The 72,089-nt window shown below is 38.7% G+C and overlaps 2 protein-coding genes and 1 non-coding gene across 3 annotated transcripts; 2 read left to right on the top strand and 1 right to left on the bottom strand.

Moving 5' to 3' along the window:
• Positions 1–31,033: 31,033 nt before the first annotated feature.
• Positions 31,034–32,117, top strand: LOC126370734 (uncharacterized). The gene has a single exon (XM_050015765.1). It carries the CDS (start codon positions 31,353–31,355, stop codon positions 32,109–32,111), a length of 759 nt encoding a protein of 252 aa, XP_049871722.1. The 5' UTR covers positions 31,034–31,352; the 3' UTR covers positions 32,112–32,117.
• A 738-nt stretch (positions 32,118–32,855) lies between these two features.
• Positions 32,856–35,073, top strand: LOC126370781 (uncharacterized). Its single transcript, XM_050015805.1, has 2 exons — positions 32,856–33,666; positions 34,925–35,073. Exons 1-2 carry the CDS (start codon positions 32,856–32,858, stop codon positions 35,071–35,073), a joined length of 960 nt encoding a protein of 319 aa, XP_049871762.1.
• A 16,300-nt stretch (positions 35,074–51,373) lies between these two features.
• Positions 51,374–51,449, bottom strand: Trnav-uac (transfer RNA valine (anticodon UAC)). The gene has a single exon. It is a non-coding gene; the product is annotated as a tRNA-Val (tRNA).
• Between the last annotated feature and the right edge of the window lie 20,640 nt (positions 51,450–72,089).

Raw genomic sequence — 72,089 nt, forward strand, 5'->3', positions numbered from 1 at the left:
ACAGACAGACAACAGTAAATCCTTCGCAAAGATTACAGTGGTAAAGTAATGCACAAAGATGGCGGACTTGTGACGTCAGCTCTCAAGCGTGTCGCGCGGCGTGGCTCGCGCGGCGCACGTACGTAATACGAGCACGGGTGTCGCATCACGGAGCGCAAGCCAACTCTAGCACCCGTGTTTATACGTAGCTGAAATGTTTGAGAGGAAACGTATTTAACAGATGCACATTGACGAAAGGTAAAGTTTTGTTTATTAAAACAAATAAAAAAAAATATTATATATTTAATAGGACGTGAACGAGTAGTTTTTTTTTTTTTGACGTTACCCATTGAAGATTTCCTCAGATAGCGTTAATTACTTGGAAAATGAGCAGATGGTAATGATTGATGAGTAAGTAATGATTGTCATCCACGGATTAGCATCATAATGATTGGCATCGTTTCAGCCTTGAAGCAATTCATGACAAAAGCAGTATTGTTATTTGACATTTGTTGTTAGTGGAGGTGTCAATAATTTCACAGAACAGTGGAAGACGGAAGGTCCTTACTCAATAAGACACTTTAAAAATCTTATAATTTTCAAAGTCCATTATAATAGTATCGCTCCCCGATCGTCGCCGGCAGCAGTTCAGTCAAAGTCTTATCCAATATAATATAACGCTGCAAGTTCCCCGGAGATAACTCAATTAACTCGGTTATAAAATTCAATAAACCCACTAAGTTGCCGAGTGAGAGATTATAACTGTTAGCGACTTAGTGCTCAAAGTGCAGCGTGGAAATGACTTTTTATTCGATTGCTCCTCGAGGATTTACATAGTAGTAATATTATTACTTTGAACTAATTTATAGGCTTCCCACTTGATTGGAATATTCAGAAATCAGAAATTGTTTATTTGCTTAAGATAGGTAGATAGTAGGTAGGAGCAGGTTAGGTCAAATACCTCTGAAATGCATTTCTCAGGAGCGTTGGTTCATCGCTGAGTATTCGATTACAATTTATGATCCAAACATGAATTCGAAAATAATTGCGTTAGGCCCATCCTGGATTAGAAACTGCGACCTCACAGAGTGAATATCCCCACCATTCCTTACCACACGTAAAGCAAATGGCAAGTGTGTCTGTAAGACTTTTTCTGATGAATTTGGTTTGTTGTGACTTGTGACATCTGTAGCTGCAGATTTCTAGTAGTCATAGCTGGTGCCCCATATCGCATTGGTACACCCCGATACCGATCCCGCAGGCGTCGTCGACGACTTCCTTCAATCAGCGCTTATCGCTATCAACCCCCTAGGGTTGATTAATTCGTTCAAATATTTTTCCTCTCTGACGAAGCCCTGAGCCGAGGTTCGCGCCCAACTGGGCACCCTCAGGCCTGTGGTCTTAAACGTTGTACCGGGTGAGAGCCTTCAGCGCTCCCAATTTGTCCAGCTAAGTAGTTAATGCCATCTGCGGCAAATCTAAAATCATCATTATCAATTTAAGAGCCACGCTCTTGTCGGTGCAGCATTTTCCATGCTACTTCTTAGGGAAAAATAGGACAGTGGTTTCTATCTTGCCTTCCGTCCCGCAGTACTCTGTCTGACGCAAGTGGGATGGCGCCCAGGGTATCTATTACAAAGCCATACTAGGACTCCTGTCCTCCGCCTCTGAATAGTACTGACAGTTACTGCTGCCAAATCTACAATAAGTCACGTAAAAAAAAGCATTGGTACCTGTCATAGATATATCACATAAAGAACGGGATCGGAATCACGTGAGTAAGTAATAATTGGGGTAAGAGCATATAAACCGGCTCGTCGTAAAGTGGGTAATCTCGGCGAGTCGCGCGGAGAATACCGATCCGCGCACCCTAATGATGGCAAATGGGATTATTTTTATTTCATAGCTATTTCTGATGACTGTTGTGAATTTTGTACGTTTGTTTAATCTGAAATACAGTGGAGCTCGGTGGCGCAGCGGTAAACGCGCTCGGTCTGCGATTGTTGAAGTTAAGCAACTTTCGCAAAGGCCGGTCATAGGATGGGTGACCACAAAAAAAGTTTTCTTCTCGAGCTCCTCCGTGCCTCGGAAGGCACGTTAAGCCATGGTCCCGGCTGCATTAGCAGTCGTTAATAACCACCAATCCGCACTGGGCCCGCGTGGTGGTTTAAGGCCCGATCTCCCTATCTATCCATAGGGAAGGCCCGTGCCCCAGCAGTGGGGACGTTAATGGGCTGGTGATGACAGTGGAGATATAAAGCGTTGAAGTTGTAAGAGAAAGACTTATGAGTTGACTTACTAAGAGGTCCATCAGCTCGCCATGGGAGCAATCAGTTCCCCGATACCGACCCCTCGCGGCGACTTCGAGATATTTTCTCCCTTTCAGCATTTTTTTTATCAACTGATAATGAAACTAGTTTCGTGTACCGTCTGGCCAAATAGTCAACATCATCTGTAACAAAAGAACCCGTAAGAGAAGTGTGTCAGGATCGAAGCAAATAGAATTCCATAGTCTCTGCTTACCCCGGTGGGAAATATGCGTGAGTTCATGTATGTATGTATCCGAAACAAATGATCTCCCTAGCTTTATCCCGTTTTCACATGGTCTCCTTACCTAACCCGAAGATTTGACAGGCCCGGTTTTTTTACAGACGCGACTGCCAGTCTGACCTTCCAACCCGCGAAGGGAAAACCAGCCCAATACAGGTTATGAGGTCACATACCTCCGATAATGCTTTTCTCGGGAATGTGCGTTTCCTTCACCGCTGAGCACGTGGTAATCATTTATGATCCAAACATGAATTCGAGAACAATTCGACAATCATTGGTTCAGGCCTGTGTTGGATTCGAATCTGCGACCTCAAAGTGAGAGGCAAGCGTTCTACCAACTGGGCTACCACGGCTCCACGGTTCGGTAGATTACCAACTGATTTCAGAGTTATTATTGAGCCGCCAAAGGCCCCTGATATGGCTCATGTAACGATTACGTACTTACATCAGTAAGTAGTAACTACCAAGGGCTTAACGTGCCGTGAAATAAGTGTTTGCAAAACGTTCATTGTAATTATTCTGGCCTAATCGTTTTATAAGTGATTTATAATTTTATTACTTACATCTGACATGTTTAAAGTTAAGTTAAAATAGTTTTTAATCACGCTATATGTCATAATTGACTGTTATTACTTATTAGCAATAGGTTTGTAGCCATAATTAAGTACCTAGTCCAAACACGCCATATTAAATATAAAAAATATTTTATATCTACGTATTTGTAGTATATTATACCTTATATGATAGTAAGTATTTCCAATACTAACCACAGGTTACCGCACCAGTTGGACGAGATATCATTACCCCACCAAACATAGAGCAGCCCCCGTAAGAGCATAATTGCAAAGCCTTATACTTAATGGTATTATGGTAGAGCTTGGTCGCTCCATACAATAGCAAATGAAATAAATCTTAAAAAAATATATAGTTCATATACCTAGTGCCGCTTTAACCTGTGCGTGCTAGGGAGACAGAAGACCGCGCGCGCTCCCTTACTCCTTAACAGCTTAAATAGACTAAAGTGGCCCCCATCGAGGGGGTGAGGTAAATCAAGCTCGCTCCATTTTCGTTCCGCTGCGAGACGGAGAGTCCCTTCTATAGGTATGTACGTAGTTTAAAGTTTATTCTATGCTAAAGGCCTGATACGCTACTGAGATATTTGTTATTGTAAAGGCTTTTATATAAAGTAGGAAATAACGTGAAAATGTGGGGTATGAGTGTGTGTAGGTGTTTGAGGTGTAAGAGAGTAAGGTGATGGTAAGATAAAGGAGAAGGAATGAGACGGAATTGAAAGACAGAGAAACAGGATATGCGAGGTACAGGTGTACGAGAAGGAGGGAAGATACGAGCGAAAACGGAAGGAACTGAATATAGCGGAAGTGTGAGAGGTAAGGAGTGAAAGGGACAGGAGATTAGGAAAGATGGCGAAAGTGTGTGCGCGTGGTACTGGAAATGTTTTATGAAGAATTACTCAAAAACTTACTTGTGTGTGCATTTTGTTATAAAACTTTAAAAATAAACAGTGGGAATTGGGCTTGAGTGTTTTTCTCCGCTCCCTCCCACATTTTTGGGGGCTCGTCCAACGGAAAACGGATTTCAACCACGCGGTGCGACACATTCAAGACTAACGACGCGACATGCCACGCGGTATGGCCACGACGACAAAGGAGAAGACGAAATATGAAGACGATTACGACGGCGATGGCAGCGGCGATGCTCTGCTACAACTTTCATACGGCGTTATCCCTAATTTCGACGGGGTTGACAAAATATACCCAGTGACCAAATGGGTACAAGACGTTGAAGACCACGCGGAGATATGCGAGTGGAGTCCTCTACAAACACTCCTTTTCGCCAGGCGATCTCTAACAGGAACGGCAGCGTTATGGTTACGCTCCGAAAGCACGTTCAGAAGCTGGAACGAATTAAAGACTGCCATAACGAAGGAATTTCCAGACGTGATGGACCAGAAGACGGCACACGAAGTTATGTCTGCACGCAAAAAACGTGTAGATGAGTCGTATCTGGAATATGTTTTCATCATGCGTGAACTCGGTAAACGCGGAAGAATGCCGGATTATGTAGCTATCAAATATATAATCGAAGGCATACAAGACTTGGAAACAAATAAGCTTATGCTATATGGTATCACTACCTACTCGGAGTTAAAGGAAAAACTCAAGATTTATGAACAATATAAAGAAAACATCAAGAAACAACGAAAAGAAAAAACGACGACATTTATCAAGAACGACAGATATCAACATTTTCAAGCGCAAAAAGTAAGATGTTACAGCTGTGGAAAATATAATCATTTATCAGAACAATGTCCGTATCGCCAGCAAGGTGTTAAGTGCTTCAGATGTAATAAGTTCGGTCATATTGCTCCAGAGTGCCCAGAAAACAAAATGGAGGCGAAGACATCATTGCCAACAACAGGAATTCATTCATCGGAGAGAGAAAAACCGCATACGACGACTTATCAAACATCGGATAACTTCGGCAAACATCGGCCGCATGAAGATTGGCGAAAACGACCGAGACAGCCACTGAAGCAAAGTTACTTCAATTTGCAGTATGAGGGCGCTGCTTCCAACGAGGACACTCACGAAGTTCAACACGATTCAACATACACGATTCATTCCGAGATTCATTCATCAGAATACAAAACGAAGATAGAAACGGATGGTCAAATATCGACCAATGAAGTTAGCAGCCCAATGTTACTCAAGGTCAAGTCACAGATAACAGGTTATGACGGAAAAAATGGCGAATCCACCGGAACAAATGTAAACAAACACGATTTACACGATAATAAGAAGAAAAAGTTGTTGAAGACAATTGAAATTCAAGGAAAATGTTATGAAAACTGTCTTGTGGATAGCGGAAGCGATATAAATATAATCAGTGAAGAGATTAGTGCGGGATTTTCGACCGGAAAGCGGATAAATACAAGTTTAACATTATCAGGACTTGGAAACTACAAAGTGAAGGCAAACAGCGCAATTACATGTGAAATTATCATAGATGGAAGAAAATACTACAACGTAAAGTTCTACGAAGTGACAAAAGAGTGCATGCCATTCGAAATCATACTAGGAAATGACTTTTTAAGGACAGTAACTACAGTTATAAATAGGTGCTCAGTGTGGTTTATGCCGAAAGATGAAGAGTGGATGTGTAGTTTGTTGTGTAAAGAGAATGAGGATGAGGTGAATAATCTTTGTTCCACAGGTCACATCAAGAACACCGAGGTAAGAAAAGAAGTCCAGCAGTTAGTGCAAAACTACCAACCACATCAGATCTACGAGTCACCTATCAAGATGAAGATTGTGCTCAAAGACGAAGTTCCAGTAGTACAACGGCCACGACGGTTATCTCTGAAGGAACAACAAGAAGTAGAAGATCAGGTAAACGAGTGGAAAAGAAGTGGAATAGTACAGGTGAGTCATTCAGAGTATTGTAGTCCAGTGACAGTTGCTAGGAAAAAAGATGGGACAGCAAGAGTGTGTATTGATTATAGAAAGTTAAATACAAAGATAGTGAAAGATGAATTTCCCCTTCCACTCATTGACGACTGCATAGATAAATTATCTGATGCCAAAGTGTTTACTTGTCTAGATCTGAAGAATGGATTTTTCCATCTACCAGTGAGTGAAGAGTCGATAAAGTACACATCATTTGTGACCCACAATGGTCAATACGAATTCACAAGAGCTCCTTTTGGCTTATCTATTTGCCCAAGCTATTTTATGAGGTTTATATCTGTCATATTCAGAGAATATATAACAAGAGGTTGGATGATTGTTTACATTGACGATATTATTATTACAGCAAAAGATGAAGAGGAGGGCTTGCAAAGACTACGGGTGACACTTCAGACGGCAGCCAATTATGGATTGCAAATAAATTGGAAAAAAGCTAGCCTACTTATGACGAACATCAACTTCCTGGGACACAGAATTGAAAATGGAGAAGTGAGACCATCACAGGACAAAATAGAAGCTGTGGCCAAGTTCCCAGAGCCTAAGACACTCAAGCAATTACATAGCTTTGTGGGCCTAGCATCATATTTCAGGAAGTATATACCAAACTTTGCATTCATTGCAAGTCCACTTACCAATTTGTTAAGAAAAGATTCAAAATTCGAATTTGGAGAAAGAGAAAGAGTTTCATTCAATACACTAAAACAGAAGCTAACAGACGACCCAGTTTTGAAGATATATAACCAAAAATATGAGACAGAAGTACATACAGATGCCTCCAGCTTGGCGTATGGTGCTATTTTGATGCAAAAAGATGAACATGGAGATATACATCCAGTGTACTACATGAGCAAGAAGACTAATGATTATGAGAAGAAATATAGTAGTTATGAACTAGAAACATTGGCTGTTATCGAAGCAGTAAAAAGATTCAGACATTATCTACATGGAATAAGGTTCAGAATTATCACGGATTGTCAAGCGTTCAAGATGACATTACAGAAAAAGGATTTAACGGCTAGAGTAGCCAGATGGGCTTTATTCTTACAGGAATTTGACTTCATTATTGAGTACAGAGCGGGAAAGAAGATGCAGCATGTAGATGCACTCAGCCGCAACCCTTTTGTAGGCCTGCTGAATAACCTGCATGAAAGCTTAAGAAAAGCTCAAGAGACAGATGAAGGAATAAAGGCGATTTGTGCTATTTTAAAAGATAAACCATATGAAGATTATAGTTTACAAGATGGATTACTCTACAAGGGTACAGAGAAGCTATTAGTAGTACCAATGGCCATGGAAACAGGTATAATAGAGAAGGCACACTCAAATGGACATTTCGCAGTAAAGAAGACAATAGAACTTATCAGTTAAAGCTACTACATAAAGAACTTGGAAGTAAAAGTACAGAACTACATAGCTACATGTATACCATGCTTACTAGCAACAAGGAAGAACAAGAAGGAAGGATTTCTTAACCCAATAGACAAAGGAGAGACACCATTAAGTACTATACATCTTGACCATATTGGGCCCATGACTGAGACCAAGAAACAGTATAATAATATATTGACAGTCATTGACGGCTTTACAAAGTTTGTGTGGTTATTTCCGACCAAAGGCGTGACTGCAAAAGAGACAATAGATAAATTGAAGATACATCAACAAACATTCGGGAATCCAGCAAGATTTATTACAGACCGCGGAAGTGCTTTTACGAGCAATGACTTTACACAGTATTGTAAAGATGAAGGTATAGAGCATGTACTAATCACCACAGGCATTCCATGCGGAAATGGACAAGTAGAACGTGTTCACAGAACATTGATATCTGTTCTCACAAAATTATGCATTGAAGATCCAAGCTTATGGTACAAGCATGTGAGCAGAGTACAAAGAGCAATAAACAGCACACACCATAGAAGCATCAGCACCACTCCATTCCAACTACTAACAGGATCAAAAATGAGAACTGGTAAAGATGACCGAATATATGAGTTACTACAGCAAGAAGAAAGAGACAACTTTATAGAAGAAAGACAGGAATTACGTAGAAAAGCTAAAGAACAAATACAGAAAATACAGGAAGAAAATAAACGAAATTACAATAGAAACAGAGAAGAAAGTAATAAATACAAAGTTGGAGACTTCGTAGCCATCAAAAGAACACAATTTGGAAGCGGAATGAAGCTGAAACCAAAATTTCTAGGACCCTACAAGGTCACCAAAGTGAAGAGGAATGACCGCTATGATGTAGAGAAGGTAAATGACAGCACAGAGGGCTCCAAAAGAACATCATCCTCTGCTGACAATATGAAGAAATGGCCAGAAGATTAACAACATCTATATCAAAGGTATATATATTACTTATTTACAGGGAAGAAGAATATTCTCTCATTTTTTTTATTATTTCATTTTTCTTTGCATGTTATGATGAAAGATGAATGGATGTGAAGCATATTAGGAAGAACACCTATCACTTTAAGATTGTATTAAAATAAAAACAATTGTTTGGATGTTTATAACATTTAATTCATAAAATCATAAGTTGTTTCATAAAGTAAGAAGTAAAAATCTGTATAAGTAAACTATAAGAATAAAAAAAAAAAACTATGTTGTAACTTACCTGTGTTCTTCTTTAATCTATTAGGAGTAAAAAACTGAAAGTATGACTTATGTTTTATATCAAGTTGTGTAACCTAAAATAGTACAAATAAGCTTTAAGATGTTACTTACTTACCTATATTTTTCTTAGATCTAATAAAAGTCTAATAACTAAAAGTTAAACTATGTTTTAAGATTCTGCAACTTACAAAATTAAACCTATTTATATATAACTAAGAGTTACAATACTATGCCTACATAATGAATATACAAAGTGTTACTTGTTGTTTTAAACTCTGGATAATTAAGGCTATACTTATAATTAAACCTAATACTAGAGTGTCAATATTTTTGTTGTATGGTAGAGTCAACAAATTCATTTCATATTTTTTTTATATAAACATAATTAATAGATACATATAAGATGATGAGATAAGATGTAACTTGATGATGTGGTATGACGGAAAATGACAGAATGTAAGGTGATGAATACATCCTGAAGTCTGCAGTCTGAGGACAGACTGGTGGTCAGGACGGCCGAATGTGGGGTATGAGTGTGTGTAGGTGTTTGAGGTGTAAGAGAGTAAGGTGATGGTAAGATAAAGGAGAAGGAATGAGACGGAATTGAAAGACAGAGAAACAGGATATGCGAGGTACAGGTGTACGAGAAGGAGGGAAGATACGAGCGAAAACGGAAGGAACTGAATATAGCGGAAGTGTGAGAGGTAAGGAGTGAAAGGGACAGGAGATTAGGAAAGATGGCGAAAGTGTGTGCGCGTGGTACTGGAAATGTTTTATGAAGAATTACTCAAAAACTTACTTGTGTGTGCATTTTGTTATAAAACTTTAAAAATAAACAGTGGGAATTGGGCTTGAGTGTTTTTCTCCGCTCCCTCCCACATATAATTATTAAAATGTCATAACTCAATAGCTAATTTTCACGAAATTGATATAAAAATACTGCGATTTCCAATAACTCGTAGCTACTACCAAGAAATCAAGAGCCCATCTCTACAGCCAAGTTTTACGAAGATGATTTGATTTGATTGAATCGTGCTAACATAGCAAAACATTGGCGGGTGTTGGCAGTAAACCGCATTTTTACGATCTCACGAGGATACTCTATGTGCCGATGTAATAGGCCTATGGGTACTTGTGACGTATTACGACCACCAGAGAAATTGATTCCACTCGAAGTTGCTCGGATATAAAAAGTTGGGTCACGTCTTAGTTGGTAGTTTCTGAGAGGCACTTGCAATAGTTGTGAGGAATGAATCGTGGGTAAATACATCCGCTTATTATTTGAGAGGGTATATCTTTATTTTTACATCTCAAGACACATCCACATTAGGGAATGCAATCCCGACTCAAAATCGCAAATTCGAGATCCCGCGGGTTTGAAATATCAATCCCGCGAGATCCCGTAAATTTCGGGCGTAAAGTTAGGATGGCTGAAAATGATGAAAACTGCTTGTCTGTGATATTATGGTTAATTAAAACCAATTCTTTAATATTAACATAAAAATAAACAGCCTATATACGTCCCACTGCTGGGCACAGGTCTCTCCTCTTTAATATTACTAACTAAATAATAAAGTTTACATACATAAACTCACGACTATTCCCTACCGGGGTAAGCAGAGACTATATAATTCCATTTCCTTCGATCCTGACACACACATGATACACGCACGCCGGTTTAGAGTAGATCGTACGACATCCCCAATTTGGTCAATGTAAGTCCTTCTAGGTCTTCCTCTGCCAGCTGTACCATCAACTTTCAAATAAATAATGAAGTTTTCTTTGGAAAAAATCATAATCAAAACAAAAAGTACTCATAACTCAAAGAGATTCGCCCAATCCCGTCAATTTCGAATGGGATCTCGTGGTGTCGTGTGTATGGGATATGATGTTTCGGGATTGATCCCGAAAAATTAGACGTTATTTCGAGATCGGGATCCCGCGAGATTGGGATTGCAGTCCCTAATCCACATACATACGTACGTAGGTACGTAACATAATGAGGTCGGCCGAGCCACATGCATTCAGACTAAAACTTGCAACAAATTTTAACCCAGATTATACGATATTATGAATAGTATGGTGATGTTGGCAACCTGTAGATCATTTAAAGGTCCGTCTTTTTGTAAGGTTCCTTTTCCACCTTTCTGTGTAGCTCATTGTATACCTACAAGCCATCCGATCCATCGCAAGATGAACTGAGTATCCACACATCACCGAGTTTTCGAATCGGCGCGGCACTCGCTCCAAGCTATACCTAGCTGCCGCCGATTCCAACCCCGATACCAGACTTTCACACAGTCCATCCATCAGATTGGTCTAACAGAAATGGATGTACCTCCGACTACCCTAACAGGGATATAGTCTTGAGCTGACGTGATGTGAAAAACTTTATGAATCCTGGAATTGATTTATTTATGATCAGCACGGAAATGTTAAGAAGCTAAAACAAGTAACCGAGTAATCTACTTCTTGTACTTGCACAAATCTTTTATTTTCAAAGTTATAAAGCTGCATTTATTGTACTCAGTTCAAAGATATTTTCCTCGCTGAGGATTATTTCCCTGGTATAAAACTGCAGACACTTCGTGCCCTACTTCCCAATCATTAATCCATCAGGCAGACAGATAAATAACTAGGAATGTTGGGAACGTTCTAAACAACCTGTCACACATCTGAATCCACCTTCGTCTAACCGAACATAAATCACAATTTTAAAAATAAAACACTAAGCACAAAACTGTGCCAAGAAAGCTTTCACCACCGCCGCAACATGTTCTAACATGCCCGAGACACGTTCAGACCTGTTCCGTTCATCAAAACAACCCTCACACAGATGAAATAAGATTCATTCTCCCTCAGCACATAACTCTGCATGTTATGACTTGTGCACTAAAGTTTCAACTCTATGTCGTAGATAAGTAAGTTTTAAAGTTAGGTTATGAGTTGTCCGGGCCGCTGCAAAGTGAACTAAATAAGTTCGTGTCTGGCGCAATGGTCGAATTTCTTTGATGGCGAATGGAAACTTGGAATCGTTTTGATGTACTTTGCTAAGTTATTGAGAGGTTAAAATGTTAGTTGCTTCAAAGCTGAGCAATCTATTTGAAAAGTTAAGGGCGGATTTCTGTAATCGTTGCCGAGAGGTTTATGGATGCCATAGAACGACGGGTGATATTTTCTAAAGTTTCAAGTCAAGTCCTTGAGTGTAAACCTGGTTCTTAGTCTGGGATAGAATTAACTTAACGGTAAGAAACCTTGTCATGACTTTATTGATATATGAGTGTTACGTACTTTGATGATGGACTAATGTTATGGGCGATAGGCTGATCCCTTATCACCATAAGGTTCATCATATCCAGCTTACGACATCGTATCAACAGTGGTTGCAAGTTGTCTTGATTACTTGTGGCTCTGCCCACCCCATTAGGGATTACGGGCGTGAGTTTATGTATGTATGTACGTACTTTGAATGCACAATCAATATCAACTTGTAACAGTGACAATCAGGTAACTCAAGCCTGCAAAGTCCTTACCAAACGAAGGACAGTCTCACAAAGCAATTTCGACAATGTCCCCATCGGAAATAGAACACGAACCTTTAGATCATGAGCCTAGGGTCTACCCACTAGACCACGGAGGTTGTGGTATTTAAAATATCAGGAGATTTTAACCTACAATTTCCTGATCTCAAGGAACAGTCCTATAAGGTGCTTTTTGCCAAATGTGTCTCTATCGGGAATTGAACCTAGAACTTCGGGGTAATGAGACCAACGTTCAACTAGGTTTTGCCAAGAAAGTCAGATCTTAAACTCTCCTCGCATATATCTAACAAAACAAAGACGTCATTCCTGGTTGTCTTTACCGTCTGCCTATGAAATGGAGTGTACTCCAGTCTCCAGCAAGAGGCGCTCTCGACTACCGCATATTAATTTCCTGTTCCATTCTCAGCCAATATGCATAAATATTGAATGCACGATTTACGTAATGAAACGATATGTTCAGCTGTAGAAATTAGGTCAAAGATTCTCGAAGAGTTTGTAGGAGTACCGTACTGATTTTTATACCTATAAAATATACACTGGTGGACAAAAAAAATCAACTCAAAAATGGTGGCCGAACATTCGATAAAAGATCTAGATAGACCTGTTCAATTTGTCAAAAAAAAAGTGACGAAGGGACGAACACCACCTGAGTACATTGGGAACATGATGTTTGATCTGAACATTCCCGGGCCCAGAAGACGAAGAAGACCAAAAACGAGATTGGCAAATATTTTTAGAAAAGATCAAGAGTTCCTGCAATGTTTCCGCAGACGAAACGCCAGACAGAACGAAGTGGAAAGAAAATATGAGAAAAGCAATCCCCACCATCATGTAGGAATAATGTAAGTCTTGTCGAGTCAATGAGAGCTTCCCCGATCGAGGGGGTTTCGGGGTTCGATTCCCGATGGTTACATTGTCGAAATCATTTTGGGAGACTGTCCTTTGTTTGGTAAGGACATTGCAGGTTTGAATCACCTGATTGTCTTAAAAAGTAAGATGATTCCGTGCTTTGGGAGGCACGCTAAGTCGTCCCGGGCTACTGGCCCAAATACCTCCACCAACACGCAGTGGAGCAGCGTGGTGGAGTATGCTCCCCTCCGGTTGATTGAGGGGAGGCCTGTGTCCAATATTAGGGCGTATATATATATATATATATATATATATATATATATATATATATATATATATATGTCGTAACAGTGGGGGGTCGTCACATCATCATCAGAATGGAGGGTGGGCGTTAGAAGACAATAATGGCCGTCATCAGTATCACAATCATTTTATTTACTTCCACATAGTTTTTGTATCACGATTAAATAAAGTCACAGCATAAGGTACACACTCACGGCAACGTCACGGTATTCGTAACGGTTACACAGTCTCTCGTTATCTAGCGCGCATAACGACGTTAGCGCGAAGGGGCTACTCGCCCTCTACTTGCCCTCCACCACCCATGGTTCCTATATTCGGACCGAATCATCGGGACACGTGCTCTTTTCCGATCACACTTTCTTGACGTCCCTACAAGTTATAGGTGAGCGACTATAGCACTCCACGTTCCGATCGTAATTATTCGACACGTCCGTTCACGACGAAGGTTCGCGGTAGACTGCCCGACTAGAACGGCAGTGCACGTCCGCTCGACACGACGACTCTGTGGTGACTCCCTCGACTTCACCCCGCTCTGCTCGTACGCCACCTGACGTCGGAGCGTTGCAACTTCATGATGGAAGTGTTGCAACTTCATTGTATTTTCCGATTTGATCAATTTCTCTTCTTTATTCATAACTAACTCCGACATATATATATATCAGAAAAAGATGTGTCAAAACCTTCGTATGGAGTATAGCCCTCTATGGATGTGAAACTTGGACACTGACACAGAAGGACAGAGAGAGACTCGAGGCCTTTGAAATGTGGTGTTGGAGGAGGATGGAAAGAATAAGTTGGACAGAAAGGGTTACAAATGAGGAAGTGCTAGTAAGAGTAAGGGAAAAGAGACAAATACTGAGAATTATTGAGGACAGAAGAGGCAAGATGATTGGACACCTAATAAGACACGACGAATTCATTAAAAACATCATAGAAGGAAAGCTAGAAGGAAAGAGAGGAAGGGGAAGACCAAGAAGAGCTTACATGGAACAGATTAAAGAAAAGGTTAACGTCGTGTCTTATAGGGAAGTCAAGGAATTGGCCTTTGATAGACTGGAATGGAAAATGCTACACCGACAAGAGCGTGGCTCTTAAATTGATGATGATGATATATATATATATATATATATATATATATATATATATATATATATATAGGCTGCTTGTTATGTTATGTTTCTTTTGTAGGGGTGGTTTTTCCGCCACTAAAGATGTTTCTGATTTTAAATAATATAAAAATACTCCTAGAAAAGGAAAAGGCATCAAAATTGGGCTTGTACCTGGCAAATAAGACATGAAACCCTTCATTGTTTTCACAACGAAAATCTTTAAATTTAGAACCATGTCTATTAATAACACGAAGCTATCAAATGGGAAATTTCCATCTCGACGTCTAGAGACAACTGTGACAGTTAATTCCGAACGTTAGCTTGTTCTTCATTCTCTAATTATAATGAAACTACTTTAACTTCTAGTTGGCAAACGTTGAGTCGCTTTAATATTAGCTTCTGCATTTGCGCATCTTGAACATAAATTAAATAATAATGAACTTAGTTTCATGTTATTAAAATTATTTCGTGTATGATGAATTAGAAAATGAATTTTTAATCATGAATGAAAATTCTCGTAGATATCATCAGTACCTACGAACTATATGTAACTTACCCTCTTTTGTATCGCGCAGTCGGGTAAAATGCAAGTCTTTTTAAATATGCATGTTTCGGTGAACCACAAGAACTGCTGAATGTATTTGCATGCGGTTTTTACCCATAGAATAAGTATTATACTGCATAGAGAAAGGTAACACTCTGCCCCCCACCAATTCGTATCGGGCACTGACCTCAACCCCTCTGTATGTTATTTTAGTCTTAAATGGCCGTAAGCCGCTAAGGAGTAAGGGGGACAGCGCGGACCTCTGTCTCGCTCGCACTTAAGCGTCAGGTGGCATACGGTAAGAATGAGATTTTTCTATACACACACCATGTGACATCGTAAAGAAAACTATGAGGATGATTCAGACCATGATTCTGAGTAGGTGGAATTTTCCGTCGCAAAAATATGGAACAGAAAATAATTTAAACACAAAAAGTATGAATTTTGTTACAAGAAATTCCACTTGATATCAACACAGAATCATGGTCTGAACCATCCCCCTCAGTATTCGTTACGGTGTCACTAACACCCATACCTAATTGTATGGCTACCAGTATGTACTTGTACGAGGTGTAAGTGACATCGTTACGAATACTGAGAGGGCTGATTGAGCTCATTATTCTGAATTAATATCAAATGGAATTTTCGGTCGCAAAATTATAGAATTGAAAATAATAAACTAAAAAAAATCATGAATTTTGCGACGGAAAATTTCCACTTGATATTAACTCAGAATCATGGTCTGTATCATCCCCCTTAGTATTCGTTACGGTCTCAGTAATACCCTGTATTGTATACCTCTTAGTCCGCGATAAAAGTTATCATAATAACATAAGTTACGTATTTAATTCAATATAGATGTATCTCTGAGTAGCCCAAATACAAATATTTTCAGTCAGTTTATATTAGCGTCAGTTTATTCAGCTTATATTAAATTATGTTTACAATACAAAATACGTACACAATCTGCACGCAAACACATAAAAAAATTTGAAAACTACATTTAAATAGCAATTTCTTCCAAGCAACCTTATTAGGGTGAATTTTTTACGTAATCTTCTCAGAGAAGCCGAACGATAGCGTAATGAATCCTTATTAATTAAATTGTTTACCAACTCGGATCAGTGGAATTATTTACATAAAAATAACTCGAATATAAATAGAAATCTTTCCAGGAACTGAAGATGTTGACGTAGACTTCTTGTAATCCTATACCTTTCAACAGGGGTTCCCAAACCGTGGGCCTCGTACCACCAGGGATCCCCACTTTCTATACAAATAAATACATACATAAACTCACGCCTATTTCCCACCGGGGTAAGCAGTTACTATTGAATTCCATTTGCTTCGATCTTGACACACTTCTCTTGCTTCCTCCACATTCATCAATCAAACAAATAACTCTCTAAACGCATTTTTCGGCAGGTGGCTTTGCTCACGACGTTTTCCTTCACCGTTGAGAACGCGATAATCATTTATGATCCAAACATGAATTTGAAAAGAAAATTTGAAAATTATTGGTTTAGACTGTCCTGCGGGGTTAAAAAGGCTACATTGAATCAATTCATATAAAAATGCAACATTACAATTCTAAATAATATATTGTGCAAATGTAAAATTGGAATATTTCTTTTTTAGATTAATTGCAACAATAATGTAACCTTTTTAGCCCTCTAGTATTCGAACCTGTGACCAATGAGAGACGAACCTTTTTCGAACAGCTCTTCTTTCTAATGTTCGAATAATTTAAAAAAAAACGTGCAGAAAATAAAAAGATGTCAAAAATTCAAAAAAATTCAAAAATATTTATTTTTCAAAATTGGCTTACAAAGTTAGCGCTTTTTCAACGTCAAACATAATTAAATTACATATTATGTAACTAGCTGTAAAAACTACTACCACATCGGAATCTGTAACGCTGAGGGAAAGACGTGGCCAGAAAACCTCCCAGCACAGGGCCCTAGTCCTACTGTTTCGTGTTTTCCTTTCTTTTCTTTTAATCCAGTTTGTATTACATAATTTATAAATAAAGATGTTATAAATAAAGATAATAAAAAGGGTTGAGAAGCACTGCCTTGGAGTTATATTCCGTGACGAGGCTATTCATAGAACATTATTTGTATCTAAGATAAAATAGGATTATATCCACGTTAAATAAGTACCAAGATTGAAAATAACCTTCATACATAAAAATACACTCACGCCCGTAATCCTTAAAGGATGGGCAGAGCCACAAGTAATCAAAGACAACTTGCAACCACTGTTGATATGATAAAAAATCTCCACGTGCTGACGAGATCATAATATATATAGATAACTCTACATGACTCTACATACGTCTACACGAACTAATTATACAAACTATAAGTTCACAAACTCTACACGTTAGGCAAAATATGGGGCTTGGCCGTTTCGCTACCATCACATGAACTAAAGGTGAAAAAACTATTTCGCTATCGCCACCATAGGTAACAAATTTATTAACTGTTCATTGCCATTCTGTTATAACGTGCTAATTATAGTAACGAAACGGCCAAGCCCCATATTTTACTTACGTGTAGAGTTTGCGAACTTATAGTTTGTATAATTAGGATGTGTTTAGTTAGAAATTTGGCGCTACATGAGATCTGATGACATTTTGAAATTGCGATCGATATGATCTCGTCTTGGCAACATTTTTACATGAAAATGTTTTTGTTGGGATCAAAATAACAAACAGACTAACAGAAACATAACAAAATTGAGACCACAATTCTTTACCTGAGGTTTTGTCACATCCCACGATATAGTATAGATATGTAGAGGTAGATACATGTAGTCATGTTTAAAAGTTTATAAAAGAGATAAAAGTGTAGATATAAGTATGATACAAAGGTACTCGGTACGGCAAGGTGTTAAAATTTTACACCTCTATCGTTGAAGGTAGCTGCACTAAAAGCGAGCTATTTTTAATAGACCATTTCGATGCTTGGAACAGCTTATTGTGACTACGGAATATTCCCATAAGAACCTTACACTTAGCCACTAGTAGAACAGCGCGAATAATTTAGGTATATTTACAAAATACCTACTCAAAAGTTAATACAAGGGCGTTTTTTGAGTCTCAAAAACAATTACCAACCACGAAAAAATATACAAAATTGGTTGACATTTTAGATTACCTGTGAAATTTCCGTTTCTCAACACTGGCTACTTTAAAGTTCGATATATCCTGCGATGTTCTAGGCATTTTAGATTCAAAATGTATTTTAAATTAAAGCTAATAATTCATAATCATTTATTTGTGAAATATAATGAACATTTATTTGTGGGAGCTCAGAATCATCATCATCATCAGCCGTATGACGCCCACTGCTGGGCATAGGCCTCCCCCAAGGATCTCCACGACGATCGGTCCTGCGCTGCCCGCATCCAGCGGCTTCCCGCGACCTTCACCAGATCGTCGATCCACCTTGTAGCGGGCCTACCCACTGAGCGTCGTCCGACACGTGGTCGCCATTCTAGAACCTTTCGGCCCCATCGGCCATCGGTTCTCCTCGCTATGTGTCCTGCCCACTGCCACTTCAGCTTTGCAATTCTCCGAGCTATGTCGGTGACTTTAGTTCTCCTGCGGATCTCCTCATTTCTGATTCGATCGAGCAGGGAAATACCGAGCATAGCTCTCTCCATTGCCCGCTGAGCGACACCGAGCCTCCTCACGAGACCCATAGTAAGCGGCCACGTCTCACTGCCGTAGGTCATCACTGGCAACACGCACTGGTCAAAGACTTTCGTTTTGAGACACTGAGGTATTTTGGAGCTCAGAATAATATTATTTAAAATCAGGTGTGTATTTGTTTTTCTTGCATTTCTCATAAAAGTAACTCTTTTAAATGAACAGAATGATATTGAGTTTAAATAAAGTGTTTTATTAATATATCTGAAAACGATTAATAATATTATTTAGCCATGGTAGCACGGTTGGTAGAACGTCTGCCTCTTACTTAGAGGTCGCAGTAATCCAATGATTGTCGAATTTGTTTTCGAATTCATGTTTGGATAATAAATTAATATCACGTGCTCAGCGTTAAAGGAAAACATCGTGAGGAAACCCACATTCCTGAGAAATGCATTTTCGGATTTATGTGACCTAACCTGTATTACGTTGGTTTTCCGTTCGCGGGTTGGAAGGTGCGACAGGCAGTCGCTTCTGTAAAAAATCGGATCTGTTAAATCTTCTGGTGAGGTAAGCGGACCCTGTGAAAAACGGTATAATGCTAGGGAGATATACCTCTAGATGTTCTCTCTCTCTCTATTTAAGAGCTGCGCTCTTGTCGGTGGAGTAACCGCCATTCCTCTCTTCCTTCCGCCAAAACCTTCACCTCCCGATACGACACGACCTGCGCCTTCTCTTTTATATCACGTTTTTTTTTATATCCTCTAGATGTTATATAGACAATATTATTCTTCATACGTTTAAGCTAATTCCATTTCACACAGAGGACAATTTCAGTGACTATAATAGGAATACCCCGATGCACCTACCTTCATTTTACATACAAGTAGAATAGGTACCCATACAGCTGGCTCGGATATGCTGCCAATATCTTTAATATTTTGCCCGGATTTTCCACTACGTGTATTTAACAACATAAACTTACAGTATCTGCTCTCTATTTATATTTCAGTCAATGTTATTCAAGCGTGGTGGGGTATACTCCACACTCCCTCGTGTTAATTGAGAGTCACGAGTCACGAGGTGTCTGAAACTATGTAGGTAAGTAGTTAATTATAATAATCAGTACATTTTAGCGGTACATAAGGCGTAATTTTATCTCAGGACGTCCACCACCACCTTATGATCATTGTAATGAACATCCTTCTATGCTTTTTGTGATTGTTTTGAAAAAAATAATAAGTGATGTTATTGTCTTGTCTTTGTGTGTGGCGTCCTTTTATAATAAACAATTTCTATTCTATTCTAATTTGTTGGTAGGACTGGAAGAGGAAGACCTAGAAGGACGCACATTGACCAAATTAGAGATATCCTTGGAAAAGGTTTAATACGATCTACTCTAAACCGGCGTGAGTATATGAAAGCATTGATGCATGTGGAGGAAGGAATTCCATAGTCTCTGCTTACCCCAGCAGGAAATAGGCGAGAGTTTATGTCCTTTTGTAGTACACTTAAGCAAATAATCAAACAATCTCAAGGTCTAATATGCTTGATAAAGTCGTCAAAAAGCCTTTAACAAAACGAGCTCAAATCCGCAGCCAAAAAAGTTTGAGTGTTACTTGAATGAGGTTGCAGTCGAAGGTCTTTGTAAAAATAAAGCAGAGCGTCCACTGTGGAGATTAGTCGGCCATTAGCGGGCCGACAACCGACGGCCGGAGATGTATACAGTGCACTTGATTTATGTGCCACAAGGTGCCGACCATTGTGCCACTGAAAGGATACCTCTCACGGGAAGCGTTTGAAAAACGGAATTTTCCAAAATGTCGCCCTAGAGAAACAGCTACATGTTATTGAGGTGAATTGGGTTCATTTGTTATTAAAAGTTTATATGAAAGGTGTGGAGGCAACGTTATTTCTTAATTTTTCATTCTTCTTATAACCCTGGTGTCAGTTATTACTGAGCCGCCAAAGGCCCCTGACATGGCTCATGTAACGACTTTATACTTATATTAAATTAAAAATTTAAAAAATAACCTAACCAGGAAAAAAGTACGCTAACAGCAGACCAGCTCAGTGGTTCCAGAAGACATGTTTGGGAGCTACGATGCCACAGACAGACACATACACATTTACACACACACACACACACAGACGTGAAAATAATAACACTCCATCGTTTTTGCGTCGGGGGTTAGTCAGTAAGTATTAACCTGGACCAATGGCTTAGTGTGCCATTCGAAGCACGGATCGTCTTATCCTATCCAATATCCTAACCAAACTAGGGATCGCAAAGCAATGTTTATGTTTTATCCAGGAATCGAACCCGGGACCTCCGGATCGTGAGTCCAACTCTCAATCACTCGACCACGGAGATCGTTATTTTTTTAATTAAGATAATAACTCGTCCAGTGCCAACAAAGTAAAATAATTTATATGTATAAATAGTTCCAACATTTGTTTTATGTCCGTCCTATATAAGTTGAACAATTAAAAAAAAATCATCTTGAGGTGAGCGTACGTTATGTTATGTTACGTAAATTACTTTAAAATTATGCATTTTTGGAGCGAGCTCCATTGACCTCATCGACCTCGTTCAATTAGAAAATTGAGGTCAAAACTGGAAACTAATTTACAACAAAAACTCTTTAACATTACGAGTAGATGCTGCTGAAAAATTCAGGTCACAGACGTTTTAATTATTATCATACAACTTTCCTGAAACAATAAGAAAGTTAAGGTGTATATAGAATTAATTCATAATAATAATATAATGATCTTCTAACGTGTGAAGTGTGAGCTGAATTACCAACCTCATCAACCATAGTGTCAAAGTTATTATTGAGACGCCAAGGGCCCCTGATATGGCTCATGTAAAGACTACTTGCTTACATTTTTAAGTAACAACTCAGCTTTCTCCATTTCTCTGGCCATGTAGTTACTGTATGGCATAAGCAAACATAAAATTAAATCCCGTCAAAAAAAATAGGATAGAAATTACACCTAGGAGAAACCGGTTCGGGTTGATAAAGCCAGTAATTCCGTGTTTCCTTGCAGAAATTAAGACTAATTTAGTCATTTTAATTTAGTATTTCCGCACAAGTGAAGACAAGTCGTGCAAGGAAGACGAGCTTTGGAGCCTCGTGTAGAGTCGCCTATAGACACCTACGGTCAGAAGGTAAATCCCGCCGGTTAATTACTTAATACAAAACACATGTTCGATGTTCATTCCAAATATAATTTTCCTAAGTACAACAAATATTTCCAATAGGTGATAACCCGGAAAACGCGTGACTTCCATTGTAGTGTTACGAGTTCGAATTTCGGCTCGAGCTTTAAACTACTAAATTTGACTTAGTTTGTAGTCATATTTGGATCACATACATACATAAACTCACGCCCGTAATCCCTAATGGGGTGGGCAGAGCCACAAGTAATCAAAGACAACTTGCAGCCACTGTTGATACGATGTCGTAAGCTGGATATGATGAACCTTATGGTGATAAGGGATCAGCCTATCGCCCATAACATTAGTCCATCATGTTAGATGACACAATCCCTCTGTCGGTTTTTACAACATGCCCGGGAAGACAAGCAGCTGAACGTTTTCTATGTTTTTTATTTGCTCCCAGAACAGCATAGAAGCATTTGGATCACATATAATCGATATAATACCTAGTGGTATGGCTGAGGAGAAGAAATAGCAAGAAACTGCAACAGCAACACATCTTTTAGAAACCAATAAAAAAAGGGTATAAATTACAAGTTAGTTAATAACTAGAGGAACAAATTCAATACCAGACATTTTTATCATTTAGGTACTTTTTTATATAAATTTAATACGTAAAGTAAACTTCATTTATTTTCTGAAAAATTTTAATTATTATCTGGTATTTTATTGTAAAAACGTATACATAACCCCAAAAAAGATGAGCAATTTTATTTTTATTTCTTGTATTGTCTGCTATTGTATGCCTTTCACAGTTTCTCGGAAAGAGAGATACATTTTCACATACATACATTCATAACTCGAAAGTTTATGCGGACTTTTGAGTTAATTCGTTTGGGGTTCGGAGTAGGAGTCTGCTTCGAGGGGGGTTTCATCGTCATCACCTATCATTATTTCATTAATCATCATCATCAAAAAAAAAATACATATAAGACATGGATGTATGAGCATAGTTCCCTTTGCCTTGCCCTTCGGTGAAAACAAAAGCAACTCTGTATGGTTCTACAGAAAAAAATAAACCAGGAAAGAGTTTCTATTTATTTTGTTTATATTTTAACTTTTCCAGCCAATGAGAGTTCACAAATAATCTGCGCAAAATCCAACCTCATTTGGAACGTGTAGCTCAGAAATAATAAATGAGTATAAAATAAGGGCGCACCGAGCGAGTGCGATCGAGCACGTCCCGCTAATACCGCTAGTTGCGGGTATCTTGTGCGGACCACGGCGCAAGAGCTCGGGCGGTACCCTGATTTTTGACGTGACCGTAATATTGCCTCGGGCATTCACTTCTTCTTATCGTGTGGGTTTTGAGATGGAATACCAACCTCATCAACTCTGGTGTCAGGGTTATGATTGAGTCGCCAAAGGCCCCTGACATGGCTCATGTAACGATTACTCATTTACATCAGTAAATAGTAACCGGGACCAACGGCTTAACGTGCCTTCCGAAGCACGGATTATCCTCTCGGACAATCAGATGATCAGCCTGTATTTTTGTGATATGTCTCCACCGGGATTCAAAACCGGAGCCTCCGGAACGTGAGTCAAACGCTCAACCACTGGACCTGGGGCCGGGCATTCACTACGTGGCCGGACAAATGAGGAGCGTTGAGAGCTCGCAATTTAATACAGGAATCTAAAGGAATTTCAATGCCAATTTTTTCGTTTATGAGTCTATAAAACAAAAAGGGACATATTAAATAATAATTTAATTATTTATGATAACAATAAGAGCTCTAATCCGATCCAACTGCAGCGAGGAGTGAGACAGGGAGATGTCATCTCTCCGAAACTGTTCACTGCTGCATTGGAGGATATTTTTAAGCTTCTGGACTGGAAAGGATTTGGCATCAACATCAACGGCGAGTACCTGACGCACCTTCGATTTGCCGATGATATAGTCCTAATGGCTGAGACCCTGGAAGACCTGAACACCATGCTCGAGCATCTCAGTAACGCATCCCAACGAGTGGGTCTTAGCATGAACATGGCAAAGACAAAAATTATGTCCAACGACCATGTCGCACCCACTCCAGTTCAGGTTGGGAACGTTACACTCGAAGTTGTAGACCAGTACATTTACCTAGGACAAATAATCCAGTTAGGTAAGTCCAACTTCGAGAAAGAGATCTCTCGTCGGATCCAACTCGGATGGGCAGCGTTCGGGAAGTTGCGGAATATCTTCTCATCCAAAATACCTCAGTGTCTCAAGACGAAAGTCTTTGACCAGTGCGTGTTGCCAGTGATGACCTACGGCAGTGAGACGTGGCCGCTTACTATGGGTCTCGTGAGGAGGCTCGGTGTCGCTCAGCGGGCAATGGAGAGAGCTATGCTTGGTATTTCCCTGCTTGATCGAATCAGAAATGAGGAGATCCGCAGGAGAACTAAAGTCACCGATATAGCTCGGAAAATTGCAAAGCTGAAGTGGCAGTGGGCAGGACACATGGCGAGGAGAACCGATGGCCGCTGGGGCGGAAGGGTTCTGGAGTGGCGGCCGCGTGTCGGACGACGCTCAGTGGGTAGGCCCGCTACATGGTGATGGTCGCGGGAAGCCGCTGGATGCGGGCAGCGCAGGACCGATCGTCGTGGAGATCCTTGGGGGAGGCCTATGCCCAGCAGTGGGCGTCGTGCGGCTGATGATGATGAACAATAAGAGTAAGAAGTTATTTTTTAAGAATGGCACGAAATTCCATTATAAAAGACGCAATGTGATTGATGAAAGACGACTTATTTATAGATGACATATACGGTGAACTCTAATGTAATGTAGCGTAATTAACTCTTAACCATTAATTAGTACCACTTAATAAAATTGTACCTACTTAATGTTTCTGACAAATTATTATTTCTTACAAAAACAAAACGCTCATAAAAACACTGCAAATGCAGGCACAACTCCGCGCTATTTTGAATAGCCATTATTAAGATCTTTCTTTTAAGAATTCGCTAAAATCTCGAGATATCTTTCAGAGACAAAGCCTTCACGTAAAACAAGGCTTCAGGCAGCACAATGGACAAAGATTAAGGAGGTTTTTTGTCCTATGCAACGAAAAGTAGGGATAAAACGAGAAAGCGAAACGCAGTCAAAACCAGTACCTACCTATTAACGCTTGCGGACTAAATAATGCAGTGGACACACTTTATAAAATTTGCATATTCCCGTTCTAGTCAGTCTTTTAACCGGATTTTTTCGGCAGCTCTACTCGTCTGAGTAAAAGACCAACAAACGTTATGTGCAGCTTTCAATTATTTATTTCGTCCGACGGCAACGAATTTGTATGCAAAGTAGACATTTTAAGCTTAAAGGAATTGGGCAAACCACTAATTCCAAAATAGAATAAGCTCTTATTCACTTACATTATATTAGCTCCTAGTTAGGTATATTATTTTGTTAAGGTAGTTACTTATTTTGTATTTTGTTTTATTTTATTTTTTATTTTTTTGGTTTGCTTATGTTTTGTTTTTGGTTTTGTTTTATGTTTTTTTATTTTGTTTACATAATTATTATGTGGTGTTCTCACTTCCGTTAACTGTGTGTGTTTTCTCTATCTGTAGTAGCTTGTAATTAGCCTTTATTTATTATTAAGGTTTTGATTGTGTAAATAATGCTGTAAACTCCCCGAATAAAATAAAATAAATAAATAAAATTATTATCTATCTTAGAAAAGGAAATAAAGCAGAAAATTTATGCAACCATCTATATACTTCATTGGTGCATACGTATCTTGTTATAAGTCGAACACATTGATCTAACAAAAAGTTCAGTGAGGTGTGGGTACTTAGTTTATCTTGCGATTGGTGTACTTCCGACTATCGCAATGTGAATGCCTACAGTAGCGAGCTTATGTTATGTTATGTACTTACGCATATTGTTTGAATGTGAACCGAAACGCGCCTGACAAAATCGTAATAGTCTGTAATATAAAAAATAAATAGATATATAAGTAAGTGATGAAAACAGAGAAGACGAAATAGAATTTGTTAAGTATACCGACTTACTCTGTACTTATTTTTATTCTATTGTTTTCTATTCCAAAACTATTTCTATGGAAACTGCGTTAAGTTTCGAAGAAAGAAAAACTTCAACCAAGTTTGAAACCGACGTCTTTTCAAAATTTCTTCAATTATACCACTTTTTCATTACTTTTCTTGAATGTTTTAACCATAGAATAAAAAACTTAAAATAGTAGAGTAGGATTTGCAGCACAAAGGTTTAGTTCTGTTATTAGTGTTTTTTTTTTATCAAAACTTTGATTATTATTTACTTACATAAAAATAAGTTTAAAAACTACAACCCGACTGCAGAAAAATCACGCTCTAAAAAGTATAAAACAAGAAAATAGTTATAATTTCTCTAAAATTCTTCCGAATAGGGGTATTTAGAAGATAGCCGTGGTCGTATGCCGTGCTAAGCAAACTCTTAGGATAGATTGGCATAATAATGTTTAAAAAAATCTCCGTGCCATTATTCAGCAAAAGAAAAAAAAACAGATAAATATTTATTTTAAACTACACTTCTGAATTTCTCTTTCGGTGTGATTTTGGTACATTAACATTACACAACCGTACGATGTAAAAACACTTTTGTTTTTAATGAAAACACAAAATGAAAATAATTGGGTAAGAGTTGCTTTGCGATGTAAAGTGGGTAAAAAATAACTTGTATTTACAAGAATGATATTTACTTTTAGTCCACTAATTAGCATAACTGTCATCATCAATTTAAGAGCCACGCTCTTGTCGGTGTAGCATTTTCCATTCCAGTCTATCAAAGGCCAATTCCTTGACTTCCCTATAAGACACGACGTTAACCTTTTCTTTAATCTGTTCCATGTAAGCTCTTCTTGGTCTTCCCCTTCCTCTCTTTCCTTCTAGCCTTCCTTCTATGATGTTTTTAATGAATTCGTCGTGTCTTATTAGGTGTCCAATCATCTTGCCTCTTCTGTCCTCAATAATTCTCAGTATTTGTCTCTTTTCCCTTACTCTTACTAGCACTTCCTCATTTGTAACCCTTTCTGTCCAACTTATTCTTTCCATCCTCCTCCAACACCACATTTCAAAGGCCTCGAGTCTCTCTCTGTCCTTCTGTGTCAGTGTCCACGTTTCACATCCATAGAGGGCTATACTCCATACGAAGGTTTTGACACATCTTTTTCTGATAGATTTGGCAATCCTAGCCTTGAATATGCACCCTTTGTTATGGAAAGCTTGTTTTGCCATTGCTATTCTGGCATAACTGATTAACCTGTAAATCAACTTTCATATACTTTTACTAAGCATCTTCCTACCTTGCCTACTATGTGTGCCTATACTTAGTTCCGAACGCAAGTTCCGACATAACCAGAAAGTTTCCCCACAAAATGTAGCACGTCTCAAACTCTATCGCTCGTAACTTGTGGCCGAGGGTGTGCTCAGTGCAGATTTGCTTTAAGCGTGGTGTTTGATTTAAAGAGACTTAGCTCGACAAATAGCCAACCGGTGTACAGCTAGCAGAAACGATGCTCTAATATTCGATCTGCTTTATTACTATCTATTTTACTATGCTAGAAGTCTTTATTACAACGCTGAAATGTTATTACGTGATAGGTTGTATATCTTTGTTATTATAAACTGGAATAGGTCAATTAGGGAAATTAACTTTCTCTCTCTCTCTCTATTTAAGAGCTGCGCTCTTGTCGGTGGAGTAACCGCCATTCCTCTCTTCTTCCCGCCAAAACCTTCACCTCCCGATACGACACGACCTGCACCTTCTCTTTTATTTGTTTCATAAATGTTATCCTAGGTCTACTACCCCTTCCTCTCTTCCCTTCAATTTTTCCTTCTATAATGTTTGTTATAAATGAATCGTGTCGTATCAGGTGGCCAATCATATTTCCTCTCCGGTTCAAAAATAACTTAAAACTAACTTAACTTAACTTTTTGGGAAGTTAACTTTATGACGTAAAAAAACACTTTATGGTCTCTAGTTTAGTTAGCATATAACAGGATCACCCAATTGTCCGAAAAAAAACTTATTCACGGATTATAACCAAGTTATTAAGCACGTTTAGCCATTGGTCCCTGTCACTACTTACTGATGAAAGTACGTAGTCGTTACTAGAGCCGTGTCAGGGGCCTTTGGCGGCTCAATAGTAACCCTAAGTTTCTGAGGTTGATCATCCACCTCACATTTCTCATGAGAAGAAGATTTTCAACCAGTTCAGGTTCATTGCGTCACCATCAGTGGTAAAAAATACCTCATCCTGGTGTCTTGTCGGTTGTCAACTGCACACATATTTTGTTGGTAGCACATAGCCTTGTTATCCTGAACTTTTTTGACATATCTGCTTTGGTCGCCAACCCATAATCAGAATAGACCATTCTGACTAGACCATGCAGATACCATCCAACACTCTGATAACATTAAATTACCTACACATTTCACTCTGAAAACACAGGAATGCAATTAAAGCATACAAAAACCTCATTCCCTTTTGAATATTCCATGAATATTTTTCTTCGTGTTCACATGAACGTCGAGGGCAACCAGAGGCTTATTATAAGCCTTTCAAGGTTTTCCCCTTAAAGAACTCGCTCAAACTAAACGACTTGCCATAATTGGCCTCCAAACGGAACCATGATGACTCTCCACAACAAAGACTCGGTATAATAGAAATCCTATTATCATGGACCTTATTCCATATTTTATTTTCGGAGCCAATCCTTGTGGACTGTAATTGCGAGATGCTTACCAATGCACTACGTTTCTTCAAATCTTTTTTGAATAAAAATGAGCACGAAACTATAGTTTTGCTTTTGGATCACGATATGGAATTTCCTTATCTCATTTAATTTTATCAGGGCAAATATCACAAGGCGATAAATAATAAAAAGCATATGCCACGTCTGTAAAATTCGACACGTACTCCGTAACGACCGGAATTCCGTAACCGCATTACCGCCAAAACCTCTATTCTGAAAAAAAAAAACAAAAAAGATGCATTCGAAAACCCATCCGCTCCACGTTGCGTACATACTTCCGGCCGGGTACGTTCGAAAAGTTTGTTTGGGTGAAATTCGTTTGGTTGAATTTTTTTTAGTACTTGTCGAGTCTCGCATTGTTTTTAAAGCGGATGCGTTGTTTGCTCTGTGGGCAGCGGTCGGGGCCGCGGCCGCTCTGTTGACTTCGCTCATTTACGTCAACCCACTCTGTGAAATAAACATCAACTTGTATTTTACATTTTATGATAATACTTGCAATAAATATTAACGTCACACCAGACGTGATTTATATAATTTGAGGGTTGCAGTACTGTAAATTGCATAATTTTCAGTGATAAAAAAGCGACGGTATACGCGTTAGAAAACTATTTTCGTAATGTCGAGTCTTGCTTGTAAGTCGCTCATAAACGTCCATCACAATATGATTTAATTTATTCAATGGATATCTAAATTCAACGCACAGCCTAAACGGCTAAACGTAGGCACTTGAAATTTGGAAGGGACGTAGCTTAGGTACCGTAGAGGTGCACTAAGAAAGGAATTCCCGGAATTCCCACGGGAACGGGAATTAGCGGGAAAATCCTTTTGTATGAAAAATCTAAACCGCTTAAGTTAGACGCTTGAAATTTGGCATGCAGATACCTTAGTTAACTTAAAGTTTAGTTGCAACAGGATATTGCAAAATTTCCACGGAAACGGGAGTTAGCGGGAAAAAACATTTGTATGAAAAAATCGACACCGCGTAAGAGTGTTAAGTACCTTCCTATTTGCTGGGTTGTCTGCTTGGTGAAATTAAATAACTCGAAAAATAAGTCTTCAAACGATTATAATTCACTCTTGACAATACAAACAATCAAAAAATGGTAACGACGGACACTGGATGGCAGCTGGCCATATAGGGAACTAGTGGGAAGAGGCACGCGGGCGCGGGTTGCAGTGCGCAGGCGCGGTACGGCGGCGCCGCGCCGGCGCGGTGCGACGGTGGCGTGTGCGACGACTATAAGTACGTATAATATACATTTTTTTTTGACGTGACTTATTGTAAATTTGCCGCAGATGGCATTAACTACTTGGCCGGACAAATGGGGAGCGCTGAAGGCTTTCACGCGGTACAACGTTTAAGGCAACAGGCCTGAGGTGGGCGCGAACCTCGGCTCAGGGCGTCGTCTGAGAGGAAAAATATTTGAAAGAATTAATCGACCCTAGTGGGTCGATAGCGATAAGCGCTGATTGAGGGAAATCGTCGACCACGCCGGCGGGGTCGGTATCGGGGTCCTGAATTGTTTGATGTCGCGAGCTGATTGGCTGCCTCTATGGCTAGAGTAATCGGGTCGTCGGGATCGTATTAATATACATATTATACATTTATAATTCATAACTTTAGCTATTTATTTTTTGTTTTTTATTATAATAATTCTTTTTTATTTTCAGGTTTTCTTTTTTACAGGTATTTTGATTCTTTGTGTTAACAACCGCCATGTGCTTGTCACCGCTCATCGAGCCGTGTTTCCAACGCTTATAAAAAATCTTGTAAACCTCCCAAGGACATTTTATTTAATAAGGTCGGCGAGATTTTTCTAGCTTGTTTGCTCGCTATTCATTTATTTACTGGAAAAATCTTAGAGCATTGAAAAGGCGATCGTAATAAAATAAAAGTGAAGGAAGGGAATGGTTTTGCAATTTTCCATCACTCCGCTTAACTCCTTGAATAGAGAAGACTAAAAAAAATTCTTATAATTTTTTTTATCGCGGTATTGAAAAAGAGCTTTGAATCAACATTAGAAAATATTGTGAGGATTCGTTACTGAAAGGTATTTGAAGATACATGGTAAAATACTACTTGACAAAGTTACTTTCAATGGAATCATTTAGTGAGACGTAATTTGCAACTATTATCTATAACTGTACCAAAATTTATGCACAATAAAAATCTATATCTTTTTATCTTTATCATGAACCATAATACATAATAAATAATGAAAAACATGAAAAGTTAGTTAATGTTTATATTAAGTGAAAAAAGATTAAATTCATAAATTGAAAATAGTAATATTATCTAATTTGTTTTTTATTGAATTGCTTAATACGTTTTTCAGCTTGAATCCTAGGTTCTTAATATTATTATAATAATGTATTATATATTTCGGATGGGTTAAATTAAATACTTTTCCGTTTCCGGCTTCCGAACTGTCAACATCGTAGTGATAGCTCCGAGTGAAATTAAGTGAAATAAAATAGTAAACGTAATTTCTAGCTGCTAGTTTTCGTCGAAGTGAAGTACTGGGACTTCCTGGAAGTGATTAGAAACATACAGGGAAGTGCGATTACTCCATCGTGGAATTACAACTACAATATCAACTATTACATTGAAGGTTAGAAAACACGAAAATAACACCGGCGCAAGCGTCAACAAATCTGACATATAAAGCAGTGTTGCCAATCCATAAAAACAATTATACCATTTCTACCATATTCCACTATTGCGTTTCGTTACACGCAGAGAAAAGATGGAAGCTCAATTTCAAATGTTATTTGAAAAAATGAAATTGGAAATGCAAAGTCAAAATGCTGAATTGAAGGATTCTATAACAAATAGTATTATGGAAAAGATGGATGAGAAACTAATCCCTATTATAAAGGAAAATAAGAAACTGAAGACTGAAGTAGAAAAACTGGAAAGAGAAATAGAATATCTTAAGAGGGCAGAGAAAAACAATAATATTGTAGTATTTGGATTAGAAGAAAACGAACAATCCTCTATTGAACTAATACAAAAGCTCAAAGAAACCTTCAATCTAGATTTGAATATTAAAATCGAAGAATATGATATCAACAAAATTTATCGCCTAGGTAATAGGAAGAGTGACAGCAACAAAACGAGGCCGGTACTGTGTTCGTTTGTAAACAACTGGAAAAAGACCGAAATTATCAAAAATAAAAAGAACCTAAAAAATATATACATTACGGAGGACTACTCGAAGGATGTGTTGGGAAAAAGAAAAGAGCTACAAGCCAAGCTAATTGAGGAGAGACAAAAGGGTAATATAGCATATCTGAAGTATGATAAATTAATTGTTAAAGAGAATAATCACAGCCAGGAGAAAAGGAAAAGGCAAACATCCGCTTCACCCTCTTCGGATAACAATCAACCAAAAAAGCTACAAACAGTAAACACAATGAAGACAAACAAGGCAAATGCTTTTGATTTAATGCGATATAGATCCAGCTCCCTTTCAAACATACCTAATACTAATAAAAACCAATAGCAACTAAAGAACGGCAAACGGAAACCAAAACCAACCAAAGAAACTACCAATAAAGAAACAAAAAAACAACAAACTCCCCCAAGCCGACTGGTCCTCGAGGGGGAAAGCGACCACAACCCTCCAACATATAGAGACAACAGGGACCGAAAATCAGTAATTTTCATAGCATGTCTCAACGTACTCACATTGGGTAAAGAAGAAAATCTTATGGAACTGACATATGCGCTAAAATCTATCAAATGGGACATAATTGGTTTGAGCGAAGTGAGAAGAATGGGCGAAAGCATCACCTGTTACCCGGATTATTTACTTTATCAAATAGGTGAGACACAAGGCCAATATGGGGTAGGATTTATTATTAAACAACATTTGAAACATTATGTGGAAGAATTCATAGGAATCTCAGAACGCATAGCAATATTAAACATGAAACTACCTGGTTATAAAAAGCTTTGGTCTATTGTACAAATATATTCACCTACAGAGCAATCAAATTCGGAAACAATATACAACTTCTACCAGAATTTAAACGAAGCCATTCAAAAGCATACCCATGAAAACCTTATAGTCATGGGTGACTTCAATGGCCAAATAGGAGAAAGACGCCCAGGAGAAAATGCAATACTAGGTCAATTTTCTTATAGTAACAAGACCAGAAGCAGAAATGGGGAAATAATTACTAACTTTGCACTAGAAAACAAATTAACAATTTTAAATACTACGTTTAAGAAGAACCGAAAGAACATGTGGACCTGGATCTCGCCGGATGGTAAAACAAAAAACGAAATTGATTTTATCATGACCAACAGAAACAGCTACTTTACAAACTTTACCGTCATTAGAAGATTTAACTTCAATACCAACCACAGGCTCATTAGAACTGAACTCCAAATAAATGAACCAAAGAAGGCTAGACCGAGACAAGATTTAGGAAATACAAAACTCAACGAACAGCAATTGGAGCAAATAACAACAGCCCTAAGAACTGAACTAGGAGACTTCAAAGAGAAGACCAAGGAACTAGAAACCCAGGATAAATACAACTATATAGAGAATGCTATCAAAACCCAAATTAAACTCATAGCAGATACTAAAATTGATGCAAAAGGAATACTATCAACAGCCACTTTAAATCTCCTAGAAGAAAGAAACCACCTTATTAACGAAAGAAATATTCAAAACAGAAGACAGAAATTAGCCAAAAGCAGCAAAGATGTCAAGGAAAGTATGAGAAAGGATAGAAAACAACGAAGGATGCGAACGATAGAAAATTACATTCTGAAAACCGGTGGTATTAAAAAAGCACTCAAAGAATTAACAGACACGAAGAACTGGATCGTAAAAATGAAGGATAACCGGGGAAAATTTAATCACAACAGAATTGACATATTAAAAACAGCTACGTCATACTACAAAAACCTTTATCGAAACAACACTACGCAAGCTGAAATCAATCTGGTGGATACTTTGAACACCCCCAGTATTCTCAAGGCTGAAGTCAGTAAGGCTATCGACACTCAAAAGAGAGAGAAAGCACCCGGGCCTGACGGCATTAGTAATGAAATTCTAAGATATAGTAAAGAGATCCTGTTACCTGTCCTCACAGATATGTTCAATGATATCACGAATACCGAAACCATCCCACAGCAATGGACCAAATCTCACATCATCCTATTGTATAAGAAGGGTGATAAATATGACATAGGAAATTATCGACCTATAAGTCTAATGTCCAATGTATATAAGATTTTTGCTAAGATCATCCTAAAACGGCTCGAAAGAACCCTAGACGAAAACCAACCTATAGAGCAAGCAGGATTCCGCAGCGATTACTCAGTGATCGATCACATTCACGTAGTGCGCCAAATTCTAGAGAAATACAACGAATACCAACTTACATACTACATTGCATTTATAGACTATAGCAAAGCATTTGATTCTCTTCAACATGTCAAAATATGGGAGGCGTTACTAGAACAAGGAATAGAACACAAGTACATCCGATTAATAAGAAACATATATAGCCGCAGCACAGCAGTAATCCAACTAGAAAAGAAAAGTACCCCTTTCAGAGTAGAAAAAGGCGTAAGGCAGGGAGACCCTCTTTCTCCTAAACTATTTTCCGCAGTACTAGAATCAGTCTTCCGTAGACTTAATTGGGAACACCTCGGAATTAATATAGATGGTCATCTACTATCGCACTTAAGATTTGCGGACGACATAGTGTTATTGGCAAAAACAGCAGAAGACTTAACCAGAATGATAAAAGAACTTGCTAAAGAAAGCGAGAGAGTAGGGTTGACAATGAATATGGAAAAAACTAGGGCGATGACAAACGGGTACAAGCATACTATAGATCTAGGAAACATTGTAATCAACTATACAGACGAGTATGTATATCTAGGGCAGCTCATAACCCAAAAAGATCCTATGCAGGTGGAAGTAGACAGAAGAATTACAAATGGCTGGAAGAGATACTGGAGTTTAAGAGAGGCTATGAAAGATAAAGATCTCCATATAAACCTAAAAAACAAACTTTTTAACACCTGCTTACTACCTGTCCTTACGTACGGATGTCAGTCATGGTCCTTAAATCAGGTCATCTTTAACAAACTAGCAACTTGCCAGTATGCAATGGAAAGGAGCATGCTAAATATCAAAAAGTCCGACAGAGTTAAAAATATCGTCATTAGAAACAAAACAAAAACTACCGATGTAATACACAAAATTAAAAGACTCAAATGGCGATGGGCAGGTCACCTGGTTAGAGGACAAGATAAATGGAGCAAAAGGGTGACATGGTGGTACCCAAGGGAAGGTAAAAGAAAAAGAGGCCGACCACAGAAAAGGTGGGACGACGACGTTAGACGAGTGGCGGGAGTCACATGGAACAGAGTGGCTCAAGAAAGAAAGGAATGGAAAAGGTTGGAGGAGGCCTTTGCCGACTGGCAAACAGATCTAGGAAAGATAACCAAGCAACAAATATTAATCTAATTTCATTCATACTTAATAAGTCTAAGTTTTTAATGTTAGTTGTTTAAATAAGTTTAAAAATCCATTGTATCAAGCGATCTGAATAAAAGGCTATATTATTATTATTATTATTAAATTAAATAGTGTGCAATAAACATTTGACTGTGAGTGTGTCCTGTTTTTTTTTTTAACGTGACTTATTGTAGATTTGCCGCAGATGGCATTAACTACTTGGCCGGAGAAATGGGGAGCGCTGAAGGCTCAACAGGCCTGAGGGTGCCCAGTTGGGCGCGAACCTCGGCTCAGGGCGTCGTCTGAGAGGAAAAATATTTGAAAGAATTAATCGACCCTAGTGGGTCGATAGCGATAAGCGCTGATTGAGGGTAGTCCGTATCGGGATCCTGCGTGCGACCTGACTAAGTTACGTTTTGCTCGCTATCAGTTTAAAGTCCTTTCACGCTGAGAATGCACACATTGCATACGTTTCGTAGGTACCAAATTATCACGTTGGAGTCGCATAAAATCAACATTCCGAATTTGAAATTCATACATGCTCACATACCGTGGTGAGAACATGAGAACTTTGTTGTACGAAGCAGCACTGAAAGGTGTTTATAATTAATGAGCTTTAGCTTTTGAGTATTTACCATCAATCTTTGAATTCTTTGGAATTCTGTCTTAAGTTGGGAAAGTAGATTTTCTGCCCCCTCACAGTTAATAAATTGGTAGCTCATTATAAGCGACACTTTTAGAGTTAGTTATACGGGCTTTAATAAGTAAAACATTCGTCTTCTGAACTGTCTAAAATTTTGAGGGTAAGTAAGTATTTATTTAATGAAAGTATTGTTAGAAGAGGACTAGGCCTAGGAGAGTACGTGCCACACGTCACCGACAGCTGTCAATAAAAAAATATATATGGTCGAATTGAGAACCTCCTCCTTTTTTGAAGTCGGTAAAAAGAAGCGAGCATGGCGCGCGGCTCACTTTTGTCGCGGCTACGGAACTGAACGGACGTTCACTGCTTTAATGGTACTGTTTGCTAAACTTGTACTTTAAATCTTATTTTTTAGTTAATTTGTCATTTTGTTAATTTATTTAAAATTATAAGTATTTTTGCCTACGTTCGACGGTTTTTTTTAATAATTATTTTCCTTGCACCTTAACGGCTTACAGCCACTTATTCTAAAATGAGACCCAGTGGGGAGTTGAAGTACATAATATTTAGCTCGGGAATTGGCTACTTGACAGTTACTTTTTTTTTTTTTTTGTTATAACAATATAATATAAAATATGTCGGATATAGTATAGTTTATCATTTAACGATAACTATCCAATAGCTTGTTTTTATTTAGAATAAGAATGCGATTTTTTTATGCGTATTATGTTAGCAGATGCATGTTTCCAATATTAATTTATTATCTTAAAAGAAGGTCTTTTGACTACTTTAGTTCACTTTTTCTCACGCGAGAGGGCGCGGGTGTACAAGGCAAGACGGTTGATTCTGACAGCGGGCATTCGAACGTGAGCAGGCCTCTCGATAGTAGCAGATTGTTGTAAAAAAATATTATAATTTCATTAAAAATTAAGTATCATACAGCTGTATCTGCGTTTCTGTCTCAACTTTGCCCTGATTTATATGGTATAGTATAATAATTACAAGACCTGAAACACGGGCGGCCATGATTGAGCTTGGAATGACAAAATAAACAAAAACCATATGTCAGGTTTCATGTTACACTGTTTGACAGTTTCTTTGTTTATTGAAATGTGACGTTACAAGGCTATATGTCACGTGACCAAACATTTCCGCGCGAAATTTGAATTTAACGAAGAAAAATATGTTCTTTTTTCTATTATTTATAAAGCTTTTTCGAGAAAATAAAATATTTTAGGACGCATAAAATAAGCGTTAGTAATTTTTAAAATACTTATCCGAACACTGTCAAGGAGCCAATAAAATTGGTGCAGGACAGTTCCGGCCAAGTGGATAATGCCTTAGGCAAATTAGTCACTTAAAAAAGGTGAGGAGCGGAGAGTGTCCGATCCGCATGAAGATTATTCTTTACTCTATGCCAATAGCTTGAGTTTACTGATGTAAGCTACGCTTGAGTTAGACATAGTGGCTGGTAACTGATCTGTCAGTCAGCTGGTAACAAAGCTGTGGTTGGACTCAATACGGGCATCCAAAGCGATTCCAATCACGTCCCAGCAGCCATAATACATTCTTCAAAGCATTCCCATTCACACAGCATTGTACAGTCTGTCTGTTTGCGGATCGTATTGTGAGTGGAGTAAACATGGGAAGTGGGAACTATGATGAATGTTGCCCGGCGACGGATTGTGAATTGATATACTCAATATTTTTTTTACTAACCTACTGTAGATTTTCCTACTTCTATCCAGCCGGGTTTGCATGACAACCGCGTCGCGCGCCGCGCGAATTATATCGAGCGCCTGTACCAATAAACGATACGAAAGCTATCTACGTAGATGGATGTCAAACGGCTATTGGTCGAAGCGCTCAATATAATTCGCACCGCGGCGCGGTCGTCATGTAGATCCGACTGGAGTGTGGCATAATCCAAGTTGCAAACGATTATGAAAATCGACAACGACAATCATGGAAAGAAGTTGGAAGGGTAGTATGAGCAAATAGTATACCGGGTGTTAGTGACATCGTAACGAATACTGAGAGGGATGATTCAGACCATGATTCTGAGTTAATATCTAGTGGAATTTTCCGTCGCAAAATTCATGAAATTTTGAGTTTTATTTTTAATTATTTTCAATTCCATATTGTGTTTTTAGCTGCATAGAACCCAAATTTCAATAAAAAAAACAATAATGACAAATTATCGAAAATTTTCGATGTAATTGAGACAACAGCTGCTCGAACGGGTCAACGGCCACACGCACCGAGCCGCGCGCCCCGCTCCGCACGCCCCGCTCCGCGCGCCCCGCGCCGCACGCCGGCGGCGGCGCGGCGGCGGCGCGGCCTACAAAGTAGGCACTACGAACCGATCCTATTTCTTTCTCTGTCTATCGTAAATTTATAAATTTATTTTATTCTTATTCTTAAATGGACGGATAATCAACAGGCATAAAATTTATCATCATCATCATCATCAGCCCATTAACGTCCTCACTGCTGGGGCACGGGCCTTCCCTATGGATGGATAGGGGGAGGGGGAAAATTTATGGAATACACGTCAATTTTAAGCAGAAATCTAAAACAACCGACAGAATTAAGTTGACAGCACACGTCAAACGGTTTGCATACCAGCGAGATACCTTTTTGATTCGACCGGGTTATTCATTCATTTACTCATAGGAATCGGGGCCATTATCTACCTAAAACAGTTGAAACAGTAAATAATTGTATTCTTTGTTGTCATTAGAATAACTAACAACCAACTAACACAACCACCACAGATTAGGTAATTAGTTACCTACTATGTCAACCATCCACCAACTTAGTATGTAAGTACCTACGCAAAACCTCGCTACACAAAAATCGAGCGAGATCGCGTCTAGAATTGGGCGGACACTCCGCCAGAGTGTTGCCTATCGATATTCTATCGATACCTAGTTAAAAAAAACCAATAGTAGGTACCTATCGATAGATCTTTTAGATCAATACCCATTATTATTACAAAGCAAGACCTATCGGTACTATCGCTAGTATCGATCTAAATGTACTATCACTACTTTCGATAGTTTAGACAATTTTCAAGTTCAACAATTGATAATCTACCTATCGATAGTTCGGCAACTCCGCCGCGTAGGCAATGTCGGCATGTTCAAAGAAAAAAATTGTCCGAGAGGAGTGATCTTATTTTTCTTGTTACATGTTGGTACCGAGGTACTAAGTACTAAGTTATTCGTGGTTTTAAATCTCATTGTTAAATTATCAGTAAAGAACTAATTAAACCTATCCTGTTCTGTGTACAATATTCATGTAACGGCTACGTGCTTACATAAGTACCTAGTAGACGGGAGCAACGACTTAACGTACCTTCCGAAGCACGGATCATTTTACTTTCGGACAATCAGGTGATCAGCCTGTAACGTCCCAACCAAAGGCCTTGTAAACAGATTTTTGTGATATGTCCCCACCGGAATACGAACCCGGACCCTCCGCATCCCATCGCTCAACCACTGGACCACATAGGCCAAGAAGGTTCTAAGACATAATTAAAGGATCCTGGGACGCAAGACCTCCGAGTTAGGGCTTGTTTGATCTGTCTTGATGGATACTCGGACGTGAATAGCCTCACGGATCAAGGGCAACGCGCGCCAATAAAGTAAGCATTACGAACAGATACTAGGTATTTCTTTGAGTTGATAGGTATCAAGTGAAGTTTCCTGTCGCCAAATTCATAAAAAAATTAGATTTTTTCAGTCCCATATTGTGTTTTAAGCTGCATAGAACGCACATTTAAAATAAACAAATAAAAATTACTAATTATTAAATTTTATCAATGTCATCAATAATAATAATAACGTATCTACAACTTCAGCTATGCGCAGGTGAATAGCCGGCGCACGGGTCAAGGGCAACGCTCGCCAATAAAGTAGGCATACGAACAGATACTATTTCTTTCTCTGTCACTTGCACCATAAACATACTTCTCTCTCTCTCTCTAGTCGTCGGCTCGACTCGGCCGCGGCCGGTGCGTCGTCGGCGCCCTTAGTCGGCGCCTTTGATGCTTTGCGCTAACGCCGCCGCGCGCTTCCGCTCAGTCGAATACTAAGCTTGACCCGAATCGCGTGATGTTTTTCGAGGATATTTTTTTCGTGTTTGTGAGTGTTTGTTTCATTCTGTAAATGAGTAGTGTCGACTATGATGATAGATCATAGACCATTTACTGCGCAAAAGTATGGAAGATTGTTGATGTTTATTAAAGAGCAAGGTGTTGTGTTTGTGAGTGCGTGTGATACCTACCTACCGCGGAGGAAACGCGATGTTGCATACGTGACGTGACATGTTCTAGGGTACCTACCTAGGTACTTCATCCGAAGGAATAACAATTAAGGTAAGGTAAGAGTAGGGTTTTTATTGTTAATAAGTTAGGAACGTTTTAATAACTGGTAGGTAGGTACCGTGCGTGAAAAATCGTGGCAGTAGGTGTTCTACTTCAACAAACAACATTTTTAAACGTTGAACCACTAAGCATCTAAATACAAGAGAATGAAAACTCCTACCTAGATATCAACATCGTATCACGCACGCGTAACGTAGCCGCGCGTAAGTTTAGCGTCTGTGTGGCGCGTTGTTCGACTTACATTGCGGCACAGTAAAAATTGAAAATCTTAATTAAACATTTGCGACAAGAAAAACACCCACCATCATTTTTAGTACAATAAAATAGGCGTTCCATTTTTTTTTTCGTTACGATGTCACTAACACCCTGTATATAATAAATATGAGGCCGGACAAATGGGGAGCGCTGAAGGCTAACCCGGTATAACGTGTTAGACAACAGGCCTGAGGGAGCCCAGGACAACAGGCCTGAGGAAGAAACTTTTTCCGATAGGATCCAATTGAACATCTAACGTAGTTAAATAAAGGCTATTAGTGACATCGAAAAAAAAAGCGTAACGAAAACTTTGTGGGCTGATTCAGACCATTATTGTGAGTTGATATCAAGTGGAATTTTCCGTCGCAAAAGTAAGGGATCGAAAATATTTAAAAAAAACATTACAATGTTCCTGATTTTTCCGACTGGAAATTCCACTTGATATAACTCAGAATCATTGTCTGAATCATTCCCCTCAGTATTTGTTACGTGCGTACCCATACGTACTTGAATGGCTACCTGTACGTACTTTTAAGTGACATTGTAGAATCATTGTCTGATCATCCCCCTTAGTATTAGTTAAGATATCACACCCACAACCACCCTGTATGAAATATTAAATGTGGTTACGGCTTAAACTGTACCTTTGAATAAAATGTTATATTAATGTACAAACAATTAAGTACAAAAAAAGCAATTATGACAAATTACGATTTGGGTAGACCAAGTAATTCTCCTAAATGCCGGGCAACATCACTTGAGTGGTTAGAGCGTAGGACTCACGATCTGGAGGCCCGGGTTCGAAACGGGGAAATTGTCGAAATCACTTTGTGAGACTGTCCTTTCTTAGGCTAGGACACTACATTGAATCACCAAGATTGAATGAAAAAGTACTAATATAATTCTTTGCCTCGGAAGGCACTTATAAATTCAAACTCATAAGGTCAGTCAGTTCAGTGGTTTAAGCCCCAAGCCGGGATGTAAGCGCGTTCTCCGAACAACGCTTTCGCGGGTTTTTTAGATAAAATCTAATGGAGTTGGATAGATACAGCCATGGTATAAGAAGACCAGGTATGCTCAATCCTATGACAAGCCGCCATTGCTAGCCCTTGATGACGTAAGTATTACCATTAAATTGGTATCTCCAACATTCCAAGGACCTTAATTTTATTATTGAAAATTAAGCGAATTACTGACTCATGTATTTAATTACTATTATTTGTCTTTTACTAACTTCAGTTAGTAAGTCTCCCTATCCATCCATAGGGAAGGCCCGTGCCCCAGCAGTGGGGACGTTAATGGACTGATGATGTGTGTCTTTTACTAAACTGGCAAAGCCAAACTTTGTTCTGAAAACCCGGTCACATTGGAGGCAGAATAGCTGTCCATCCGAGTTGAAGGTGTAGCTATAGGTGAGTTTGGGACGATTCCTTGCGTGTTTGGCGTTTTTCGTCGAGCTCTTTCAGACGATTTTGCTCAAAGTTGGCCACCCCTGTGACCAACATGACTGTAGACTCCCAAAGTTCGTCTTCTACTCCGAACTAGCGAGTGGGAAGCGCAAACGCGGGGGACAATATCTGCGGTACAAGGACGTCTTGAAACGTAACCTGACCGCCTGCGATATTTCCACTGAACGCTGGGAGGACCTTGCTGTTTTAAGGCCTGAGTGGCGTCACTGTGTTTGAGCATACCTGGTCTTCTTATACCATGGATACTAGATATGCGAAACGCCGCGTTATAATACAGCACTACTGTGTGATGAATAAAATATCCCGCGGCTTTGAGCCGCTTTACCTCTGCATGCTCCACTTTTTGTCAGATTATTCCACTTTATTATAATCTAGGCAAAACTCCTCACCCCAGGGAATATAAAGGAGTATAAAAGGCCAATTCTTTATCGGTACAGGTAATTCTTTGTTTAGGCACAGTATATTATTTTTAGTATTGAGGCAGTGATTTCGAGATTTACCGTGGGTTTATTGATATTGACGTTCTATGAAAAAGGGAGGATTTTATTTTTGTTCCGAAGGCGCTCGCGCTTTGCTTTTTCAGATATATATATATATTTTAAAAAAAACCTTGTGCTCACATAAAAGCCATTCATCAAGAATTGAATTGAATTGAATAAATTAAAACCTGAGAGGTATTTTTTCTTTATAGGCAAAATCTTTGCTAAGCAAAGATTACACATTAGTTTTCTTCCAGTTCAAATAATTATTACACTTGTTTGATACGACCTTTACCTGCCAGAGCTCTGTAGGTGAGATACCTGCAAGATTACGTAAGCCCTTAAATTTCCACCTTCGATGACAATAAACAAGGAAATCCAAGCAACCCAACCGAGTTTATCGTTCACCTCCATCCTTTAACATTTACGAGGTGCTGAGCTAAAATAAAGCCGCACTCAATCGAACAGAAAATGTACAGGGATCGGGCCACTCGCCAATATTCAATTTATTTTCTAACTACCACACCCGACACGCGCTCAGATTTTGACACTTTTTAACATAGTATACAAAAACTTCCCATAAAACCTATCCTAAACTTTCAGCGTGTAACATATTTCCTTTACATTTTATTACACTGTGACAAGTGATGTAGATTGCATTACAAGTGTGCACGCTCATCCTCAAGGGACGTCCACTGATTGAAAAAGAAAACAGCTTCTCCTCTGTCCGATTGATTCTTTGTGCCCTCTCTGTATATCTTGCCCCGCGTAGACCAGGAATCGGAATTTTATTCACGTGGCATTCCACAAAAGTAATCATTGTCCAAATTTAGAAAATCTGGTTATACATAATTAATATTATGGTTGATTCTGGTTGATAAAAACTTAATTTTGTTTTAGTTTAATAGCACTCATAAAAAATTCCATCACTTACGATAAGTGTACCAAAATGACAGTGCTAGTTATAATACTTAAGTGTCTATTAAACTAAAATAACATGGCCATAACCGAAACCAGTAGTCGGAAGAAGATATTTATAATGTTGGCAGATATATGACAGGAGCTACTGTACACAACAGCGACCGAGTGCAGTGCAGTAGTACCAAAATTTGAGAAAATATCTAATACCACGAGCAAAACATCCGACACACATATAAATCGCAGCCGACTCGTTAGCGAATAAACTAGCTAGTGACTCCCGGGCTAAAGTCCTAACAGGCTACAACAAACAGCGTCCGTTCCGGTCTCTTCGTTACCATGCCCCCCGGGGGGGTCGGGGTCCACGAGGGGCTAAGACCCCCCTACACGTGTTCACTTCCATTTTGTTTAACGACGTCGAAGCTACGCGTATGCAAAGAAGTTTGCAGGGCATCCCTGCAACATTCTGTCTTAGAGTTGAGCAAGTTTCCGACAAAAGTATAAGTCTGTCGTTAGTAACAATAAAGCGAGTATTCCCCGCATGTTAAACAAGATGGCGTCGTGCTTGCCACAAAATGGCGGCCACTCATCTTATAAAATGCTTATAATTATATTTTAATATTAGAAAAAGGAAAAGAATAAAAAATCTATGTTGGAAATATATTCAAAGCAGTACCATCTAACGCAATTTAAAAGAAAATTAACGTTCACTGAGGTACAAAATCGTAATACCCAACTAAAGGCAAATCAAATAAGTACTAAAGAAAATTATATTATAACCAATTTTACTGGAATAAATGAAAACCTTATTGAGCGAGCAGTACCTAAAGCGTTTTAGGTATTAACCTGGATATTTACGTCGTCTACAGTATTATATAGGATCTACTTTATATTGTCGGGTAATGCAAAAAATACATTTTGGGATTTTCCCACTCAAACAAAAAATAATTTCCGTAATCGGATAACTCTTATTATGTAAATGTCAACGACTTTCAGCGTTCTACTTTCGCTAAGAATCAATTTTCTTTGAGGCATCAAAGCAAAAATGGCAAAACATGAAAAAAGTATTTAACCTCACTGGGTTTCGTAGATAAGTTATATAGAAAACAAATGAGATAAACAGAGTTAGGTACATTCACATTTATAATAATTATTATGGATTATCAAATCAACCGAATTTAGTAGAATACCTTAAGAAGATATGAGCAAATTGCAAATTCAATGATCAATCGGCACAATGAATGATTGATCAATCGAAATTGCTTTATCAAGGGCTGACCCATTTCCAGCGGTCGTTCAATGTCGGCGATCTATTATTTAGTATCGTTAGAATATTGATATAAACATTTTAATTTTAAAGTCGAGTAGATACTGAATGACTGTCTGTAACTTACTAACTAAACATTTGAAAAGATGCAAATAATGTGTATGCATGAGACAACTTGCAGCCATTTTTCAAAAATCAGAATTAGGACCATTTATTCAACGTAAGATTAGATCCTTGGGGGAGGCCTATGCCCAGCAGTGGGCGTCATACGGCTGATGATGATGATTCACCGTAATTATCATAGATGCACTTGTTGAAGGTCAATTTATTTGTTATGGCAAGAAAGAAAAAATGGCAAGAAACTGCAACAGCAACACATTTTTTAAATCTATGTATACATTACAAGTTATATAATAACTAGAAAAATATATTTAATACTAGGCATTTTTATCATTTGGGCAATAATTCATCTTTTATACTTTTTTACATAGTGTGCTTAAAATGAGCTTTAAATAAATTTTCTGTCATATTCAAAATATCGTCTGGTATTTTATTATAAAACAAATGTATAACCCTAACAAAGATTAATTTTATTTACTTAATTCGTTGTATTGTAAGTATTTTGATTTTGCTACGAACTCCGTCCAGTCCAGTGTTGAATGAATCACAATTTAACAGTTTGTAAAATAAAACTTTCAAAGCCGAGTTGATTTAACATTAGCAAGTAACGTCTGCGGTAAAAAATCGTTATCGTTCGAAACATCTAGTATGAAGTTCACGTACAAAATAAAACTAATTATTAGAGTCTTTTTGTAATTATTTCTTTTTTATTTTGGTGCAATAAAGTGTATTTGTATTGTATTGTTGTATTGCATAATACACGTGCCGTGAAACAGTTAATGAAACAAATATAACGCCATCGACAAACGTTGTGCTTCCGTGAGCCAATTACTTAGTCACAACAAACAGAGACGTTGTATATTCTGCATACGTCTCCGGGGATCATAAGATAATCAATTACTCTCCAGATGGCCTCTGAACTGCCCCGGATAAACCCTGAGTCTATATCCAGCCAGCACGATCAAGGTTAATAGTCTCAGGGTTTGACTACGATTAGAGAGCTAGAGAATATCGTAAGTTAAATAGCTATTTATATAGCATTATTTATGATAGTTTTAAATCATGTAATGTTTACCACAACGGTTGCCGAATTTTATGATTATTGTAAATAGGGAATGATGTATGTTTCAATCACAGAGGTCATACTTGATCTGTAGTTCTAAGTCCATATCTTACTAGGACACCTCCAACAGAATATCACCAGTTGTAGTAGCTTTTATACATATACATATACATAATTTGTTAGTAGCTCGTCTGTGGTTGTGGCCATTAATTTCACACTAAATTCATGAATAGAAAGTAAAATAAATTGAAACGATTACTTATAGCAAACTCCGCGTAGTGTTTGACTTTTCCAGATTTAAACGTAAGGTCAATGTGGGGAAGACCGTCTGGGCTAAAATACCGTCTAATGCCAATAACTTCTGATTTTGAATAACTAGTGCCTTACTTCTCTGTCGATAAAACAGTCCGTAAAGAGCTCGTCCGAGCTGAAAACCGTAGAAGGCGCTAGTATGATTAGTTTGGACAATATAGGTCCTGCAATTTTTTTTACCATTTCGCGCTTCAGAATGCAGTGGCTAGTGGTAAATTTTTTATCAAAAAAGTGACAAATCCGGGAGTTTTTCTGGTCACCTAGGTTAATGAAAATACTCACTATAATCACAACTTTAACAAAATAGTTGCGAATGTTTCCCGCAAAGAGTCCCTAGCATCAATTTCCTCGCACTGTATAAATAAATAGGTACCGGCTGACTGACTGCCAAGGCGAATGACGACGACGTCGCAATCAACAAAAACACGTGTAATTACCGAGCTTATTCCGCAGTCCATTCCGAACACGGCTCCTGAAAAAATGTCCCCATAAGTCTAGTCTCGCAATGAAGACAAATAGTCGACTTGCATTTGGTAGATGCGACAGGATTGCCCGCGGGCGGGTGTTTTCCTCCGACGTGACCCACATTCTGATGGAACCTCCGAAAAATATCGAAATTAAATTCTCTTCAAAATCTCCCACCAATAGGTAAAAAATAAGCGAGTTACACTTTGATTTGACTTGCACACAGAATTCAAAATTAGATCTTTTGAGAATAATTTAACAGTGCAACGGGATTCGTTTGCTTTAGATTAAGCAAATGAGTTTGTACTTTTAGTTTTAAAATGAATTGCTTTATTTAATTTGCCTCACAAATGAGGTCGTCGAGATAGATTAAATTACTTTTGAACTCTTCGAGATGATTTTTAAAAACGTCTTTGATGGTTAAATATTTAGTCTCTATTTGTCGAAAATAAATTCGTTGAATCAATCTGTCGAGCGGCATTATTGTCTGGCCAAAATCTTTTGATGAAACTATAAATTGAACGGCCCGTTTATTCAGCATATATCAGATAAGAAGGTGTAATAAAGCAGAAGATCAAAGAAACACTTATCAAAAGCGAAATAAACAATGATGACGGGTCCCGAGCGACGGCGACGAACAAAATAAATTCAGTGAACGTTTCATTGAAACACATAAAAGGGGGTCGCATCAAAATTCACTTTCAGGACAGACAACGCAGCTGTGCCCCGTTTACATTCGATACAATGGAAAGTTTAGTTTATTTTTTATATAATCTTCTTATGTCGAGTATGTTGGGAGCGTGAATTACCAACCTCAGCAACCCAACAGGGTTAACTATTATTGAGCCGCCAAAGGTCCCTGATATGATTCATGTAACGACTATGTACTTCAATAAGTTATAACCGGGACCAATGACTTAACGTACTATTCGGAATACGATCAATTAGATAAATTTGGTAGTTGAGCATCTTGCCAAGGAATATAATATATTTAGGTTAGGTACAATCAAAGTGCAAAAGTGCAGTCACTAAGCCCCGCGAATTATTTGTAAACTGTGGTGAAATTATGAACCATTAGTTGTCATAATTATAATATTTATGTTTTTGTAGATGTTTTTGGTCTATTACAGAAAAGACATGCAACCAGGAGGTCTTAAGTGCAACCAGTTAATTTATTACTTTGCATGAAACTGATTGGATTTTGCAGCTTATCGTACTTACATAAAGTCAAAAATGTTCATAAGGCTACAAGAAAAACAGGCGTCGTTGGTTTGGGGCACGTAAAAAGACCCCCGGATGACGTGGGTAATATTACGGCGAATCTGAATATCTCAGAGCCTATGCCAATAGGACGACCAAAAACAAGATGGCGGATTTGGTCAGGTAGGACCTGTGCTTATGAAATGTCTCCGATAATGACACGTTCTATAAAGCGGAATGGAAGAGGAATATAAAGAAGGCAAACCCCACCATCTGATTGGAATAATAGCTGCCAAGGACAGAGAGAGAGAGAGAGAGAAACAGAGATTCAAATGATAACAAAAGAAAGAAAGAAACTTGGACAATTATGCTTACTCATGAAATAACAACGGAGAACATAACAAGAGGCGTAAAGAAAATGTTAAATTAAAAATTAAATCGTACACATCTTGTTGTTGTTGTAAACACAGCACAAAACTAAGAATGTAGCGCTAAAGAAAATAAAAGCTCAATCAAAAGACTCGTCTTAATGCAGACGGCGAGAAAATGCGGTGTGAAATATTAACGTTCAACTTTTAAACCCATTGTCGGCGATCAGCAGTCAATACTCTACCATCCGACGATGTTATTTAAAAATCATTTAATGTTACAAATAAACATAAGTAAATATAAAACTCACGCAACTGATGCCTAAGTGAAATAATTTATTTTAATATAAAGCCCTATATAGATAGGATAATCAAGTGTATCCAGTCATGTCCACTAGGTTAACACCGAGTGTGTTTTGTCCCGGCTTGTGAAGAGCTTCAGACTCAAATCCCGAATCACATTTTTGAAAAAAAAAAGGAATTGATGCGAAGCAATTTAAAACATACACAAGCCAGTCTATGCTAGTTTTTACGTCATGTCCGGTAAGATAAGCTATAGTAAACGAGCTATTTTTTATTCGTTTTTTATAAGCTAGTTTTAAGATTGAAGTAAGTATTTATGAATATTGAGGCCTTCAGGACGCCGTGAAACGTATTATTGCTGACAATAGGGAGCTTTGTTTACTACTTACTAATAAAGTTCGCGTTTTGGCATACCTAGTAACATAGACGATGAATATTTAAATCTTATTGATATTTTGATAAATCTCGACATCATTAATTTGATTCGATAGAATAGATATAAATCTGTATTATAATATACTTAGTGCATTATCTTATTCTTCTCTTGTGTGGGTTGTGAAGTGGATTACCAACGTCATCAACCCTGGTGTCAGGGTTACTATTGAGCCGCCAAAGGCCCCTGACATGACTAATGTAACGACTACTTACATCAGTAAGTAGTAGAAGAAGAGTGGGATGACCATGCTCACGCTTTTCATACAACGATTTCAACACAATTGTGAGAAATATTTTTTGTTTGAAAACCAACCTTGACTGTAACGACCAACATAAATTACTTAGGTTATAATATTATGTAGTATAAAGATTATATTATAACCTAAGTAATTAAACGTTTTTTCGATTCTGCTCCGCACCACCCAAATCCCCTGGTAGTTGCGGCTTCCGAGTACATTCCGCTTAGGGACGGTACTGAAAAGTATCGGCGTCCGAAGGACGTAATATACGATCCCGACGACCCGATTACTCTAGCCATAGAGGCAGCCAATCAGCTCGCGACACCAAACACTTCAGGGCCCCGATACCGACCCCGCCGGCGTGGTCGACGATTTCCCTCATTCGGCGCTTATCGCTATCGACCCACTAGGGTCGATTAATTCTTTCAAATATTTTTCCTCTCAGACGACGCCCTGAGCCGAGGTTCGCGCCCAACTGGGCACCCTCAGGCCTGTTGTCTTAAACGTTGTACCGGGTGAGAGCCTTCAGCGCTCCCCATTTGTCCGGCGAAGTAGTTAATGCCATCTGCGGCAAATCTACAATAAGTCACGTCAAAAAAAAAAGTATAAAGATTTAAATGTAAGCGGATTTATAAGAGATTGCTTTCAACTAAAAATAGAAGACACAAAATATGACACAGAACAACAACAAAATCGTATCTATCACTGACACGGAAGCAAACTTGAAAATAGTCTAAGTTTTTTGGCAAAATTTCAATCCGCTCTCCATGGCGCGTCAAATTTAGACAAACACCAATTCCCTCATGAATAAAAGATGAGCCGCCTGCGATCCTTCGACTATCGGCAGCGACTGGCAGCTTTACGATTGCAATTTTCAACGTCTTTATTTCTCTATTATAAGGCTTATTTTTTGGCGATTTCTTTCCTCAGAGAATCCCGTTCAAGGACAGTAAGGGTTATGATAATCCTCAGGCTTCCGGTTATTATAGATGGATATTAGACGTTTCCTTTCGGAATATCTTAGCTTTGAACGTGGGTGTGCTGATCAAGTGAAAAAAGACATAAATAATGTTTGAACATGCCGCATCTGCAAAAATTAACACAACATAATCAGAGCGTCACGTCTGTATCGGCGAAGGGGTGAGCAGAGGTTTATATACACCCACTCCTTGCCGGCCAAGTTATAGGGAGTGAGTTTAAAGCCATTATTCTTAGTTAATATCAAGTGGCATTTTCAAGTACTATAGACTTATAATTAAAAAAAAAAAGTCATTAACTTTACGACGGAAAATTCCACTTGATATCAACTCAGAATCATGGTCTCAATCATCCCTCAAAGTTTTCGTTACGATGTCACTAACACCCTGTATAGTGGCTCTTCCCATTCCATTACGTAAATAATTGTCATCATCATCACCAGCCCATTAACGTCCCCACTGCAGGGGCACGGGCCTTCGCTATGGATGGATAGGGAGATCGGGCCTTAAACCATCACGCGGGCCCAGTGCGGATTGATGGTTATTAACGACTGCTAATGCAGCCGGGGCCAACGGCTTAACGTGCCTTCCGAAGCACGGAGGAGCTCGAGATGATTTTTTTTTTTGTAGTTACCCATCCTATGACCGGCCTTTGCGAAGGTTGCTTAACTTCAACAATCACAGACCGAGAGCGTTTACCGCTGCGCCACCGAGCTCCTCCAAATCGTAAATAATTGTAAGCTTGCCAAAACGCTTCCCATGTATAAACCTTGAGCTGGAGCATGAAAAAGAACAAACGAGTTGGTAGCCGGAAAACTGCTGTAACTTTTACTACGATTGCAATCTCTAGAAGACGAGCGCAAGACACGCTAGCTCATAGCCGCACTACTGCGCTTTATCTAGCCTTATTATGGAGTTAATTAGAGAAGTATTTTGCCGTGAAGAACACATACAACTCAAACAGCCTGTATGACGCGACCCAATGTGATCCACAGGCATAAAATATACAACACTTTCTAACGTATAGAAGGAGCATTCCCAACTTTAGCCTATTTAAGCCGTAAACCGTTAAGGAATAAGGGAGCACGCGCGAGATATCTGTCTCGCTCGCACGGACACGCTTCTTCTTCTTATCGTGTGGGTTGTGAGGTGGAATACCAGCCTCATCAACCCTGGTGTCAGGGTTATGATTGAGCCGCCAAAGGCCCCTGACATGGCTCATGTAACGATTACTCACTTACATCAGTAAATAGTAACCGGGACCAACGGCTTAACGTGCCTTCCGAAGCACGGATCATCTTACTTTCGGACAATCTGGTGATCAGCCTGTAATGTCCTAACTAAAGTAGGGATCACAAAGTGATTTTTGTGATATGTCCCCACCGGGATTCGAACCCGGGGCCTCCGGATCGTAAGTCCAACGCTCAACCACTGGACCACAGTTACGGACACGCTAAGAATTAGACTTATATAAGGAGTGGCCAGGCTGTGCTACAGGCTCCATCTCACCGTTTGGAGAGAAACATTCTCTAAAAGCAAGATGAATATAAATATAGAATACAGTATCAATCAAAAACAGCCTATATACGTCCCACTGCTGGACACAGGCCTCCCCTCAATCAAACGGAGGGGGTATGGAGCATACGCCACCACGCTGCTCCACTGCGGGTTGGTGGAGGTGTTTTTACGGCTAATAACCGGGACCAACAGCTTTTCAGACAATCAGGTGATTCAAGCCTGAAAAGTTCTTACCAAACAAAGGACATTCTCACAAAGTGATTTCGACAATGTCCCTATCGGGAATCGAACCCGGACCTCCAAAGCGTGAGCCTAATGCTCTAACCACTAGACCACGGAGGCTGTCAAATTTTATAGAATACAGTATACCCTTTTAAATACCCTTTTCATAGCAACAAATGAAAGAGCCAATCATTTATTTCCAGTCAAATAACTCAATAATTTACTATCATTAAACTGTTACTGTGAACAAGAATAGAAAGACAAAATCGTTTCCCGAGTGTTCACGGTCTATTTGCTACAATAAATACCTTTTCACCGACCTGCCTGCATGCCCCATTACCGGCTAAACTAAGGCAATAAAATGATTAGGTGAAATTTATGAACAAGCGGGCGCGATTCACGGTACACCGTGTCGAGTACAGCGCGCAAACATAGATGTGCAATACAGGATAGTCTGACACTTATAAAAAAATACCACATTTACTCTTGATATTATCGCGCAATGGAAAAGAAATGTCGGAAATAAACGAACAAAGTAATTTTCATTTCAGAACTTTAGAGTGGTTCTTATAATTCTTATAAAGAAAGAAACTGTAATGTTGTGTTTAGAAGCCAAATACTTGATAAATTACAAACATCAAATTACATACATAATGAATAGTCATTATGAAATCGCGACAAGTTATTGCGAGCATTATCTCGCGAATTATCGTGCGCTAGTGCACGTCAGGTAGGATAGCACCTTGTGTAGCTAGCTTACATCAACTCTTCGCAATAAATGTAGATAGATTGGCTGTAGACTTATCGGTCCAATAGACACTAAATGTTTTGGATAGATGGCGCTGGCGTAGGCATAATGGCGATATAGACTGAAAAAAAGCATGGACAGGAGGACCCGATGAGCTGCGGGTTCAACAATTCCGAGTCAGATATTTCCGATTTAATTATCGCATTATAGATAGGTTGCTTTGGATAGGATACATGCATACGTAAACACGCGCGCGCGGGCCGAACCACACGTTACCAAAGACAACAAGGATAAATTTGAATAGAAACACCTCTAAGTAATTATATATTGTGCCTAATATGAGTCGGTGGCGCAGGAGGAGCTCGGTGGCGCAGCGGTAAACGCGCTCGGTCTACGATTGTTGAAGTAAAGCAACTTTCGCAAAGGCCGGTCATAGGATGGGTGACCACAAAAAAAAAAAAAGTTTTCATCTCGAGCTCCTCCGTGCTTCGGAAGGCACGTAAAGCCGTTGGTCCCGGCTGCATTAGCAGTCGTTAATAACTACCAATCCGCAGTGGGCCCGCGTGGTGGTTTAAGGCCCGATCTCCCTATCCATCCATAGGGAAGGCCCGTGCCCCAGCAGTGGGGACGTTAATGGGCTGGTGATGTGATGTGTGCCTAATATGAGTATACTTATCTCTAACATTTCATGATCACTAATTTAAGAGCCACGCTTTTGTCAATGTAGCGTCCTTTATGCTACTTTTTAGGGAAAAATAGAGCAGTGGTTTCAAACATAACAACATAACATAACATTTATAAACGCAATAATACTACTCCACGCTACATAATATCTATGGTCACAGCGCACGGTATCGCGGTGTGTTATCGCGCACTTTATCGCGACTTATCGTGCACCTAGTTCGTGCGGGGAGCGGTATCGCCTTGTTATGTAGTTATTACTGCTTTTGATGTTAGCTGATCATTTTAACTCGACTATTCATAGGAGCTGGTTATTAATACGGACGAATTATATACGATTAAACAGAGTGTTAGTGACATCGTAACGAATACTAAGGGGGATGATTCAGACCATGATTCTGAGTTATATATATATATATAACATAACTCAGAATCATGGTCTAGTCATGGTATCTATATATATATATATATATATATATAGACTGTAAACCGTACTTCATTACTACTACGGGTCTTTTCGTCTACTGTCGACTACTACGTCTTCGTAGTAGTGATGAAGTACGGTTTACAGTCACTCACGTCTGTAGGTTTACCCTTGAGACCCTACACGTGACCCCTGCTTGGTGCTAATCGAGCGTCACATTTACCAGAGGTAGGTTTCGGTTGTGGCTACAGTGGCTAGTTCCGAAACTCACCAAGCCACGAAACTCATATTCCTGGCTGAAGAAAGTGCTAGCGGAGAGAGATGCGTACCTTAGACCACACCTTCATTTACCTACGGGTGAGATCGTGGTTAAGCCGCAAACGTGCACTAATTTTATAAATGAGAAGAAGAAGAATGAGAAAGAGTATGTTTGTGTCTGTCTGTTTATCCGTCTTTAACGACAAAACGAAGCGACGAATTGACGTGTTTTTTTAAGTGGAGATAGTAAAAGGGATGAAGAGTGACATAGGATTCTTTTTGTCTCTTTCTAACTCCCTACTTCCTAAAATGGGGGGTGGAAGTTTATTTGGAGAATTCCGCAATTTTTAGGTAAAAAGCTAAAAATTGGTATTCGGACTATTTGTGACTATTATTAAAATTGTATATTATTTTTAAATCTGCCCCCATCCGAACTAAACGCGAGCGAAGCCGTAAGTAATTGCTACGTATTCTCTAATAAAATGAAATAGTATGTTATAATTATCTATATATAAGGTTTTATAATAAAAAAGAGCTCCGTATTTGACTGGGATTTTACTCTTTAAAATAAAAATGTTACTAACTTATTGAGATGAATAATACTAACCTTGATTAATTCCATACTGTGTATCTGAAAAAAAAGAGATGACTGTAAGTCCAGGGTTTATAAACATAATAACAAAGTACGTTAGGTAGCTTTTGTACCTGTATAAACACAACTCTAATCTCTTATATAATACTAAAAAGATAATAGTCGCATTATGAAACAAATACAGCCTTTATAGCGGTACTAAAATGAGAAGAATACAGGTTTTACACAAACTTTTTCTCACGTCTTTCTTCTGGAAATATCCAGCGAACCAAACAAAGGCAATAAATCAAACAATCTAGCATAACATTACATTCCACGGAATATCTTATAACATCTCGGATCGTACGACTTGAAAGCCCAATGCACACAGACTCGGCCCCGAGAACCTACCCAGCTAGGTTTGTTCGAAATGTCTGCGGCATAAAATTTAATAATTTATTTTAAAGATAGTATGTTAGATTACTTTACAGACTTGAATCACCTGATTGTCTGAAAAAATAAGTTGAATCCATGCTTTGGAGGGCACGTTAAGCCGTTGGTCCTGGCTATTAGCCGTAAAAATACCTCCACCAACCCGCAGTGGAGCAGCGTAGTGGAGTATGCTCCGTACAGCCTCCGGTTGATTGCGGGGAGGCCTGTGCCCAGCAGTGGAACGTGTATAGGCTATTTATGTTTATGTTATGATAACATACATAACATAAACAGCCTATATACGTCCCACTTATCTTCTTCTTCTTTGCGAGTCGATGGCGATCGAAGCTAAATTTTTGCTGACCAATAATTGGCCACGCTTACGGCATTGTCAGTGGCTTCGTACAGGTCTTTAATAGTGCAGGTATTAGGGCACTTAGGACAGCACAAAAGGTGAGTCATAGTTATATTATATTATATTATGTTATTTTATGTTAGATGATTGATTGAAAAAACGGTTCACATAAAACAAAAAGTCATAATCCAAGAGGTGAGGGAGAGGGGTAAGGGGGGGGATTGCTGATGGGTTGTTATTGTGAGATTAAGAGTGTGTGTATGCACGTATGCACGCAGATATCTACCGCGACGCGGTTTCATACAAACCACCGCTCCTTGTCCCGGAATACTCGCGGTACCGCCTGTGTGTGCATTTCGCTACACCTTATTCAAGATAGTACGTGAGGTGTCGGAAAATGAAGGCGATCTTCATCTCCGTTATTATCATCATTACTGCGCCTCCGTGGTCTAGTAGTTCGAGCGTTACGCTCACGATCTGGAGTTCGATTTCGATTCCCGATGGGGACATTGTCGAAATCACTTTGTGAGACTGACCTTTGTTTGGTAAGGACTTTTCAGGCTTGAATCACCTGATTGTCCGAAAAAGTAAGATGATTCCGTGCTTCGGAGGACAAACAAAAACACCTCCACCAACCCGCAGTGGAGCAGCATGGTGGAGTATGCTCCATACCCCCTCCGGTTGATTAAGGGGAGGCCTGTGTCCAGCAGTGGGGCGTATATAGGCAGTTTATGTTACTGCGCCTTTACTCTACGTTCATAGACAGCAACCCTTCTTCCCCACCGCACTACCAAGCCGCACTACCAGTTTTGGCGATACGGCTCACCACCTATCATGTTGGTCTAACAGAAAGCTCGGCTTAGCGTGGGTACTTAGTTCATGTTGCGATAGATGTACCTCTGATAACCCCACACTAGGAATACAGTGAGCTTTAGTTATGTTTGTAGCATCAAGTAAGTTTAGTCGTCAAAATGTTGATCAGACCTAATGGAGTGAACATCTGCCTCAGATAACGCTTTGTTGTGACAAAATATTATTTTCAACTTTTTCTGTACCTACATAACAAACGGTTTTATGCATTCCACCGTTGAGCACACATCTCCTCTCATCAAGCGGAGTGGGTTCTTCACCACGCTGTTCTAAAGCAGCCTCTACGCTCAGACTAGTTCAGTTCAGTTCCAAATTTGACACAACTAATGTCCAATATAAGATAACATACTGCACCTTTGTTCGTTCATCATCATCATCATCAATTTAGTAGCCACGCTCTAGTCGGTATAGCATTCTCCATGCTACTTTTTTAAGGAAAAATAGGGCAGTGGTTTCCCTCTTGCCTTCCGCCCCGCAATACTCTGACGCAAGTGGGATGGCGCCCAGAGTAGTCTACGTACGTTATCAAATTCAAATTCAAAAATATCTTTATTCAGTAGGTAACATAGTTACACTTTGAATCGTCATTTTTTACATAACGAACGTCTCATCTGTAGCTTTTCACAACTGTATAGCCGGGCAAAAGAAACTCAAAAAAACGTCGGGTAAGAAATACCTCGGAAAAATCAAAACGAAACGCAGTTTTCTACCACATGACCTTTTACAATACAATTACTCTAGAATAGCATCGATACAATAGAGTATTGTATTGAGTGCAATATCAATACAAATAGTTCCACAAGTATTTTCTACGCCGTGTTTCAGAATATCTCATTTTTATCGAATATCTTTCTACTTTGTAGGTATGGAAAGTATTCGCCGGCTCGATAAGCTCAGTCCTTGCAACGTGGTTTACGTATCGCGCACGAATCGACATATATCGCGGACTTTAATAATCCACGTCATTCCGTACGAGATGTGAAGAGCCAGATCCAATAATAATACAAAATGCAGCCACTCTTGATAGGAAATTCTAAAATATGGTGAACGGTATAGTGACAAGTAATCTTTCCATTTTACGATTACGATTTTTATTCTCTGCCAGTCCTGCAGCGATGTAACTTATAGATGTACGGTATTTAACGCCCTAGAGAGAATTCGCTGCGTCTAATATTCGATGACCGTAGTATTTGTCGCGTCTCGCGCGATAAATTAACTCATGCAGCGGAGTCTAAACAAGGTATATGGGCCATGAATATATGACCCCAGGGACTGCTTGGTCCGCTTTTTCTCTCAATACCTATCAATACTATCGACAAACACTAAATCTTTATAAAATTTTATGTCAATGCTTTTGTGCGAAAAACTTATGAAAATTCCTTTAAGATTTCTTTGCGATAGTGGAGAAAGTGATCGTTATAGCTCAGTAGTTTTTTGAGATAACTTACTGTATATTTGTCCCATATAGCATTAACTACTTGGTCGGAAAATTGGGAACGTATTATTTCCGTCTAATGATTTCATTTTTCATTTTATACGTGACTTAATTTCTCTTAGCCCGCACTGGAGTAGTATGGTGGAGTATGCTCCTTACCAGTTAATTGAGGGGAGGCCTGTGCCCAGTATACGAATATAGGTTGTTTATGTTATTCTAGTTTAAGTTAACTAGGGGAATAAGAATAATTAGACTATTATGACACAACGGATTTATTAAAAACACCACGGAAGGGAAGATAGAAGGAAATAAAGGAAGAAGAGAATTTAAGAGAAAGCGAACGTCGTGTTTATACTCGTAAAGAAGTCAAAGAATTATCTTTGGATAGACAAGAATGGAGAATGCTACACCAACTAGAGCTTGGCGCTTAAGCTAATGATGATGATAATAGGAGAAGCACGCGAGGATATAAGAAGATATAAAGTACGGAACCCTATTTTCTTTTGACGTAACTTATTAGTTTACCTCAAATAGCATTAACTACTTGGCCGAAACCAACGGCATCCTAAAAAATAAAATAAATTAGTAAGTAATTTAAGAAAATATTGAAACAGCTCCAATTTTAACAGTGCCTGTTTGTTATTGGCTCAACAATCGAAAACTGGATTTTACGGACATTTTTAATTGTGTATTTTATCCTGCAAAATTTAAAATCCAGTGTCGAGTGTTTGTTGGCCTTCTGTGACTTTTTAAGAGGTTTTTTTTTAAGGAAAGTTACTTTTATGACTAATGAAATTTATATTATAAAAAGTGACTGCACTTTGCGTGCCGGGGAGTTAAAAAGGCCGCATTGAAGACTTTTATATAAAAAAGGAATATTGATATTTGAAAATCAAGATATATGAATGATTGTCAAATTGCAATAATGCTTTGATTGCTTCTTCCAACTTACTCTTTCACAGCTCACAAAAAACAAAGACATATTACCAAAAAATCTCCTTCACTCATTTATTAAACTACACGTATACATAATTTATACTAGTGTTCCCAATTTCAGCTTCCATTGTACCTTTACCATTTACCTTTACTATTTACAGATTAATCGTTAAGTGAGTAAGTGAGTAATCGTTACATGAGCCATGTCAGGCACCTTTGGTGGCTCAATCATAACCGTGACACCATGGTTGATGAGGCTGGTATTCCACCTCATTACCCACACGATAAGAAGAGATTTACAGATTGTAATCTAAGTTTAACCATTTTTTTTTTGACGTGACTTATTGTATATTTGTCGCAGATGGCATTAACTACTTGGCCGGACAAATGGGGAGCGATGAAGGCTTTCACCAGGTACAACGTTTAAGACAACAGGCCTGAGGGTGCCCACTCAAGTGTGTTTCATAATAAACAGTGAAGGCTTAATCGCTGGTTTGTTTGTACTAAAACCTTGCCTGAATTTTGCCCAATTAGTTGAATCACTAGTGACTTGTGAATATGAAACTACCTATAGTTCAATATTTTCTGCCTACACGCTAATGTCTCTGTGAGAAAAATAATTCCAAATTTTCTTTAAAATATTTCCAAACAATATCATATTTAATTAAGTCTAAACAATTAATTAGACACGATATTTTCTGAAAATAATAATTGAATTTTAATTATCTTTGTTTCTTATACTAGGTAAGGTAGGCGTGACTTCGTAAACAAGGTCTACTAATATTATATTACGTAATATCATTAGAACAAGGTAAGTTTTATTAAATTATGCCGTACGCAATGTCACTTATTAAATTTGTTAAATATTCAAAGAAAGTTTTTGAAATAATGGCCCCGATTCCTGCAGACACCTTCTAATTTTACTTAAAGTTATATCTGTCATTTTCTTATCCGCCGAAAAGGAAAGGGACGAGTAATCGATAATCATAACATTTATGGAACACACGTCAATTTTAAGCACAAATCTAAAAAATACCAGATAATTTTTAAATTTGTCAGTGAATCTCACGTTAAGCTTACTTTATGTAAAACAGCTTATAATAAGATTAATGATTACCTAAATGATAAAAATGGCTGGTATTGAATGTGTTACTGTAGTTATTAAATGACTTGTAATGTACCCTCATTGATTTAAAAGATGTGTTGCCGTTGCAGTTTCTTGTCATTTCTTCTCCTCAGCCATAACACCTTGCGAAATGACGTAAATTCAAAAATGTTACATTGACCTTCAACAAGTTTATCCATGATAATTACGTTGAATAAATGATCCTGATTTCTGATTGCTGATTTCTGGATATAAGCATTGGAGAGTGCGATGCAGTGCAACAAGATATAGTTCAATCCTTATACGTACTGTCTCTTTGCTAGTCTGCTCTATGCCGCCGTGATGACGTCACGTGGGCAAACATTTGTTCATTCCGCACTATCACCGCACAGTACACCCGCTGGTTGACGATAGTGTAAACCGTTACTATAATCACTTTAATTTACTGTTATTTTACGATCGTTGCGGATTAAAATTTCCCTCATTCAGCGCTTATCGCTATCGACCCACTAGGGTCGATTAATTCTTTCAAATATTTTTCCTCTCAGACGACGCCCTGAGCCGAGGTTCGCGCCCAACTGGGCACCCTCAGGCCTGTTGTCTTAAACGTTGTACCGGGTGAGAGCATTCAGCGCTCCCCATTTGTCCGGCCAAGTAGTTAATGCCATCTGCGGCAAATCTACAATAAGTCACGTCAAAAAAAAAGCGGATTAAAATAAACCAATTTGATTTTGTGCATTTGGGGCGGTTTTCGACCATATACCTCCTAACATTAGCGAATATGTAGACTGCTAAAATCGTAACCCTTTTTTGGCTTTGCCGTAATCGGGTTATAAGGTCATACTTTATGTCTCAAAGATCTCACTTAAACGCCTCGTGGGCAAAAGAAAAGTCCTATGAAATTGGAAAGCCATTTTGCACAGAACAACGCGTATTAAACTTTACTAGAAGGCTGTAAGTGTATGTGACGTACATAAATCTACGCAATCTTACGGCGAGTACACAGGAATATGGGCGATGAGTTATGTGGAGGGGCCTTATCACCACGACCTTCCAGACAGCTTATACGGGCGTTCGGTTGATCTCGCTACTTCCTTATAAAAAAGGTGATAAGGCTCTGTAATACTGTTTTCAGAATACAAAAACGCTTTCTGTACATTATAGAAATGCGCATAGAACAAACGCAAACGCTTATCTTACCTCAAAGTAGGCAACTACCAACCAATCGTAGCACTGAATATCGTTTTCACACTAAATGAGTAATGTTTTGAGAAAACTGCAAGTCATACACGCCCAACAGTGCACCCTCAGGCCTGTTGTCTTAAACGTTGTACCGGGTGAGAGCCTTCAGCGCTCGCCATTTGTCCGGCCAAGTAGTTAATGCCATCTGCGGCAAATCTACAATAAGTCACGTCAACAAAAAAAACAAAAAAGAAGTCATACAAATACTGCACTTGTACAAATATTGCACGAACTATATAAAGGTGTCTACAGTGGAGATGAATCAAACACGAGGATATGCAGATGATTTCTAAGTATACAGGGTGTTAGTGACATCGTAACGAAAACTTTGAGGGATAATTCAGACCATGATTCTGAGTTGATATCAAGTGGAATTTTCCGTCGCAAAAGTATGGATAGGAAAATAATTAAAAAAAAAACACAAAAAAAAACATGAATTTTTTGACAGGAAATTCCACTTGATATCAACTCAGAATCATGGTCTGAATCATACCCCTCAATATTCGTTACGGTGTCACTAACACCCATACCTACTTGTATGGCTACCGTATGTACTTGTAAGGGGTGTAAGTGACATCGTAACGAATACTGAGAGGGATGATTCAGCTGATTATTCTGAGTTAATATCAAGTGGAATTTTCCATCGCAAAAGTATAGAATTGAAAATACATGATTTTTGCGACGGAAAAATCCACTTGATATCGACTCAGAATCATGGTCTGACTCATCCCTCAAAGTTTTCGTTACGATGTCACTAACACCCTGTATTAAAAGTTCCACAAAGGATTTTCTTAACCAACTTCCGTCGTAGCCATGTAGCGGAGAACGTATGCCTTACGTCTTAGTGTCACGGGTTTGAATCCCGACTCTAGCTCTAAACCCCTGAATTGGACTTCATAAGGTTGAATTAATGTTTGAAACATAAATATTTGACTCACATGGTTTTAGGATAGAAAAGAATAGAACAGAAATTGTTTATTATAATAGACACCACTTACAAAAACAAAATAAAAACATACATACATAAACATAAACTCACGCCCGTAATCCCTAATGGGGTGGGCAGAGCCCCAAGTAATCAAAGACAACTTGCAGCCACTGTTGATACGATGTCGTAAGCTGGATATGATGAACCTTATGGTGATAAGGGATCAGCCTATCGCCCATAACATTAGTCCATCATGTTAGATGACACAATCCCTCTGTCGGTTTTTACGACATGCCCGGGAAGAGAAGCAGCTGAACGTGTTCTATGTTTTTTATATGCTCCCAGAACAGCATAGAAGCAAACATAGATAAAAACATAACATAAAAAAAATCAAGATTTGTGCTCGGTTAATGACAATAGGTCCAGAACAGACAATCTTTCGAAAGGCGGATGTTTTATACCACCACCCAAATCTCTGATTCCCTCAAATGCTCGTTGGTCGGTATTATCAACCAGCGCCAATTGGTCGCCTAGTAACGCCGACCTACTAGAGAAACAACATCTTCTATCGTGTGGGTTGTGAAGTGGATTACCAACCTCATCAACCACGGTGTCAAGGTCATTATTGAGCCGCCAAAGGCCTCTGACTGCGTACAAACATCAGTAAGTAGGAAGAATTGTTAATGGTTCTGTTTTTATAATGAAGTGTCATCGTCTGAATCTCTTGGGTTGCTTATTATTAGGTTCTATTTCTCTTTTGTTTTGTATTTTGTTTTTTCCTGTTTGTGCAATAAAGTATTTGTTATGTTATGTTATGTTGTTATGTATTTTGTGTGTACTATTTATATAAGTAGGTATATATGCTAGGTTATGTATATAGGTTAGGTATATATTATATTTGTAAGTATGTTATATATTTATTTGCATGTATTTGTTGTTAAGTTGTATGCATAGTTTGTACCCGCAATCTTTCAATATTTTTTTTTTACCTTTTTCCTCACCTTATGGTTGTCTGGAAGAAATCGCTTTAAGCGATAAGGCCGCCATTTGCCATGTACTTAGTTAAGAGACTTTTTGTAATTATTTCTTTTTATTTTGGTGCAATAAAGTGTATTTGTATTGTATTGTATTGTATTGTAAGTAGTAACCGGGACCAACAGCTTAACGTGCCTTCCGAAGCACAGATCATTTTACTTTTGGACAACCAGGTGCTCAGCCTGTAATGTCCTAACCAAAGTAGGGATCACAAAGTGATTTTGAGTGAGGGAAACAACATAAACAAACTCGAACTAGGCATCAGGTCTGCAAGTTCTCCTACAGTGGCTATCTCGACCTCTCGGCTACTGTGCCCAGTGGTTGAGCGTTGGACTCACGATCCGGAGGCCCAGGGTTCGATTTCCGGTGAGGACATATCACAAAAAAACACTTTGTGATCCCTAGTTTGGTTACGACATTACAGGCTGATCACCTGATTGTCCGAAAATAAGACGATCCTTGCTTCGGAAGGCATGTTAAGCCGTTGGTCCCGGTTACTATTTACTGATGTGAGCGTGTAATCGTTACATGAGCCATGTCAGGGGCCTTTGGCGGCTCAATCATAACCCTGACACCAGGGTTGATGAGGGTGGTATTCCACCTCACAATCTACACGATAAGAAGAAGAAGTGGCTATCCGGGTGCTTTCACACTGTAGACGAAAACAAGTTTATATTTCAATTAATTATCCTGCAACGGTAACTGCGCAGTGTATTCAAAGCGCTAATTAATAAGTCAGTCTATCCGCTACTGCTAACTCGACGGGAACCCAAGCGTGGAAAACTGTGACTGTATCATATTGTTAAAGGAATAGGTATGTAAATTACCTATATAAAATTTATAAAAATATTTTTTAAATATCATAATATATTTTTTATCTAGGTTTCCCGCGAAATGCATTTTCGGACGTATTTGACCTAACCTGTTTTCCCTTCGCGAGTTGGAAGATCAGACAGGTAGTCGCTTCTGTTAAAAACCGAACCTGTCAAATCTTCAGTTTAGGTAAGCGGACTCTGTGAAAAACGAGATAATGCTAGGGAGATGATGTAGGTCAAAAAGTCTGTTTGATTTGTATGTAGATTTTTTCTCACTGATTAAAAAAACCTTAATGATTTATTTAACTGTTTTCCTTTATTTAAAGAAAGGTTCCTTATGGATAATTCTAGACGTTGACGTCACCTCAAAACAGTCTCATTAGTCAGTCTCAGTCAGTTTCAGTACGCTACTTCATTTTTCATCTCATTTATTATAAAGTACATTTTAATGAGCAGGTGTTGCCAGAGCAACTCACACGTGAAGAAACTCAAGGTAAAACAAACTAGTTATGAACTCAACGGAATGCAACTGGAGACTTATCATGCTAACGGGTCGACTTATAACTTAATTGTACATTGCTGCAACCCTAACACCTTTAACTCGGATGGACAGCTATTCTGCCTCCAATGTGACCGGGTTTTCAGAACAAAGTTTGGCTTTGCCAGTCACTTTCGAGCGCACGAGAGAAGAGACTGAGGTCGCCGTTGTCGGATACGACAAGGAGGACTATATATATAATTGTACATTGCTGCAAATTATTATTATACTTTTTTTAATGCAAAATATTAAATATTCCACTGCAAATACTAATTAATTAACTGTTACTTTTGTTAGTCAGGATTAAATCTACGCATAAGTTACGTCATAAAATTGAAAATATTATGTTACATGTTTAATTTATTCAAATTATTTCAATTCAAATAATTTATTTCAGAAAATATAAATCCATAGTTGTTAGTAACATGACTTTTTCTATGTTAGTATCATTAAATTATGCGAATAGTAAAAGTTATTACCTAACTGAAAATATTAATACAGTGAAATTAATGGCTCTTTTTATTTAATAAATAAACGTAATTATAAACAGAAAATTTGATTAATAAACAGTGACTAGATTTTTTCGATTTAATTTTCTCTTTCCAAGTTTCTTAAAAAATACAATTATTTTAAGTATCCAAAAACGGCAACAGAATCGAGGCCGAAAGCAGTCAGTTTTTGCACACAAAGCCCCGCTGCAATAAGCACTTCATTTCCGAATTCACAACATATTTACACTGCAAACAAGAAAAACGCATTGGGATTTTATTTTTTGATGGAATTCAGCGACAACATACAATGGCTGGGAAACAACGGAAAGTGGCTGAAATCTTTCATAATATGAGATAGAAGAAAACAACTTATGGGCTATGCCGTAGCATTGCTACGTATTCCGTAGCGCACTGCTACGGAATTTGTAGTTTATGAAAATGAGTTGGACTCAGCAAAGTTTGTTCTTGAAAGAAATGGACCACATTTTGTGAGTCTCTTACTTTTTAGAATTTCTACAGAAATTATTTTATGTAGGTTAACATGGATGGAATTACATTTCTAATTTTACACATATGTTTTTCCGGGGACGTTTGTAACTTGTGAAAACTAATTACTATACTTATTCGTATTTATGCACCATACTAGTAATACAGGTAAGTATTAAAAAAAAGTAGTTGCCTTCCTACTCATCCAACTAATTTTCCACTCCTTTACATAAACCGTGACATCAGAAGCAATTACGCAAAGTTAAATTAAGAAATTTCAACGAGCAGCTCTGAAAAGAAGAAAATAAGCTTTAAAATTAAATGCGACCGGCTCCGTTTGCGTCCACAGTTTGCACAACACAAATGTCAGGCGCAAAGAGTGCACATGTGAATGCACAATAATGCACATGCACAATAATATGCACATCCACAAAACGTGCACAAAAACGTGCATTCGTGCAATCGCGCGTCCTGTTATGTTAATGCTCGTTGAATTACGTAAATAACCCGAATCCCTAAATTCTACAGTTTGAATAAAAATGTTCAGCTAATTCGCTTTCGTGTTGTGATTATTTGGAAGTTGCTATTTCAAGTGCTTTACATTTTATGTTTGTTTTTAACGTTGTGGTTTGTGTCGCTTTGCTTTGACGGGATAAACCCTTGTCAAGGATTTAAAAGAGAATATTTAAATATATTGTATTAGTGTCTTTAGCATATCCGTATTGGTTTATATAGTCATGTATGGTGCCAGATGATGATCATTATCTTTAAGTGAATAAACAGCATCATCGTCTCCCTGTAAAATAACAGGGCCATTCGAACAAATTAAAACATTATCATAATTTTGTCCTCTAGAAACTCACAGTTTGCCAAAAAAAACAACAAAAACCCGACGGTATGACACTGAATATTATCAAATACTTATCCACAGAAATAACGGTCATAGCATTGAGAAAAGAGCAATAATTCCATAATTCCAGAAAGATCTACCTCTATAATCGAGTGGAAAGGTGGACGAGGGCTCGATATGTTCAACAAAAGGTAAGGCTCTGATGCTAATCAGAAAACCGGACAATGTCTGAAACGAAGGACTTTCGCGGTAGAACTACTAACAGATAAAGTAGAATTTATACTTTGGAGCCAAACAAAAAAAAAACACAAAAATAAGAATGCCCAAAAATTTGCGAAGTTTTAAAAACTTGACGGAACAAATCGGACACAAATTGGCCGATGGATATATCAGCGATTCCACGCACTTAAGATACCACAGCTAGGTAACCGGCCGACGAGACATCAGGATCGCCGGTCACCCTTAAATGTTATATTTCTTCTAAAATAAGATGGAACTAATTGACTACTTATGGGAACTAAAAGGAAGCAATTTGGGCAGCAATTATTGGTCATGATTTCAACGATAAATATGTCTAGTGACCGGCCATTCTGACGCAGACAAAAATTTATTAATTGACTAATTTAAGATAGGCGTGATAGATTAGTTAAGAACACACTTACGTAGCATAATAAGGTCACGGGGTCGAGTCCGGAACTAAACTAAAGATTTAAGATAAACAATGAAGGGAAACATCATGAGGAAATATTAATCACAGCGTCGCGTTGTAGATTTTCCGCCAATGACATTAAGTACTTGACCGGACAAATGGAGGCTTTCATCCGGTACAAAATATAAGACAACAGGTGTGAGGGTGCCCAAATGCGTCGTCTAACTACAGGCGTTATCAATAAGTACATTATTATGTAGTTCTACATACATACATACATAGATAACCTCACGCCCCCACCGGGGTAAGCAGAGACTATAGAATTCCATTTGCTTCGATCCTGACACACTTCTCTTGCTTCCTCCACACCCATCAATCGCTTCATACACGCACGCCGGTTCAGAGTAGTTCGTATTAAACTTTTTCTAAGGACATCTCCAATTCGGTCATCGTAAGTCCTTCTCGGTCTTCCTCTGCCAGCTCTACCATCAACTTTCGCTACATGTAGTTCTACACCTCAATAAATATAGATACTACAGGTAAGGTTACAGTTGCGACACCTGAACACTCGAACGCACATGCTTGTAACTTGCCCCACCCAAAAGGATCCAGTTCTTTGTATCCGGCCGCGGTCACCAGATAACATTCTCAATGGCCGGGCTATTGTTCGACAAATTAAATTGAAGGTGCATGTAATTTCACCCAGATTTGAAGACAGCTATGATCGTTGGCAAGGATAACACGGGTCTAGGATTGTATGGCGCGGGCTCGGTACGGGGCATAAAATTAAAAAAAAAATAACATACATAAACTCACGCCCGTAATCCCAAATGGGGTGGGCAGAGCCACAAGTGATCAAAGACAACTTGCAGCCACTGTTGGTACGAAGTCCTAAGATGGATATGATGAATCTTATGGTGATAAGGGATCAGCCTATCGCCCATAACATTAGTCCATCATGTTAGAGGACGCAATCCCTCTGTCGGTTTTTACGACATGCCCGGGAAGACAAGCAGCTGAACGTGTTCTATGTTTTTTATTTGCTCCCAGAACAGCATAGAAGCAAAAAAAATAAGTCAATGAAAAGTTTGGGAAACTCTTCTTGATTGCGAGTCGGTGGCGATCAATGCTATAATTGTGCTGACCATCAGTTGGCCACCCTTACGGCATTATCAGGCTTCGTGAAGGTCTTTAAAAGTGCAGGAGTTAGGGCACTTAGGACAGCACGAGAGATGAGCCATAGTTGCGATGATACTCCACACTCGCACTCATTGCAACCATCATCCAGGTACCCTGCAGAGATTATCCTTGCAGCGGCCAACCTGTGTCCGAAGCCTATTTAAGGACTTCCAAGTCGGCCATGCTAGATTGCTTCTCTCTAGTTTCTAGTCTAGTTTGAGAAATTAAAAATATTAATTTCATCTTGATGATCGGGTAAGACCTAGCGGCGCTTCCTATCCAATTATGTAGTAGACGCTTTTCCAGAAAAATCTACTAATAAAAATATATCCACAAGGTTTCACCCGCCACAAGACGGATCGCCATATTATATTAGGATTTTGTTAAAGTAAGTGGTTGCAAGATGTCTTTTGATTACTTGTGGGCCACCCTGCCCAACCCGTTAAGGATTGGGGGCCGTTTCTTGTATGAGTTCGATTTGTTTCAATTGATAAAATGTGGTTCAACCTTTATTCAACAAAGGAAAACCACGAGCCAACTCAACTTTAAATCATTACGCGGAATCCCAATCATAAACGAATCTGAAATTAAATTTCGTTCCCATCAAAAATTTCAATTTAAACGTCAATATATTTTAAACATAAATATTTCATATTTTATGTAGTCAAAAAACAAAATTAAAAGCTGTGGGTTGTTCCCGCTGCGGTACATTATTCATGTCCGTGGCACGCACCGTTTGGGTACGGGTATGAATTGAACCGCTCGCGACGCGCCGCGTTGCCCTTTTATGGGCCCAATGTAAATACGCCGAAGACGGTCCCTGTTCGGGATACGGGGTACGAAAAAAAGCACAAGTCACGTTTTTTAGACAAATAAAATAAAGACAAAATGGAAAGTGGACGGTTATACCATTAGGGATGTTCTCGTCATATTGTTCATTCTAATGCTTGAAAAAAATATATAGTCGTAACACCGAATGTTCTTTTAAAATTGAAACCTCATTGTATAACTATTGTGTCTTACGAGGTTAAACTAGATATTTTATAAATTTAATTTATACATACATACGTAAACTCTCACTTCTTTCCCATTGGGGTAAGCAATATGGAATTCCATGGCGCTTCGATTCTGTCATACTTCTCTTGCTTCCTCTATATTTCTCAACAGTTTCCTACATGCCGGTTCAGAGCAGATCGTAAAAAAACTTTTTCTAAGGACATCCCCAATTAATGAATCCATTTAATTCATAGTAGCATTTTGATTTTAACCTACCTCGTATTTCAGTAATATTATTAAAAAGTAAATCATTTTAACGAATGAATCATTCCACAAAAGACTTCCTTATTAAAGTGATAAATTACCTTGTCAATGTTTTTTCTTCGTTTTTCCGTAACAAAAAACTTGTAACAGGAGAATAACCCGCGCTCCCGTCAAAGGTCGTATAATATATTATAATATTGTTTCTAACCCACTTCTGATACCGCTGATATGAAGAAACGGCTGCTTTTGAGTGTCACCATCTTTGATATGGAAAAGCGTCGTATTCCAATACGTGTATACTTGATGTTATATGAACAAAAATGAAATTCGTAGGTTGCGTTTATGGAGGCGAGGAGCTTAACGCGATATAGAGTATGAGTATTTTCGACTTAAATACATACATACACACATACATAAACTCACGCCCGTTATCCCTAATGGGGTGGGCAGAGCCACAAGTAATCAAAGACAACTTGCAACCACTGTTGATACGATGTCGTAAGCTGGATATGATGAACCGTATGGTGATAAGGGATCAGTCTATCGCCCATAACATTAGTCCATCATGTTAGAGGACACAATCCCTCTATCGGTTTTTACGACATGCCCGGGAAGACAAGCAGCTGAACGTGTCGACTTAAATACTGCTTCTTATTGATTGTTGGCCGAAGTAAAGATAACCTGTCCAGGTGGGGTAACCCGTAGCAAGTGGACAGATTCGCAACTGGACAAATTCTCAGGTGGACGGATTAGCAACTGGACAGAGTACAGTCGTGAACTATAAAAATATAGGTAATTTATTAAAAGTATTTATTGAATAAAAATAAAACTAAACGAATTTTAAATAAAACATTACTTCTGAATATAGGGAGAAAAAATATAATATATCCAAGTGTACGTGTCATTTTGAGTGTAAGCCACATAACGTGCGTAGGCGATCTAAGCAGGTCATAACTGAAATATAATTTTTAACGCATTCCGATAATATATTATATTATTTTCTATCTGTTTACGTATCAATGAAAATTGTAAGCACTTCTATTGATTTTAGTATCAACGATTTTGGATTATTTTTTTAATAACTGTAGAAACAAAAAAGGGATGGCTGTTTTGGTATTTTAGCATTCATTCGTCGGTGCCAGCCTTCTACAGTGTTAGTTGTCCGAATTTTTTCAACATGGCAAGACAACCGACCGACCGATCAAATAATGCATTCCATTAATCATATCAATATTGCACAAATGACTGTATTCACGAGATTATCGTTATGTCATGGAGTGTACATATCCTGTCCAGTTGCTAAACCGTCCACCTGAGAATCTATCGGGCTGAGAGTCTGTCCACTTGCTACGGAGGGTTCTCAACGGATCGGACCTGAGCTGCATGTGTGGTGTTACGCCACAGACCATGGCTCACCTGACATCTTGCCCCGCGTGCCCTGATACGTGTACGCGAGAGGAGCTGATGATTACCACCGACAATGAAGTCCGCCTGGCAAAATACTGGGCTTTAGCCCAGATGGCATTTATGCCATCGAAACAACAACAAGAAGAAGACTGATTTAAACAACTTTCGCGATGTGCATTTTCACCGTCTCATCACCATGATTTAAAAGCCCTTAAGTAAATAAGAGACCAAAAAAAATCACCATGATGACTGATATCTTGCATTACACCTGACATTTCAAAGTAAATTATATTCAGTATGAATTAAGGAAATACTTCGCTAGTATACAAACCTCTCACGCGAGATATCTGGCTTATTCGCGTTAAGTAGTAGTTGTTTTTTTTTTTGCACATTTGTTCGCGCCTTTATACCTTTTTTCGTTTTACTATTTTTACTGTCATTGACGCAGTGTCGATCATCAAACACGGTGTTAAGGCTCACCACTTATCACATTGATCTAACAGAATGCTCGGTGAAGCGTGAGTATCTAGTTCATTTTGCGATGGATGTGCCTCTGAATACTTCAATTGCGATTGACGTATGGTCGCGAGCTTATGTTATGTCATGTTAGACAGAATAGTCCGTAAGAGTAAAGTTTATAACATATAGTTTCTTATGCGTCGGTCCGATTGCATAGTCAGTGGTTGAGCGTTGGGTTCATGATCTGGAGGCCTCGTGTTCGTGTATCACCTGATTGTCCGAAAGTAAGATAATCCGTGCTTCGGAAGGCACGTTAAGCTCTTGGCCCCGGTTACTAATACTATTGAAGTAATTGTTACATGTGCCATGTCAGCTGGGTCTGCACGACAACCGCGCCACGCGCGGCGCAAATTATATTGAGCGCTTCGACCAATAGCCGTTTGACGTCCATCTACGTAGATAGAATTCGTATCGTTTATTGGTCCAAGCGCTCGATATAATTCGCGCGGCGCCTTTGGCAAAGCTTCGATACCTGCATAGTAATGTGTGAGAATCAATTCCGCGCTAAGAAACGCGCCTCTATAGACAATGCCTTTTATCGGGGAAAAAAACTGTGCAAAATCCGTGTGTATTCAAGTGTGATGTCGTGGCTTAGGTGTTATGACGTCATTACGCTGATCCGCATGTTTCGTACGTTCGTATTCACTTATTGGGTTATATGGGTACATCTGCATCGTCTATTGATGGTATTGTATTGCTCGTTTTGATTTTGAAACAATAATTTTATCGCGTGCTTTGTTTAAGGTAGTGGGAAAACATTGGCTGTTTCTTTTATTTTATATTCCCTGATTCGAATTCCGCAATGTGACTCTGAATTCGTTGGGTGCGCAATTGTGTTCGTGGTCTCAAACAAAATATCTTGGCCCGCTTGCTCCGAATACATCCCGCTCAGGGACGGTACTGAAAAGTATCAGCGTCTGAAGGACGTAATATACGATCCCGACGACCCGATTATTCTAGCCATAGAAGCGGCCAATCAGCTCGCTATACGAAACACTTCAGAACCCATCGGGGTTCTGAATCAAAACCGGGGGTCAATATCGATTGACCCCACTGGCGTGGTTGTCGATTTCCATCATTCAGCGCTTATCGCTATCGACCCACTAGATTTGATTAATTCTTTCAAATATTCTTCC

Source organism: Pectinophora gossypiella, chromosome 11 (genome assembly GCF_024362695.1).
Source record: "Pectinophora gossypiella chromosome 11, ilPecGoss1.1, whole genome shotgun sequence".
NCBI classification, from domain to species: Eukaryota; Metazoa; Arthropoda; class Insecta; order Lepidoptera; family Gelechiidae; genus Pectinophora; species Pectinophora gossypiella.

What these genes read in the sequence shown, in the direction of transcription:
- LOC126370734 (XM_050015765.1), top strand. Translation starts at nt 31,353, where the DNA reads ATGGAAGCTCAATTTCAAATGTTATTTGAAAAAATGAAATTGGAAATG.
- LOC126370781 (XM_050015805.1), top strand. Translation starts at nt 32,856, where the DNA reads ATGTGGACCTGGATCTCGCCGGATGGTAAAACAAAAAACGAAATTGAT. An exon ending in ACCCGGGCCTGACGGCATTA is followed by an intron (nt 33,667 to 34,924) that starts GTAATGAAATTC and finishes GTGGTACCCAAG; the next exon opens with GGAAGGTAAAAGAAAAAGAG.